At 31.6% G+C, this 72,089-nt stretch overlaps 2 protein-coding genes across 2 annotated transcripts; one reads left to right on the top strand and one right to left on the bottom strand.

The window, feature by feature from the left end:
- Nucleotides 1-23,098: 23,098 nt before the first annotated feature.
- Nucleotides 23,099-66,881, bottom strand: LOC134727678 (uncharacterized). Its single transcript, XM_063592059.1, has 11 exons — nucleotides 66,778-66,881; nucleotides 55,468-55,540; nucleotides 53,148-53,319; nucleotides 51,322-51,627; nucleotides 45,044-45,098; nucleotides 44,202-44,257; nucleotides 41,564-41,620; nucleotides 40,963-41,019; nucleotides 36,803-37,048; nucleotides 27,660-28,367; nucleotides 23,099-23,229 (listed from the first exon to the last, which is right to left on the bottom strand). Exons 2-11 carry the CDS (start codon nucleotides 55,498-55,500, stop codon nucleotides 23,099-23,101), a joined length of 1,821 nt encoding a protein of 606 aa, XP_063448129.1. The 5' UTR covers nucleotides 55,501-55,540; nucleotides 66,778-66,881.
- Nucleotides 66,882-68,518: 1,637 nt separating this feature from the next.
- On the top strand, nucleotides 68,519-71,154 carry LOC134727677 (putative nuclease HARBI1). Its single transcript, XM_063592058.1, has 4 exons — nucleotides 68,519-68,798; nucleotides 69,027-69,319; nucleotides 70,315-70,527; nucleotides 70,954-71,154. The coding sequence occupies exons 1-4, from the start codon at nucleotides 68,519-68,521 to the stop codon at nucleotides 71,152-71,154; spliced, it is 987 nt and encodes a 328-aa protein (XP_063448128.1).
- Nucleotides 71,155-72,089: the final 935 nt, after the last annotated feature.

Raw genomic sequence — 72,089 nt, 5'->3', positions numbered from 1 at the left:
GCGTTGTATGACACTTTTCATGTATAATGAACAAAATAATATCTCAACATTCTGAATCTAATTGCCGATTTCCATTTTCAAGATTTTCTCTCTCTTATGCAGTTTTCATAAAAAGACAAGACATCTTCTTTTTTATATTACCCGTGTGTTCTATTTATTTGTTGGCCATGTTTGGTAAACGGAATCTTGAGGACACATTTTTTAAACGAGATATCCCTATTATGATTGTGTTGAAGTTTTGTTCAAATAGCCAAGTAAATTCAGTATAGCAGATGTTTGTATAAGTTAACGGGCAATGGTCAATGGAAAACGGATTACGGCCGACGGACGTCCAGCGATGAGAATGACTCACTGGACCCTTCGGATAAAAAAGATTTAATAAGAAAGTATTACAAAGCTGAAAATAAACAGGTCCAAAAGGAATTAAACGAACAGTACGATAACTATACATTTTGCAATCTAGTTCATACTAAACGAAATACAATAGATTACCTATTCCAGACTTCATTTTTTTCCATTGAAAACTACTTAAATGTTTTCTTAGATTCCGATAAAGGAATGCATTATCACTACCAAGTGCAATCCACTGGTTTGGATATCTTGCAGAAAATTCGAGGTCAAACACAGATCTAACGACCATTTTCGCTACATTCAGCAAAGCTACAATTCTCAAATAGCAAATTTCGTCTTTGGAAACCTATAAAAACAAACTCATTCTCATTATGATTTATTTATTTTTTAACTCAAATAACCATTTTTATGTAATCAGAAAATGCTACATTTTTCGAGTTCTGGAGATGGTGCATATTTGATTATTAAGCGATTGATATTGCCGCCTGAAAATGTAGTGCATAGACACAGAATTCATGCAGGTGTCAGCATTCATTCGATTAAATACATCTGCTCGTGAAAAAAACCTTTAAAAAAACCGAAAAAAACGAAGGTGACAATGTTTGAAATGATGGAAACCATGATAATGATCACATATTTTTCTTGCAATTTGACTATAACAAACTCTAGCTATTTATCTATTTACATGATATAACTGATAGTAGTCTGTTGTTATTTATGTATTATTGTCATTTTGTTTATTTTCTTTGTTTACATCTTCTGACATCAGACTCAGACTTCTCTTCAACTGAATTTTAATGTGCGTATTGTTATGCGTTTACCTTTCTACATTGGCTAGAGGTATAGGGGTAGGGCTAGGATCTCATAAACATGTTTAACACTTTTGTGCCTGTCCCAAGTCAGGAGCCTCTGGCCTTTGTTAGTCATGTATTATTTTTAATTGTAGTTGTTTGTGTACAATTCATTATCACTGAACTTCTACATATATTTGTTTTGGGGTCAGCTGAAGGACACCTGCGGGTGCGGGAATTTCTCATACATTTTAGACATGTTGGTGACCTTCTGCTGTTGTCGATTCTATGGTCGGGTTGTTGTCTCATTGACACACTCCCCATTTCCATCCTCAATTTTATATATATTTATTTTACATAGGCCTATTCGATGTTATAGGGCTTTTTTCGCTAATACCGAACTATTAAGTTAAGCAGACCTTTCATGTGTATAGCGTGATTACATGTAGGAACCTAATTCACAGGTCTGTAGACACATGCCCCAGTGTGGGTACGGAACTGTGCAGTTTATATTGTTTTGGTCATTTGAGAGACTGTCAAGCGGGTCTCCGACATTCAAAACTATTACAAGTTGCTTGATTGAAAGTTTAATGAGCTCAAATGTTACTATTTAATGTGTCTGCTTCAAGTTTTGGTATAAACTAAAACATTCTATATGCAAAAATACCAATGAAATAAAAAACGACATATGCATCTAAACGTTTTCTTGAGAATGGTGGAGCTCCGAGTAAATCGATCAAAACTGTCAGAGAGCAGCGAACAAAAATGTCAAATAAACTACGAAAAACCCAGGGTTACTACCAAAATGTTCACATGTTCCCTTTCATATATAGTTTTACCTGTCTGAAAGAGAAGAAGTCATTGTTCAAGTAGAAATCCAAAAATGTTAATTTTCTAAATGTCGGATGTTTTTTATTGACTTTACAATTGCTTGCAAGTTTACTGTACAATCACTTCGATCTTTCCTGTACAATAAATTGGGCAACTTCATTAACTACATACATGTAACACATGCTTTTCAATTGTTATTTCTTGTCAGCCTTATCTGGTATTTGAAATAAAAATGAGCACAAATTCAGACATGTTGCCGATTAAGATTTTATCAAGGAAATTTTTAAAGTGTCTATATCTGAGAGAAAATCTACAGTCGAACAATAAGTATACAATACAAAATAAATGACAGTACAAATGTAAATAAATCAGTTAAAAGAAAATAGTGTTCGTACAAAATAAAAAAAACCGATATTGTATCTAGATGCTCCGGAAGTGTAATCATATTTTGAAGTTTACTTTATTTATTAACCCCAACAGGTTAAACAAATGATATATACGAAATAAATTAATCAAAGGTACCAGGATTATAATTCAAAACGTCAGGCGCGCGTTTTATCTACGTAAGACTCATCAGTGACGCTCAGATCAAAATGATTATAAAGCCAAACAAGTACAAAGTTGAAAAGTATTTAGAACCCCAAATTCCAAAACAATGTGACAATTAAGGCTAAGGTAAGCTATTCCTGGGATAGGAAAATCCTTATTTTTTTGAAATATTTTAAATGACCATATAAATAATTGATATTCAGGTCAACACCACTTGGCTGGTGATACCCTCATGGACGAAACATCCACAAGCAGTGGCATCGACGAAGCAATAAGATATCTATTTATCACCAAAGAAGTAAAAAATCACGAACATACTGAACTCAGGGGAAAATTCAAAACGAAAAGTCCATAATCAAATGTCAAAATCAAAAGTTAAAAAAACTAATGGACATCAGCTGTAATAAAACTGACTTGGTACAGACATTGTCCTATTGTGGATAAAATAATGTAAAATCTAGCTTTGAAACTGGTGTTAAAACGCACTCTTGATAATAAAATGTATCATGGATGAGGTATGGGAGTTGTTATGTAAATGACAAAGAAAGCTAAAGACCTTATATTTTATGGAAATTCGTCATAATAATAAGCAATACCCTCTCCATTAACCAATTTTCCTAACTATAACATCCGACGAACGAACGATTCACTTTATTTTAGTTCGAACAACGTGTTATCAACAACTATTTCTATCTCAATATGACAATATAATGGAGACATGGTATAATTACCAATAAAACAACTGTCCACAAAGTTCAAATAAAGTGGATGCTAGCAATTATATCCGTCTGTAAAAGATCCAACCATGAAACATATGAACGATTAAATTTTGAAAACTGACGGCCTGATTTATAACAAAACAATTTCCGAAAAAAGATATATGACACACATAAACCAACGACAACCACTTTACTACAGGCTTATGACTTGTAGCAGTCACATACATATTGTTTCAGTGTTCACTATATTTGTGTTTGCTCAGTAATTTTTAAAACTGATATTTGGTGTTACAGCACAATACAAGACCAAACTGTGAAGTTATGTGATCTGTTCATCATGTAAAACTATCATTGACGATATTATATCAAAAGTGGATCCAGCCTTTTTGATTAAAGGGTTGTCCATGAAACGTTCACAAAATAGATTAAAACCGAAAAAAGTGGAGTTGAACCACTAGATCACCCTCTAACCGCAACACCGGATCCACCAATGCAGACTGCATCCATTATTTAAAAAATAAAACCTACAAACACTTTCGAATTTGTTATTGAGGCTTAAATAAAAAGAAATGGATATCTTTACCAAATAACTGTTATTACATCGTTACGGAACGAGGGAAACAAACCTATGCCAAACATATGTTTCATTTGATTGCAGTTGTTTTAATGAACATGTTTATGACATAGATATTGTTAAAAGTGAAAACTGTTCATGAATGTTGCAGAATATATAGCTGTAAGCTTTTCCTACTTCAGTGTTATAATTATTCATATACCGAAAATGTAAACACAAGAAACTATTATGTTCCACAAAAATATCAATTCACTTTTTGGCGTATAAAGAATTCCTCATTATCGTTGATTTGGATAAGCATTTAATCAGATCCTAATAATATTTTTAAATCAGTCAATACTTTTTGAACAGTAATATTGATACAAGAACAGCATTGTTTTGAAGCTCTTTATTTATAACTGCAATCATACTCATTATGTTTCATATATATATTTCAAAGAAAATATGTTTAAACTAAAAGCTCTATACAACGAAAACATGGGAATACAAAATAGTTTTAAAGACACTTGTGTCATCTATTTAACCTGCACTCGAAAATATCAGTGCTAAACAAGTTTTTATATAGAAAGAGTACAACAAACCAAGCAAATTAAGATATATCTACTTCTTTGAAATTTTTGTTTACTAAATTTTTGCATTTAAGTTGCCCAGGCGAGTGTACAGGAAAGCATCAAGGGAGTGTACAGTAAATCTACAAACGATTGTAAAATCAATAATAATATTAAGAAATATTTGGATTTCTACTTAAACAATACTTTAAAACTTTCAGACAGGTACGACCATATAACATGTATAAGAAAAGGTACATTTGAGATTTCTGGAAGTAACGATGGACTTTTCGATGTTTATGTAATATTTTTATTCGCTGCTTTTGAAAGTTTTGATCGATTACCTCGAAGCTTCATCATCACAAAGAAAACTTCACCATCACAAAGAAAGCATTTGGATGCATATGCCGTTTAAATTGTTTTATTGGTTCATATTTACAAAACTTGGAGCATAACGCTATATATGAATGAGGAGGCGGGGCCATATTATCTCCTTGGAAATGAGATATGCTGATGTTTATACAACTGTATACCAATTATCATTACTTTACCTTTACTGGTTCCCCATAAACTGACCTAAACTAATACATAAAAACAAAGCAAAAGTTTCAGTCAATAGACCATAACTGACAAAATGACTGAGGGAGCGCGGTTAAATAATCTCAATGGAAATGAGATGTGTCAATAATTATACAACTGCATACCAAATAACTTCGACATACCACTAGTGTTTCACCATAAATTAGAAATAATACATTGTTGACGCCGGAAACAGCATACCTATGTCTCGCTTTTTGACTCCGTCATGCGAGACAAAAACATTATAAAACCGAATAGTTCCATTCCCACACTGTTGGTCATTGAGTAAAGCACTTGTTTGTAAAATTTGGTAAAAGATTAGTTGGGAATTAAAACTATCAGTTTGTGACACGCATATCCTAAGGCATATTATAAGAACACTCCGGTAAGACATTGTTACTTATTTATATATTTCAGGGAGGTTTTTTATGCTGTCATGCAAATGTATAGATAAAGTTAGTAATTTTGCGGTTCAATATTTATTTTGGATTTTTTTAAGCCCTGTTTTGGTGTGCGTACAATACGTTATAAATGTCGTCGACTGGACTGTGATATATGGTGGGTGAGATACAAATGGTGTTATTATTAATATAGTTACAACTCGATGTTTGCTGATATCAATTACAACGCCTGAAGGCGGTGAAAATATCCGTTAGATATATACTAAAAGGATCCGTTAAACTATATGTTTAATGAATCCAGCAGTATTATACAGTTAGGTTGCTCCAGCGCCTAGACTTATAAAAAACTCATTAAACTAAGACTTTAGTATCAGTCAGTACATATTCAACATTCAATAGATTTTGTGTAAATACGCCATTGTTTATAACAGTCAGAGAAAACATGACATCTTACAATGCAAGGCAAATTAAAAAAAAATACTACATCGGTCATGGTGACAAATAATACGACTAAAAGGCCAAAAACAGTTCACAAAACATCACATAAAAAAGTTTTTATTCCTTTTTGCCATAATGCTGTCAGTTTTGTTTGTTAACAACTTGCAATTGTTGGTTAGAGTGTCCTTTTCTGTACCTTTTCGCTCTATTTTAATCAATTGGATATATGATATACATACAATGTTCAAAATGTGTAGCGTCAAAAGATGCCACATTTTACTGTACTGTTTAAATGTGGGGTTTTGAGTGACTGAATGATACCACCAATATACTTTAGAGTGAGATTTAAAAACAATTAACATGAGATGTAATTTTTCTATTGATCTTCAAGTGAGCTAACGTCTGTTTTTTTTGTGAAGAATGCATTTTTCGAAAAAAAAGTTAAGTAACTGCATTCTCGCAATCCCGCATAAGACCGCATCTTGTTGCAGAACAGAATGGGAAGAGCTGAAACCCAATGCTCTTACTTTCATCTCAGATTTTATTTTTACCAAAACACTACAGTACCTTTTGCCATTTCAGTTAGATATCTTTTTTTATCGTTTCAGAATTAATATTATAAAAAATAATCAGTCACCAGATGTTCGATACTTTCTTTCCGTTTTATAACGTTCTGCCTCCGTGAATTGAGTCTATTCTTACCAGCTGTCGGGTTGTTGGAAATAGAAAAATTGTGTTACCTTCAAAGTTGGTATTCAAAAATAAAACTATTTCTTCTTAACACAAACTTTACACTCTTTTAACGCTACAGGTTTATTGGGGTTTAAAAAAAATATTTTTATTTACCAAAAAATGTACCTGTGTATGAAATTATGGCAAATGACGGACATTTTTTCAAGGTTAATGTTTTCCTGTAATTGTTTTATATTTCACAGCGGTATACTACTTTAACTTTTAACATTCATCACTTTTTTTTTTGGGGGGGGGGGGGGGGGGAGGGTTTAATACATTGTCTCATAGATCAAGTGTGTTCGTTCTGTGTATATTCATTTGTGTTTATTCTTCGTCTTTTGATTGAGTTAAGCAACGTCAAATTATATTCTATAATGTGTCTTTATATGTTGTGATGGAACACTATTGTTTCACATAAGTGTGAAGGTTTGCTACCATTAAAACGTAAAACCCGCTGTCAGGAATCTGATGTTCAGTAGTTGGCGTTTGTTGATGTGGTTTATAAGTGTTTCTCGTTTCTGTAAAATAGATTATACCGTTGGTTTTCGCGTTTGAATGGTTAAGCACTAGTATTTTTTTTAGGCTTGCTATTGAATGTGAGCAAATGTTCCGTGTTGAAGACCGTATGTTGACACATAATGGTTTACTTTTATAAATTGTGACTTAGATGTAGAGTTTTCTCATCGGGACTCAGACATGTACCTCATCTTTTTACATCTATTGAATCGTAAACATTAGGTAAAATGTGGCATCCTCCTCACTTTTCAAGAATATCAATTGAAAACAAATATTTAATAATACATACATGGTTTTATTTTGGGTCTGAATCTCACGGCAACAATTAATTTAAAAATACATGTATCTGCAATACTGACATCATCTGCACAGGCAAATATTCTTAAAATAACATATATATATATATATATATATATTATGCCACTTTTAAATTTCTAATTGACATATTGGAAGGTGCAGTAAAGTTTAATTTGTGAGCATTTAACTTTTGTCATGTATCATATTCCATAACTCTTACCAATCATATATAGCCGTGTCTAACTCATGAAAATATGTTATACTCTTTTTTTTAGCTTTTGCGAGGACGTCATGGCTAAACGTGACATCATACAAATGTAAACTTACAAACTGGAAGTTACTACGTTACCTGTACGCTTCAAATTCGGATAAAATTACATTAAAACGGCGAATTCGAGGTAGGTGTTTTTTTAATTTTCGATTGTATTGAAGTAATCGAACATTTGTTGATTCATCAATTCAAAATGGCGGGTCCCTCCTTAGTTACATCTGGTCAACTTTGGATTTGACGGCAACTTTTAGCCAACGAAATAAAACTGTTACATCCAAATTGCATTAGAATGCAGGATTTATGGAAACAGAAACTAGGGCTGGACGAACAAATACCTTATGGAATTAGACCACAGTGGCATTCTATCGATCATGACTTGAAAAAGTTAGAGCTGTGCAACACCAAAGATACAGTAATGTTTATGAAGCTTATGCTCAAATTCAACGCATAGTTTGATACGTCAATTATAGTTATATCTGGACAAAGACGAATAAATACGATGTGGTGGACGCATTAATAACGCAACACTTTCAGAGAATGCAAAATTCCCGTTTTTGATACCAAAAAGCATAGACTAACAATAAATGATATTCACATTGAAAATTTGCATTTCGGCATAGGAGCTACCGTAACTTATTTGAGGCAGAAATATTGGATCCGCGGCAAGACGTTGGGTGCATAATTAGAAAATGCAAAAGTTGTCGAAAAGTAACAGGAGTTGCTTACAAAGCACCAGATCCTCCAACTCTACCAATAGATAGATTATCGTGCGAAGAACCATTATAATGCAATTCTTTATTAGTAAAACATATCAGAAATCAGCATATTCCAGAGTACTATGTGAAATATCCGAGGGAAGAAAAAATGAAAGGACTACTGTCATTGACTAATATTAACGTACTTAAAAATGTGTCTTTATTTATTTCAAAGTTAACTAAAATAATATAACATTAAAATATTATAATATAAAGTAAAGTAATTTTCTATATACATGTATTTCATTTCTAAGTTGTTTAACTTATTTATTTCTTTAATTGTTTGTGATTGTATTTTGTAATTCACCTCTTGATTCATCAATATGTCATATTGCATTGTATTGTACTATTTCCGGCGCCGATTTCAGTGGTGCGCTTAACACCCAAGAAGACAACGTACTACTCCGTAAAGTGTATATATGTTTGTTTACATGTGCCAGTATTCGAACTATTCATCTTGACAGATATGACTGAAAAATAATGCTAGCTTTCCGAAAATTCATAGGCAGGGAAAAGATACCCAGACTAATGATTTCAGACCATGCTACAACATTTGCAGTTACTATTACAGTTACAGCATTTTAAAACTTGGGAGTTGGAGTAATAAAATATTTGTATTATGTTTCCTTATCAGACCAACTGTTATATTATATCCTTTGGAAATTTGTGAATCCGATTCCATTTCTACCCAGACGCAAAGATATCATTGAAGAGCCAAGACAGATGCAGTAAAGAAAATTACAAAGTGCTTAAAGTGACATTTTATCAATTATATTCAAGTGAAGTGACAGTAAATTTGAATTATTTTTTTAATTCATAAGAGACATTTATTTTAAGGATGTACTTAGGTGAGGTTGACTGCTGTACCCTTATTTTTGACATTTTTACTCTTTGAGTATGTTTGTTTTGTTCATGCATTGTTGACAATGTAATGGAATTTGATACGACTGTCATACAAGTGAGAGGTTTAGCTAACTATAAAAGCAGGTTCAATCCACCATTTTCTACATTAGAAAATGCCTGTACCAAGTCAGGAATATGACAGTTGTTATCCATTCGTTTGATGTGTTTGGACTTTTGATTTTGCCTTTTGATGTTGGATTTTCCTTTTTGAATTTTCCTCGGAGTTCAGTATTTTTGTGTTTTTACTTTTAGTGAAAATTAATAAATTAGAGGTTAAAATTGATACTATATAGATATAGGAAGATGTGGTGTGAGTGCCAATGAGACAACTCTCCATCCAAGTAACAATTTAAAAAGTAAACCATTATGGGTTAAAGTACGGCCTTCAACACGGAGCCTTGACTCACACCGAACAACAAGCTATAAAGGGCCCCAAAATTACTAGTGTAAAACCATTCAAACGGGAAAACCAACGGTTTAATATATATAAACAAAACGAGAAACACGTATATATTACATAAACAAACGACAACTACTGTACATCAGATTCCTGACTTAGGACTATAACCTGGTGGAGAATCAATTAAGGATAAAAATAAGCTAAAAATAATGATGGGTCATGGCCTTCCTTTTCGAGATATTTGAGATTTAAAATTTGGCGGGAAAAGGCTGACTCGGACTTTTACCTTATATTTGCATTGGTATTAATAGGTCTCAAAACAAAAGAAAGAAATTAAGAATCTTCTAAAATTTTAATAAATGACCTTTCATGAGCTATACAGTTTTGAAAAAAACAAATAGGTGTTATAGGGCAAATTATTTTACATTGTATTGTATGGAAAAACACCAAGGAGTCCGAACATTTGACACAAATTCCAAAACCTCACCTAAGGACATCCTTAAAGAAATATTTTATTTCATTTCATTTGTAAAGTTTCATTCAGTTCTAGGACAATTTATTCAATTTATTCATTTTAATTGTACTGTTGAGTCGGTCGTACGACAGTCGTTCGTCAATCGTGAGTTGTTTTCGGGCTTTTTTCAGGTTTTTAATGTCATGGGATGCGCGTGTTACTATCATGACACGGTTGTACGACTGTCGCACAACATTCGTTGGTCACTTGCGCGTTTGACTCCGAACTACTAGTAAATAAAAAAAAGTCCGATATATTGCGTGCCATCTCCCATTTGCCTTCAATATTGTTCAGTGTCATTTAACCTTCGGCCCAATTAAATGATGTTTTTCGTATTAGTTCATATTACAATTGTTCAGAGAATTTAAACAAGAATGTCGCTTGTTTTTAAACTGTTCATCGGCTGGAATCTACGCTAACAGGACTATAGTTTGCAAGGCGCCTATTCAGTTGGGCCAAGCGTATTCATTCCTTTGGAATAGCCGTCCTCCTTAAATATAAGACGGTATGTTTTTCCAAACTTTCATTCCCGCCGAATTGTTTACTTCTAAATAAAACAAAAATATGTTGCACAACATACCACTGTCGCATGACAGACAATCAATGGTGTGCAAACATCTTTTTTTGTTTGGTATTCGTGAGACAATCGTGCGACTGTAACACGAGTGCCTTGCGACAGTCGTGAGATTGTCGCACGGTTGTTGTGCGACAGCGGTACAATTTTTTTTTCTATTAAAATGGTTTATATTGGGACCCATGAAATTGTTTATCGCACGACAATCGACTGTGGTAAGACAGTCTCACGACAGCCACAAGACATTGACACGATAAAAAATCGTAGAGCCAAAAAGTAGCATGTTCAATTTTCGTTCCACGACACACGACGGCGCCCGATGCTCAAAATATCGTGCAACTGTCGTACGACAATCACAGTTGACCTGTATTTTGACCAAATTTCATGTCGTGGCGCTGCATAGATGTGTCGTGGGTTTGTTGTCATCAGGGATTAAGGAACTTTTATTGTCACGTCATGCTTTTGTTGTTGTTATTCTATAAGTGAATGTGGCTACTGCAATATAAATATACAGCTAACAACTTTTTTCCTTCCCATTAGAGACAACTACCCGACCACAGAGCAGACAACATTCGACGGCCATCAATGGTCTTCAATGCAGCGAGAAACTCCCGCACCCCTCAGTTGGTCCCTAAAATATGTATCATAAAAAAGAAGATGTGGTATAATTGCCAATGAGACAACTATCCGAAAGACCAAAATGACACAAACATTAACAACTTAAGGTGACCGTAAGGCCTTCAACAATGAGCAGAGCACATACTGCAAAGTCAGCTATAAAAGCCCTGATAAGACAATGTAAAACAATTCAAATGAGAAAACTAACAGTCTTATTTTGTCTGACTTGGGACAGGCGCAAAAATTCGGCGGAGTTAGACATGTTTTTTTTTTAAATCTCCACCTTCGCTCCCATATCTCCAACCAATGTAGAAAAACAAATACACAACAATACGTACAGTAAAACTCAGCTTACGAGAAGTCCGATGTCAGAAAAGGTAACAAAAGAAACTGAACAAAATAACAATAATACATCAATTAACTTCCAGACCTTATTAAAACTGATTGAAAGATTATATATTCATCATATGAATATCAAGCACAATCTCTCCCGTTAGCTTTTTAGTCTGATATCATCATAAAATATATGAGCAGAACATAACCCGTGTCATACCAACAACTGGTTTTAGAATAAATTTGTTCAATTTCGAAGCAAAACCACTATAGGTAAATCAATATTAAAGCCAAAATATGCAATTTTTAATGACTTGACAACAGTATCGTTACTACATATATATCCCTTCTGAATACGACTGTTTAAATGTTTTGTAAGCTTTTGAGGCTAATACTGACATTAATGTGCTTTTGTAAAGAATATTACCATAAAAGATTGGTTGTGAAATACCTGAACGTATAGTTTGTGATATCGAAAACACAGGTGTAATAATTTTTCTGTAATACATATAGCGAATCGTACAATGAGATATATAAACACCAGACGATGGTGACAACGGAACGTCATCATCTAAAAATAGATAATTAACGATGGTAAATGAAAAATCATCTCTTTTGTCATTAATTTCTGTATTTAGCTTCCCGTTAATGATATACATATCCAGATCGAGGACAGACAGTGGTCATTGTTAATATATACTTTATTTAGAATTACTTCAACAGGGTAAATTTCATTAGTATACATACTGAGGACTTCATTAATGAGAGCCACTACGTCATCCAAATACCTAAAAGTATTGTTAACTTTTTGTATCAAATGTTGTTTCGATGGATCTTAGTCATAAATTGTAACACATTCAATGCAAAAACAGGTAGGCAATAAGTGGTGCACAGTTAGTCCCCATAGGAATACCGATATACGGAATCTCCCAAACGAACAAATTGTTATCTAGTAACAATACAAGGGCAGATATAGTATCAAAGCATGTCCAATTGACATAGTTCTTTTGTTTGTTGCTTCTAAAAAATTACATAAAACAGTTTGATTATATGTATTATGACTTGTAAAATGCCCATTTGAATGTAATTTTTTTCTCAATACGAATATAAGGTAAAGTTGCATACAGGGTAAACATTTTGAACATTAAACAGCGATTAATTTGTGTAGTTTAATTTTTAATAGTTTGTGACCCCTGTTATTCAATTTGATTACACAAGTTTTCCTCAACAATTAGGCGTCGAATGCCAAATTCAGAACAAAATTGAGACAATTAAAATCCAACCACCGAAGCTTAATCTAAGTTCACAAAAGAAATTAAACCCTTCCTTATCCACGTAATCGTCAATAACGATTCAGCGTTAAATAAAAAACAATACATCGGAGGAAAAAAATTAAAACTTGATAGCACATTTGATGTAAAAAAACTGATACAAATGTATTATTAGATACTAACCTCAGTAACTTCCATTGTCCAATGTAAATATATTATCTTAGATTCGTGGGCTATCTTGTGGTACGTACAATGTATTTGGTCTTTACTCTGTAACTCTTCAAGAGTCTGTGTGTGAGTATCATAATGATCGCCGCTACATTTGTACTTTTCCTCATAATTTATGTACAGCTTATATCTCTTTATAATAACTTTGATTTTTCTGACCAATTCTTTGCGAACACTAGAACAGAGTTTACCTAGTTTGTTTTCTCCACTATCAAATGAAAAAACTCGAAGAGCTATTACATTAGTCGACATTGTCATCAATAGTTTATCACATCCAGAATTATCAAAATTAAAAACACATACTCCTCTGTACAACGCCAACGATTCATTGTCATCTGTACCCTTGCAGGGAGTATACTTTTGAATCAACCAAACAGATAAATGATTAAAGAAGGCTGGTGGAAGAAATTCAAATTCTAGACAAAACCATGAACTCGTTTTGCAGTTTCCTTCAACAATGCCTATGCTTTTGCAAACTTCTGGAACCGAGGAAGTCGGAATCATACTTGGCATAATAAAGGTATGTGTGCTCTCAATTTGTACTAGTATGTCAAACCTCATCATCACATTGAGCAAATCATCCTTTTGCTCAAAAAACTGATTTCCACCTTTTGATTTAAATAGTGTTGTTATCAAAAGGTCGCTGATTATGCCCTTTTCTTTTAAATCAGTCAACGCTGAGCAGACTTGTGGATCAGCAGTGTCAGTGTCGAGTTTGTGGGACACTAAACACCGAAAAGCATTTGCTAACCATTGAGGATTCAGAATGATCAAATTTGTTATATCTTCAAAAAAGATAATGTTGCCAACTTCACATTGAAAACGAAGGAACGATAACAATTCATTGAAATTTGTTATTTCAATATCAGGGTGTTTAGCTAAATTGTACACATCGTCGAGCGTTATGTAATTCCGGCCCTTTTCTTTGTTAATTTCAATCAAATGTTCCAGAAGAATCCATTTTGTTGGCATGGGTTTACCCCAATTTTCCATTTTCATTGCGATCGCGGAAATTGTATTTCTTAAATCTTCAAACTCTTTTTTAGAATCGCCTGTATTGGACAAATAAAACGTTTTTCGATGGTGGCGATATTTTGCCTGTTTTCCTTTTTGGTTACATAGCTGCGTGTTTAATTCTTGTTTTCTTTTCTCAAGATCTACCTAAAAAATATCATGGCTATCTATTATGGTGATCTGTCGTAACAAAAAAGTGCAAAATGGTCTAAATACAAGTTTTTAGTCATGAATGAAAATTATTAAGGTATTAGCAAAAAAGAGTAAAAGTTTCAATAGATCTGAGAAGAATTAATAAAATAAAGTCATTGATATCTAATTTAACTAAATATCAAACAATTTTGCAGCATCAGAGTTGAGAAAATTTTGATAAAAAAAAGCATTTTGTGAGTAATGCATGGTAATACATAGTCCCCGAACAGATACAAATTCATTGTAATGCAACAAAAGTTTAACTTGATCTATAGTTTGTCATGGTAAAAACAATATAAAAATATCGAGACAAAATTTTCAAGGATAATGAAAAAACTTGTTGCATTCTGACTATCTAAGTGAATTTCCTATGTCCAAAGACCACAACTCTGCACACAAATATCAGACTGGAACAAAATTGAACCACTAAATACCAAAAACATCCATAATTTCATTTTGTCTTTAACCTAGAGGCTCTAAAGAGCCTGTGTCGCTCACCTTGGTCTATGTCAGGGATGGGGTCGATTACTTTAAAATGTAATTGATTAATTTATAATTACTTTGCTAATAAAATGTAATCAATTACATTACAATAACACCCTATTTCATATGTTATCCATAACATTAGATTACTTATCTTTTAAGTAATCATGATTACTTTAGATTACTTATGATTACATTGTATATTGCAATATTAAAGTTTTTTTTATAACTTTTTATCCTAAAAAAAAATCTAATTTTGGTGAATTAATTCATCTTATTTGAAAGATTTTTTAAAGAAGTAGTGTAACATGTGTATTTGATAAAATAGCTATAGAAAAAGTGTGCTTTTTCCATGAAAAAGATATAAAGATGTAAAAAAACATATAGATACATGATTGTATAGAAAACTTTATTTTTTTTCTACAAATTTTAACCAACTGGCTTATTAACAAAAAACCTGAATAAATGTTTAAGGAAAAGTTAATCAAGTATAGTTTAATTGTCTGTTGGGACATAATTGACACATTCATTAATGTTTTTACAGGTGTTAATCACTACTTCCATTTTTTTTAACAAACAATAGGTGAGCTTGGATATTTAAATTTTATTGTCTTAAAAACAATAACAATAATGTTAAAAGTGGTTGATTGTCATTATTTGTTTGAAAAATTTTAATACTTGATCTAATTTTAAAATAATTAATAGAATTATTGTCAGGTGAAAAAACAAAACAGCTTTGTAACCTAGGAAAGTATATACATTTCTCTTTAAATTAAGAAACAGTTTATTGTATTAAAAGATATTTTGTATTAATGAAACTTCTGACGTCACCTAATATTTACTATGAATATTGTTTGTAATTTTATACCATATGTTTACACTGTACATGTTCTTGATTACACTGATGAGTCATAAGGCAAAAAGTTATTTAAGAATAAAAATTAGAAAGCACATATTATACACAAATTTATGGAAAACAAATTTATTCAATTTGTCAATGAATGAAATCTGGTTTTAACTTCCATTTGAATTAAGTGGGCTCACATATTCATGTTAACTACAAGGTCAAATTGGAACTATATAGTACATGTTTCTGCATTTTAATTTCAATGTAGTTATGTCAATTTTGGGTCAATTTATACGAAATTGTAGTTAATATCAGAAATTTTTAATACTAGTATAAGGAAACAAAAATGCTTTCAAGGCATATTCTTGTATGATAAGAGCTCAATCTCACAACGAAATATTGGAGAGGCAATTTCCTTTAGCAAACTTTTAACAACATAAAAGACTTAGTTGTACAATTTTTTTTATATACATTGTAGATGATACAATTTATTACATTGAACTAAACAAGGTTATATCATTGTGGATACTAGTGTCATTATTTTCTATTCAGGCTTTCCATTTTCTTATTTTCATCTTGTCTATCAACAACTATTTTCTTATATATACCAGATTATTTGTAATCAGAAAGTAATCAAATGAATGTAATCTTTAAGTAATCTAAACGTAATCATGATTACACCAGTCCTGTTTTTTTGCAATGTAATCGATTACATTACGATCACTTGTAATCAGAAATGGCATGATTACTGATTACATAGGATTACACTTCAAAATATAATTACGATTACTGATTACGATTACCCCATGTCTGGTCTATGTAAAATTGAGAATGGAAATGGGGAATGTGTCAAAGAGACAACAACCCGACCAAAATAAAAAAACACAACAGCAGAAGGTCACCAACAGGTCTTCAATGTAGCGAGAAATTCCCGCACCCGGAGGCGTCCTTCAGCTGGCCCCTAAACAAATATATACTAGTTCAGTGATAATGAACGCCATACTAATTTCCAAATTGTACACAAGAAACTAAAATTTAAATAATACAAGACTAACAAAGGCCAGAGGCTCCTGACTTGGGACAGGCGCAACAATGCGGCGGGGTTAAACATGTTTGTGAGATCTCAACCCTCCCCCTATACCTCTAACCAGTGTAGAAAAGTAAAAGCATAACAATACGCACATTAAAATTCAGTTCAAGAGAAGTCCGAGTCTGATGTCAGAAGATGTAACCAAAGAAAATAAACAAAATGACAATAATACATAAATAACAACAGACTACTAGCAGTTAACTGACATGCCAGCTCCAGACTTCAATTAAACTGACTGAAAGATTATGATTTCATCATATGAACATCAGGCACAATCCTTCCCGTAAGGGGTTTAGTATCATACCATCATAACATATATGAGAAGAACATAACCCGTGTCATGCCAACAACTGTTTTTAGAATAAATGTGTTTAGTTCCGACGCAAAGACCTTATCAGTGACTCAATATTAACGCCAAAATATGCAATCTTTAATGACTTGACAACAGTATCGTAATTATATCCCTCCTTAATAAGTCTATTCAAAGGTTTTGTAAGTTTATGAGGTGAATACTGACACCTTTGTGCTTTATAAAGAATATTTCCATAAAAAATTGGATGTGAAATACCTGAACGTATAAAAAGTCTGCATGTTGAGCTATATTTACGAATGATGTCTTTATACCGATGATAAAATTTAGTAAATGTTTTGACTAGTTTGTGATATCGAAAACCCTGGTGTAATAATTTTTCAGTAATACATAAATTTCTCTCGTTAAAATCTAAAACATTGTTACATACACGAGCGAATCGTACAAGTTGAGATATATAAACACCGTAAGATGGTGACAAGGGAACGTCACCATCTAAAAACGGATAATTAACGATAGGAAATGAAAAATCATCCCTTTTATCATAAATTTTAGTATTCAGCTTTCCGTTAGTGATAAAGATATCAAGATCGAGGAAAGGGCAGTGGCCATTGTTAGTATTAGCTTTATTTAAAGTAAGTTCACCAGGATAAATTTCATTAATATACATACTGAAGTCGTCATTATTGAGAGCCAAAATATCATCCAAATATCTAAAAGTATTATTAAATTTGTTTATCAGATGTTGTTTTGATGGGTCTTTGCTTATTTTTGTCATAAATTGTAACTCGTAACAATACAAAAAGAGGTCCGCAATAAGTGGTGCACAGTTAGTCCCCATTGGAATTCCGATAATCTGACGATATACGGAATCCCCAAAGCGAACAAAAATGTTATATAGTAAAAATTCCAGGGCATATATAGTATCAAAGCATGTCCAATTAACATAGTTTTTTTGTTTATTGCTACTAAAAAATGACCTAAAAGAGTTTGAACATATATATTCACATTCTGATTTTTTGAATGCCCATTTAATTAGGTGTGTGAATTTTTTCTTAATGAGAATGTGAGGCAATGTGGTATACAGGGTAGAAAAATCAAAACTTTGAACAGATTCAAAATCACCAATATAAGCATAATATTAAACAAGGGACACAGATGGATTCATGACAAAATTGTGTTCTGGTGATGGTGATGAGTTTATAGATCTTACTAAATAATCTTGCTACTTACAGTTATCTCTATCTCTAAGGAACTTGGCCCAGTAGTTACAGTGGAAATGCTAGTGAAAATTTACAAATTTTTTGAAACTTGTTCAAAATTGACTATAAAGGGCAATGACTCCTAAGGAGGTCAATTGAATGTTTTGGTCATGTTGACTTATTGTTAGGTCTTACTTTGCTGTACATTATTGCTGTTTACAGTATATCTCTATCTATAATAATATTCAAGATAATAACAAACAAAAAAACAGCAAAATTTCCTAAAAATAACCAATTGAGGGGCAGCAACTTAACAACCGGTTATCCGATTCATCAGAAAATTCCCGGGCAGAAAGATCTTGACCTGATCAACAATTTGACTTCCTGTCAGATATCCCTAAATTCTTTGGTTTTTTGGAGTAATAAGCCAAAAACTACATTTTATCTCTATGTTTTATTTTAAGCCATGGCGGCCTTCTTGATTGGTTTGCCGGGTTAACGGACACATTTTTCAAACTAGATACCCCAATGGTGATTGTGGCCAAGTTTGGTTTAAATAGGCTCAGTTGTTTCAGAGGAGAAAATTTGTCTAAAAGATTACTAAGATTTACGAAAAATGGTTAAAAATTGACTACAACATGTACAACAGTCAGGGGCATTTCTTAAACAAGGATTTTTTTTAAGTTACTTATATAGGTAATTTTTGTTTTAAAAATTATAAAATAACTCAATAGAGTTATTTTAAATTTCAATAGAAGCATGGAATAAATGTAGTTTTCATGATTTTTACAGTATTTTATATCATAAAATGAAGAATTTATTTGATTTATGAGGAGTATAGAGATTAAAGGTTACTTTAAAAATATTGACAAAAATATTACTTAATAAGTTATTTTTGACATCTTTAAAAAAATTAGTAATAACACTTATTTAAGGAACATATGTAATTGTTTTGGGTTACACATTATACATAACTTCAAGTCTTAATTAATTCACAAGTTTCAATCTATTTATATCTGTCTGCCTTCAAGATTTTTGAGGAAAATTATATTTTAATAGTCCCAAGAGACCAATCTTTGACCCAAAACCGTCGATATGATAGATAAGTGCGTCAGAAAGTCAATTAGTGTTTCATGGGAAAAATAACCAGATGACTGTGCAAATTTGTTAAAGCTAGCAAAATCTGTATAGTTGGATACCTATAAAAATGATATTTAGAAAAGTTACTTATATAAGTAATATTTAAAATGACCTCGTTTTCAACATTACTTGTATAAGTAATTTTAAATGTTACTTGTTAAAGTAATGTCCCTGACTGTACAAAGGGCAATACCTCCTTAAGGGGTCAACTGACCATTTTGGTCATGTTGACGTATTTGTAAATCCTACTTTGCTGTACATTATTACCATTTACAGTTTATCTCTATCTATAATAATATTCAAGATAACCAAAACAGCAAAATTTCCTTAAATTTCCAAATCTGGGGCAGCAACCTAACAACGGGGTGTCCGATTCATCTGATTGTTTAAGGGCAGATATATCTAGACCTGATAAACACATTTACCTCGTGTCAGATTTGCTCTAAATGCTTTGTTTTTTGAGTAATAAGCAAAAAACTGCATTTTATCCTTATGTTCTATTTTTAGCCATGGCGACCATCTTGGTTGGTTATCCGAATCATTGGACAGATTTTGCAAACTAGATACCCCACTGATTATGGCGTCCAAGTTTAGTTAAATTTGGCTATGTAGTTTCAGAGGAGGAGATTTTTGTAAAAGTTAACGACGACGGATGACGGACGATTACGCCACGTGATGAGAAAAGCTCACTCAGACCGTGGGGCCAGGTGAGTTAAAAAATAATTTATTTCCGTTTGATCAGAAATCTTCTAATGAATAGTTACTTCATTAAAATTGAATTCAAGAGAAATGGCTTTAACTGAACAAAGAGAAAAGCTTAAAGCGTGAAAAACGAGTTTGACCTGTAACTTGTCATGATAAATTAATAAACCAAATATCAAATCAAAATCTACAGGAACAAACAAAGTCTGATTTGCAGAACTGACAGAACAACAGACGCAGTGCAAACCTAAGTCCACTTCGACGTTAGCCGTTAGGGATCTTAAAATCAAAATTTCAAAGTATCAACAAACAGGAAAGAGATGCTCTTTGGAGTTGGAGAGGGGACAATCATGATAATCTTGGAAAAGCTTTCGATTTTTGAAGAAGTAGGGTCACCTCAACTGTCTCTCTTTTATCTGGATTTAATCTGAGATATAAACCAGAAACTGTTATATGGCACATCATACATGCACATATAAACTTTTTTCGTAGATAAAAAAATTGACCACATGTTTTTACATACACTCTAATATATACAACCTTCTAATCTAGACATTCAATGAGTGATTGGCCCTATAATTGGTTTAATTCCAATCAAAAGTTTCAAAAAGGAAGATATTTTGAAGAACAAGTATGTTCACAACTCTGTTTCATATAACAAGCTTTTTATAAGACTGACATCAATTGAAAGTATGTGAAAACCATGTGCTATGCAGGGCGCAGTTTTATACAACCGCAGTGGTTGGACTCTGAAGGTTGGAGCAAATTAAATTTGGTCAAAATGTTCAACATGTGCAAGCTTGATGCTGTCTGATTTTGGATTGTGAAGGAATATTTGACAAAATAAAGGTTTTTGTTACAAAAATAAATGAGATCAAAGATCAGATAAACCTATTGCACAGTACTGTGCAATTAAAAAAATTGAAATTTGAAAAATTTTGAAAAACAAGAAATCCCTTAAAAAAATTGTTTACAACAAATACCCCCCACTTATTGAAACCCCCTTTAAGCAATAACCCTTACACTCGTTTCCATCCTTTCCTTTGTAGTATAGAACCTTGTAGTAGACTTACAGAGATATATATACACTTAAACCAAAAGTTATTGTTTGGAAACTAGAAACATGCTTCTTTTTGGCCCTTTTTTTGCCCCTAATTCCTACATATTTTGGGCAATTAATCCAAAACTCAATCCCAGCCTCCCTTTTGTTGTATGGAACATTGTGGTACAGTTTGAAAGAGATCCATGCAATTACACACAATTAATTGTCTTGAAACTAGAAAATGCTTGTCTTTGGTCCCTTATTTATTGGAACTTAATTCCTAACTTTGAACCCATAACATATTAATTGAATTCTAACCATCTACTACTGGTTTTAACCATTATGGTACAAGATCAGAGCAATTGAAATACTTATACACAAGTTATTATCCTTAAAATATAAATTGCTTGTTTTTGGCCCCTTTTGGCTCTTAATTCCAAACCAGTTCGAACCATCATCCCAAAAAATGTTGCCTACGTTCCTTTTGTGGTATTGAACCTTTTGAAAAAAAAATTCATAAAGATCTATACACTTTAACTCAAGTTATTGGCAGGAATATAATTTTACTTAAATCAGTTTTTAATTAGTTAAAATATTAAGGTGCAAAAACTATTACAAATGGTGCATTTTATAGATATTTTGGGAACTTCCCATTATTTGCCAGGCTTATTTTTTCACTTGTCTTAGAACTGATATGCACCTTTGAAAAAATTCTAAAATAAAAAAAAAAAAAAATATGATCTTGAGAGAAAACACCTATTGAGTACATGTACTACATGCAAGTTATCTAATACATATTTTGCACGAACCTCTCTCTCTCTCTAGCAACCTGCCAAAAGGTAAAAAAATCTTAAAATGCATTGTTTTGAATGATGTTTGCAAAATGTAAAAAGATTATGTTATATTTGAGAGATAAATCAATTATCCAGATTTCAAAATTTGTTAAGTTTGATATGAAAATTAAAACATACACTAAACGAAATTTTTATATTGTATAACCTCATTAGTTGATATTTTTGGCGGAAGTACATGTGATACATCCTCATTCTTTCAATATCCAAGTGGTGGTTGGTTTTAGGACTATGTTTATTTTATGCATATTGCCTGTTTGGGATGATGATGTTCTTTATCATTTCCCACTACTCCCACCCATAGGTACAGTATGTGGATATGTTTATATATTTATTTTTTAATATTGGTATTTCATGTATTCATTTTGGATTGATGAGCAGTGGACAACATTAGAAAACCATGAGCATTACTATGGGATCATGTTGACAAAACAAACCTTCACTTTATCGATTTTCAAGGGAACGGTCAATTAGGGCAAGTGTTTTCGTATGTGTGTGCTTGCTTTTCCATTACAATGGTAAAAATAAGAATATATATCTCAGATGACAATATGTTGATTTTAATGCTTCATTTTATGAGCTCCAGAGTAGTTATATAAGAAACAACTGCGTACTTTATCCAGTGAGCTCCTGTGCATTGCATTGTGCAAAGTAGTTCACATTTTGGTTTCTGAAACGTATAAATACTATCTTGTATTCGTTTCTTTCCTCTAAACTTTTCTATGCCCATAACTTAACATTACTGGGTGCAATATTATATCAACCACTGAGGATATGTGTATAACCAGCTGATATAGATATTGATTAACATAATTATATTGGATGGTGGAAGTTTATTTGTATAAAGCCACGAAACAAAACAAAAAAAAACAACAGAAAAAAACCAGGAAAATGTGATTGATACTGACCATCTGAAGAGATACGCTAAATCTACTGAATTAAGCTATTTTCTTCATGTTTTTTTTATTCCCTTTTACCGAAATTGAAAAAGTATACGAAGCAATGAAATTATAATTATCACTTAAAAACATATTAACTTCCTACTTTAGTATACTGGTCTGTTTCTGTGAATACCAATATGACTGGAGGGTCGAGTGACTCCGGTACGGATTTCTCTTCTGATTGATGACAATGAATATTGTCAAACCAAAAATCAACATATTCTGAAATAAATTAAAATGCAAATGTATATACATATATATATAATTTTCTTTGATGGAAAATTTTATCTACAGATCTCTGGTACAGCTATGGGAACAAAAGTTGCTCCCACATACGCAACTCTCGTGATAGGATTTCTGGAGGATAAAATGTATCAACAAGTTGGAAGTGAATTTGATACAGCTTTTAAAGTGTACTTGGATGGAGAGTTGTCTCATTGGCACTCACACCACATCTTCTTATATCTATAAAATCGGAATGGAAGCGATTCTTAGACGACTGTTTTATCATTTTAAACAAAAGTCACAATTTAGAGAAGTTTCGTAATCTGATAAACACATTACATCCTTCGATAAAATTTACCATCAAATCTAGCGAACATAGACTGCCATTTCTAGATATTTTGATATTAAAGAATGGAACAACCTTAACCACAGATATATATTATAAGAAGACGGATACCTGATTTTTCATTCATGTCATCCTTCACATACGAAAAGAAACATCCCGTTTTGTCTTGCACGACGTGTATGTACAATTGTAAGTGATGAGTTCACGAAGGAATTACGTTTGAATGAACTAAAGGTGTTTTGAAAGAACAAAAATATCCAAACCCACTAATAGAAAAGGGAATAGAAAAGGCAAAAGCAGTACCAATGACGGAACTCAAAACTCGTAAAGAGATTAATACAGAACTTATCCCGTTTGTAAGCACTGATAACCCGTACAATCCTGACATATTCAACGTCATAAAAGCAAATTTGCCGGTTTTACAAAAAACGAAAAAATTAAAAAAGCTTTTCCCTACAGAAAAATTTCTGAAAAGTAAAAGACAGCCTTTAAATCTTAAAAAGATTTTAACAAGGGCTAAGTTTTATTACCCAAATGGAATACAGTACAACGTTTCAAAATGCAATGACCCTAGATATGGTCTTTGTAAATATATGGCAACTGGCCCGCAAATAACATTGAAAAACGGCCAAACCATTGTTCCAAATGCAGACATGAATTGCAAAACGGTAAACCTAATTTACTGTATTGTATGCAGCACTTGCAAGGAATGGTACATCGGACAGACTGGTAATTCAATTTGTCAAAGAGTTCGTGTTCACAGACAACAGATACGAGACCAATCCACACGAATGCAAGATGTGAGCGAACATTTCGAAACGTTCAGTAGTGGAAAATTTGCCGTATATCCATTCTATAAAATGAACGAACCAAACAAATATAAAAGTCTGGCAAAGGAAGCACACTTTGTAAAGGACTTTCAGCCAAAATTAAACGGATCTACGTAAATACGTTGGATTTATCTCCCCTTATCGTTATTGTAACGTAATAAACGTTACCAACGGCAGTGTCGTCAAGGACGTTGTTAAAACGTAGCCTGAAGATTGACAGAAGGCATGAAAGCGCTAGTAACAATATTTTATTGTGGTTCTAGATTTCAGCATCATCAGACTAAAACGACACTAACCTGGTATAAAGAGAATTTTAAGTCATATAAATTGATAAATATTTTTTTTTGTCGGTTCTTGAAAATGTCAGACCTCTTCGTGTTAAAGTTTCGAGAATATCAGCTTTTATCAGTAGTGACTAGATATGTTAGTTTCAGTGTATAATTGAAAGACATGGGATATAAGCCATGACTAGAAAAAAATATTTTTGAAAAGACTTGCAGCGACAACTTATATTTTGTTAACTATAAACATTTTTTTTTTGATACAATGACTTTTTTATTATGTAACCACATTTTCATCTGTAAATCAACTTTGAATTGTTTTACATTGTCATTTCGGGGCCTTTTATATCTGACTATACGGTATGGAGTTTTCGCATGATGAAGGCGGCGTTACGGTTACCTATAGTTGTTAATGTTTGGGTAATTTTGATGTCTTGTTGAGACTTGTCTTATTGGAAATCATACCATATCTTCCCTTTTAATTTTTTAAATTCACGAGAATTTTTGTCAGAATCAGAATGATTGTTTGCTTTCTATTCAACCAAAACATTACTGTATCATGATAGTGTTTACAGCATGACATGAACAAGTGTTTTGGGGGATTTATATCTCATCTGAAATTGACCTATTGAAAACCATCGACATGATTCCTGATCATGATTTTGTTAGATTTTGGAATAATTTAGATTTACTTAATATTTATCTTTATATTCAACATCAGCAATCAAGTACGTTTATTTGGCTTTTATAACTTTCTTAGATTCGAGCCTAACTGGTGAGTCTTTTTGTAGACGAAACGCGTGTCTGGTGCAAATACATCATTTTAATACTGGTATCTATGATAAGTTTATCAACAACTACTGGGTGTATGCCACTTCTGGTTGAGTTTTTTTCCCCGGGTGTTTCATCAGGCCAGTAGTCAGCACTTATGTGTTAACCTTTATTATCATTGATATGGTCATGTGAACAAAAGAACTATGTCAATTGGACATGTTTTGATACTATAACTTCCCTTAAATTTTTACTAGATTAAATTGTTGTTTGCTTTGGAGATTCCGAAAATCGACAAGTTATAGGAAGTCTAATGGGGAATAACTGTACAACACTTGTTGCTGATCTATTTTCGTATTTATATGCGTTACAGTTTTTGACTAAAATCAGCAAAGACCCACCGAGACAGCATATGTTGCAAGTTATAATAATACTTAAGACATAATACATGGCATATTTGTTGGTCATTTATATTTGATGATTTTACTCTGAGCGTTATAAATACCATATCCATACTGATGTGATCGGATGACAAATTATTGGCGTAATTTCCCTTTGAAAATTTTAATTTGGTGATTAGTTCTACAAATTCATGCATTGTAAGTCGCAGAGGCCTAAAATCTTTAAATATGAAGTCCCTGGTCTATTCGGAGGAAGTTGAGGTCAAGGTCAAAGGTTAAGTGTTCTTAATTTGCAATTTTGCTTGTTATCTTTCTTCAAAAGAAATCTTAACAGTTAAAGATGTGATTGTGTTTGCCAGACAATTGTTTAAGATAGGGTGCAACTTCAACCTATTAGGTCGAATTGTTTCGGTCAACCCTTAACACGACGGGTGCAACATGTGAAGCAGGATCTGCTTACCCTCCCAGAGCACCTGATATCACTCCTAGTTTTTGTTGGGGTTCGTGTTGTTTATTCTTTCATTTTCTATGTTGTGTCATGTGTACTATTGTTTGTCTTTTTGTCTTTTTCATTTTTAGCCATGGCGTTGTCAGTTTGTTTTAGATTTATGAGTTTGACTGTCCCTTTGGTATCTTTCGTCCCTCTTTTATAGTGGTTTCTCCAAAACCATACAAGTGATTGACTTGGGTACTTCCGATTTCAGATTACTGGCTATGACCTTCAAATTGAGGTCAAGGTTTAAGGTAAATTTTGACCTCTGCTAAAAAATTATTAAGGTTCATAAAAATAAAAGTCTTCTGCATTTGGTTGAAGACATTTCATTATTTATCAGGTCAACCTGAAATAACCGGAAGTCTGTAATAGAGTAACCCTTTTTTTCATATATTAGTTTAAAGTAACAAATTACATGAAACAGGAGTGACATTTTCCAACACCGTTTTTTGAATTTCATTCTATTATCGAGAAGGAAAGACCTTTAATTGATCTCTGAAGAATTAATTTTTAATTAGGTCTTTCCATTTTTTTTGTGGAAAGACCTATTGTTTTTCTTCTGATTTTTTTTTCTTCCGCCTAATTTTGATCTTGCGATATATATTTGTTTCGAAATTTGTCGCTTAGATATTTGGTATATGATATCGAACTGTTAATGCACTTTTGATATTTACCCTGAGTAACCAATTATTTTATGAAATTGCTCGTCATATTCTTCGCATGAATTGTCCAATTTTGACCGAAGAAATATGAACGCTCCATATAAGAGTTATTCATCTTATGCATTTGATATAAGTGAACCTTTCTATCTTGTGAACCATGAGTGATAGAGACCAAGGATATTTTGATTTGAGGTCTTTGGTAAAAAAAAAATGAGGTCAATGTCAAAGGTCAAGGTCATATTCTATTTTTTGAATTTGGCTTATTTTCATTTATTCCAAAAAACCGTTTCAAATATCAACAAATTATTTTTACTAAATTGTTAGTAGCGACGTGTTGTAACAACGTTAATTTTGATTGCAAGTGTACGTTGAACGTAACAGGGTGTTTTCTACCGTCTTGTTTTTAAAGATATACATATGGTGACTTAACTCATTAACCAAATATATGGTCTTTTGATTTGAGGTCCTTGGTTTATGACCTTGAAAATGATCTCTAGGTCATAGCTTAATTTGACGTTCTAGCCTATATAATCATATATTTGACATTATGAATAGGAAACACCTATCAAGTAGTCACGAACAATTGACATTTAAATTATCATATATATTTTACTTTGATTACGATCGACGATATTTAAAATACCTCCTAGATTTCCAAATTCTGTAAAGCTCACATTCTTTTTTTCAACTTCCTCTTTCATACTTGCAACCAATATATATATACAGCTGTTTGTCAAAAATGCCTGATGTGTAGCATAAAATTCACGCTGTCCAGCAAAGTCCCATAGTCCGCATGGTGCATACTGGCTCTCACTCTTCGAATCTTCTTTAGAAGAATTAGAATATATGTTAGACATCAGATCAGATGGCATTTCTAAGGGTTGAGTCTTACGTTCAACTTGGATTTCTTCTGATTCTTCAATTGTTTCTGTTCTTGTTTTATCTTGTTTTCCGATAAAGTAATCTTTTTTCGATGATTTGGCCTCATTCGGGTTGTCATTTGAGGTATCCAGCAATTGTTTATAATCGTTTCTTTTAATATCTCGTTGGATGTTGTCATTCGTTTTAACAATGTTTTGAATGTCGGTTTCAGATTCCTTGTGATTGATGATGCTTTTGGTGTTAATGGTGTCATTCGTTTCTTGTTTCGAAAATTCGATAGCTTCCATTGTTTTATCAGTTTTTTCACCTGCATATTTGTCATCTATTGGCTTGTCATCTGGTGTATTGTCACCAGCATCTTGTAAGTTTTTTGAGATGTGCAGTTCCGTTTCTGGAATATTAAAGGCTTTTTTCGTTTTGCTTTTGGCGAATGCTCTGTCCAGTCGGTCTTTCTTGTCATTAGATTTATCTGGAGAAAAAAACACATAATATTATTCAATTTTACTGCTTACCTTGATTCAACAGCCCATTTAAAACTGTAAAACAAGAGCGTTTTTTTTTCTTAATTACACCAATTGTTAATACACATAGGAGAGTCCTTTTGTGTACTGGTTTTCATCATCAGGAAAAGATTATGTATCATAAGCCACGTTTCTTACATAATTGTGTAGTTTGTGAGTTAATATAACACCCGAACAGATATCTCGAACGCGCTACTTATTGTTTGATTCAAAAAGTGAATGCATCCCTTATATCAATAATTCTTTCTCGTGTATGTAGTCAGAATTAAAAAGAAAATAAACAAAAGAAAATGTATTAAAAATGACGTTTCCTCTGTCGAATGAATGAGTCAAACAAATACATATATGCATGGATATTTATCACGTTCAGACAACACCAGCGCTTCTAAAAGTTACTGCTTTCAAAAGAAAACTTAAAATATGGATATCAATATAATCAGACAAAAACAAACACTCTTATAAAAAAAAACAATTGAGATACAACTAGTCGAGTGACATTAACCATACATTTTGATTTTCACTGCACCCACCTAACATACGGTTTAACCATATATCATTCGAAAGCACAACATCCATACTATCTTTTTGGCCCAGTCGTCAAAACTTTGTATGGTATTTCCGTCATATCACAACAAAAGGTCAATGTGCGAATATCTCATAACAATACTAAGTGATTTTTGATTTTTTTACCAAAAGTCATACACATGTTATGTAAAAGTATAAAAAAAACATGGATAAAAACAATCTGACTTTTTTTTATCTATCACGACTCGCCTGTTCATTTATCGTATGAGAATAACGAAGTCAGAGATCTACCTTTTAAAACAAATCCCTCACGTATAAACACCATATGTGCACTTTCTTAATTTTACCAAGCAACGTCAGAGGAATATTGCTTACTACAAGGTTTTTAAATAACAGATGGATGTGAATGCTTGTAAGATCTTTAGAAAAAAAGGACGTATGAACAAGATGAATACTACATTTTTGCTATATCCTTAAAAGATAGAGAGACAGGGTGACAGAACAACTAGGTTAATGACCAGTTTTCCAGTCGTTTGATGTTTTTCGGCTTTTGTTTTTGTCATTTGAAAAGATACTTTGTTTTGAATTTTCACTTGTTCACTTGGAGGTCTTTTTTTTGTTGTTTTACTGTTTTATATTTTGCATCAATATCTAAGTTTTAAGCATTGTTGTCTTTTTTCGCTCTGCTTTGGACATAATGTTGTTTCTTCTTTGGTAGAAATAAGGAATAAAATAACAAGAAGGGTCTCAATCCATAGTCGAAGAAAAACAGATGAAAGCATGAGCAAGACGGGAAAATACGACCGACACACAAAACCTCTTTTAAAAGAAACACTTTACCCAAATGTGAGTACACTATATAAAACAGCAGTGTGAAAACAATTATCCAGAAAGGATATTCAATCTTATTTAATCTGGATAATTCATTTTCAGTCATATTTTCAATAAAACAACTACTTAAGTATATAGTAATGATCTAACATTTAAATGAATACGCAAGATTTGAGTTTGAAGAGCGCATAGTACAAACAGTTTTCATTAGAACATTGAACGAACACAAACTTTGTAACACCTTCCACAACGGAAATCTCATTTTTTGACAAATGTATCATTTTTGTTGCTTAAAAGTCTTCATTACACTTTTGTCAAATATGGTTGATCATTATCTGCTGATGTCAGCAATTTCATCTAACCAATAAAAGCAAATGATCCTCATTTGCAGATTGTGTTTTTTAAGAGACCTGCAAAAGCTTGAAATGATTTTTATTTGCAAATGTAGCACAATAAACATTGAAGGATGATCGCTTGTCATGTTTTGAGTTTTTGTCAGATTTTCGGAATCCGCTGATATCATCTATTTTAATGCTTTAAAAAATCCCGTTGACTCTATTTTTTTTCTTTTTATTAATCTCTAACATGTTCAGTCATAAGCCATCTGTAAAAGTATTATACAATCCTTGTTATATTTTTGATAGTTGTTGAGCACTTAAACTTGTCAATGTTAAAGCTATGAAAAAATCAACATAGAATATTTTCCCACCAAAATTTCAATGGCAAAAATCTAGAAAACAAGCAAATTGACCTATATTTTGTCTTTCCTACTTCGGTTCCTTCAATAATCCCCTATCAATAATTACTAGTGTTATGCAAATCTTGTTATTTTGAAACTGAGTAGCGAACCACCTTAAGTTTGAATTTGATTTTGATTCATAGTATTTTGTTTTATGAGGTTTATATAGTTGTTTTTTTAAAATCCACAATAAATTGGAACGTTCAATTTTAACCTTTGACCTTGATTTAACGAAAAAGGTACCGTTCAATTTATTGCCGACCGGGAAAAACAGAAAGTAGAGGTAATAAGCTTTCGAATGACATTTAATATAGCCGTATATTAGGGTGGGTGCGTTAAAGTCATTAATAAGGCGTCTTTTCGAAAAATGTCACTCGCCTAAACTACATTATTTCTGAATTGAAACAGTCATCTTCGGAAGACAATAGTCTGGTTGTATACATTTGTACCCGCGTTCCTTTTTTCGAATGTGACCTCCCGAATCGGATTATTTACCGGGATTTTGTTAACATGAGCAACAATACGGGTGCCACATGTGGAGCAGGATTTGAATACCCTTCACATGATATCAACCCTAGTTTATTGTATGGATCGTCTTACTAAGTCTTTAGATTTTTACGTTGTGTGTCTTGTATACTATATTTTATCCGTGATTTTGTTTTGTTTTTAACCGTGGCGTTGTCAGTTAATTTTCCATCAATGAGGTCGAAGCAATAAAGTTAAAAAGGCCTATAGTATGACAGCATTGAGGACCAACAATAACGGAAAAGTGTTATATTTGAAATCGTTAAGAAATAATTTATTTAAAAGGATCGGTAAATTAACTCTGATCTACATTTCTGGGCTTCTGTTCAATTTTTTGTCCTAAGGCTACATCAAAACTTCCAAACAACATATGCGTACCTTTGGAAGATTTTAGTTAAAGTTTAAAAAAAGAGAGGGACGAAAGATACCAAAGGGACAGTCAAACTCGTAAATCCAAAACAAACTGACAACGCCATGGCTAAAAATGAAAAAGACAATTTAGGGTAATGAAAGCCCTGAATAATTTACCAGTAAATAAAAATTACGTTCATTGAAATCTTCATTAAAATATTTGCCTAGGGAACGAACATTGTAAGATGTTGGCAAGTAAAATCACTATTCAAAATAGAAATATAATGAAAGCAAAATTGTCCCTTTTATCCTAATTTTGTGTGTGAAGTTTAGGTATAATAGTAATTAATTACATTTTTATTTTTAAAGTAATCGACTGTCATCTGTAATGATCTCAAGTTTTTGACTGAATATGCTCACGGTAGGTGTAGTGTCCGGCTAGGTTCGTGATTTTTTAGGGATTTGATCGGTTTTTTTTTCGAGTATGACCACTTTTTCGAGTGCATATGATAAAAAATGTAAATAAACAGACTTCCTTTCTGACCAGATATGAAATATAAGCTTGTGTTTAATATACAATAATTAAGGTTTTATTGTCGATTGGAATAAAAACTGTTCTGATAAAGTGTGTGAATCGTTTTATTCTGTTATAAACGAATGGTTTTTTTAGGAGTGGCAGGAGACGACCTCTTGTAGCGGATTTTTTGTATTACCTATAAAAAAGATGTGGTATGATTGTCAATGAGACAACTCTCTAAAAGAGACAAAACGACACAAAAATTATAAACTTTAGGTCACTGTACGGTCTCCAACAATGAGCAAGGCTAATGTCGCATAGTGAGCTATCAAAGGACCCGAAATGACAAATGTAAAACAATTCAAACGAGAAAACTAACGGCCTAAATTATGTGCAAAAAATAAACGAACAAACGTTAACATTATGTAACAAATTAACAAACGACAACCACTGAATTACAGACGCATACATACAATATGTGGCAGGGTTAATACATGTTAGCTGAATCACAATTTTCCCCCTAAATGGATAGTGGTGTAGTAGTACAACTTAAGAACGAACAATATATATCAGATGGATAAAGATAGAAATACATCTAAAAAACAATGCATTTTTTGTATTCTTCTCAGCTATATATATCCAGTGGGTTTCGTACTCCTTTAAAAAAAAACAGATGAGACGTTGATGCATGATACACCCGTCAAGTTTTCAGAGAATGAAGATCATTATCTTAGGATTGTGCATTTTTTATATATTACTTGGCAATGCATGAATAGACTTCTTCTTCTTCGGATGTCCACCCTATTTGCAGGATCACCGCATTCAAATATCCTAGTTTTAGACAATTTTTAAAAAGGCGTATTTGTTTTATAAAATATTCAAAATTTGTTATGTTTAAATATGTAACTTTGTTTAAGTAGACCAAAAATAATAAAGATAGAGGTAAAACTTAAAAAAAAGGTTACCTTGATGTATTGAATTATATAAAAGTTTTAAAAAATATCAAATTTTGTGTTTTAGAAACATTTGTTTTCTTCCAATATGCCATTTAAGGGTAGATATTTAAAAAAAACATAATACTGGCCTAATAGGGAAATTTGTATGTTTACTTGTAACAAAAAACAAAAAAACAGGTTCGGTGACACCATTTGTTCTCTTTTTATTTTCTTAAAACATATAATAACACCTATATTCTCACAATAAAATTTTCAAAATTTGTTAGGTTTAAATATGTTACTTTGTTTAAGTAGACCAAAAATAATAAAGATAAAAGGTAAAACTTAAAAATAAGTTTACCTTGATGTATTGCATTATACAAAAGTTTTAAAAAATATCAAATTTTGTGTTTTAGAAACATTTGTTTTCTTCCAATATGCCATTTAAGGGTAGATATTTAAAAAAAACATAATACTGGCCTAATAGGGAAATTTGTATGTTTACTTGTAACAAAAAACAAAAAAACAGGTTTGGTGACACCATTTGTTCTCTTTTTATTTTCTTAAAACATATTATAACACCTATATTCTCACAATTTATTTCTAAACTCATAAAATTGTTTTAATGCAAACAAATGTGTTTTTAATGAACAATCTTACCAAATTTAGGCAATTTTCAAAAATAGCACGGTGACCCATACCTTTTACTATATTTAAAAAACAAAATAGTAAAATCTTTGTTTTGGCAAAGTAGAAAGAAAATTCTATCAAAGAAAATATAAACTTATGATCTAACTTAAATCATGAACAAACAAATCGTTTGTATTTTAAGATTATAGAGATAAACTTATCATAGATACCAGGATTGAAATTTCGTATAAGCGCCATTCAAGCAGTCTGTCTACAATAGACTCATAAGACGCTCGATTCAAAAGAAAATCAAGGCGGCCAACTGAAGTATGAATATAAAGATAGATATAGGAAGATGTGATATGAGTGCCAATGAGACAACTCTCCATTCAAGTCAAAATTTCAAAATGTAAACCACTATAGGTCAAGGTACGGTCTTCAACACGGAGCCTTGGCTCACACCAAATAGCAAACTATAAAGGGCCCAAAACATTACTAGTGTTAAACTGTTCAAACGGCAAAACCAACAGTCCAATCCATATACAAAACGAGAAACGAGAAACACTTATGAACCACATAAACAACCGACAACTTCTCATCATCAGATTCCTGACTAAGGAGAGATGTACACATAGATTATCAAAAATTTCTAAAAGTGTTGTCAAATACTGAAATTATGCTTTTAAATTAAAGAATTTGAATACAATAACCTTTTTTTCCAGGGTAGTTCAGACTTCACAGTTTGACACATTTAAAAAAAAAAGCTTTATGTTATAGATAATGCATATTTTAGGGGTTTTCTTGTCGTAGAACACACCGCGGGGTGTCAGGATTTATCAAATGAAAGACCGACCGTAGGGAGGTCTTTCTTTGAACAATCCTGAAAACCCGAGGTGTGTTCTACGACAAGAAAAACCTTAACAAATGGATTATCTGACTTCTATACCGTCAAATAAATATTATTTTATTATAAAGATTTGCAAATTTTAATATCCTATTTTACCGACAACACGAAAGTGGGTTATTCCTTTCTAATGCGGTCAAATGTATTGTTACCCTCCGATAACGGTGTATGACAAATACAAGACACATTAATATTGTAAGTAATTTATTGTACCACTCAATTTATGGAAAAGGGGGAGGGGTATGTTCTTTTTCCATTTGTAACGTCATTTCTATCGCGGAAAATGGTTATTTTTGTAAACAATTTTAATTGAATCGAATGAAAAATTCAGAAAGATTGTCTTTTGAATAGCAATACATTTTATTAACAGATAATCAGGATATATGTATATACCCTCTGCACCCGACCCTTTTCTGAGTTACGTTAATGTTATTCAATAGAATATAATATTATCATACTAGTTGATCGTTTGATAGAGTAAAAGTATACATAAATTTAAAACAGTTAAGAACTGACACAAAGACGAATATAAATTCATGTAGGTCACAGTAAGATTTTCTATTCAGTGTTTATCTTCCTGAACATGCATGAAATATTTGCCACTCGAAGTTAAGCAAGCAACCAACAATAAACCAACCTATTCAGTGTGACTCAATAAGATGTTCAAAATCTAACACACGAATATGTTAAATCTGTCTTTTTATTTATGAACGTCTATATTAAAATTCATCTCACATATATGATAATGTTTCTTTATTATAGCGATAAGTTAACAAAACTTCACGTTATTTGTTTCTAAAATTAAAATGCGGGCAATGTGAAGGTTTCTTTTACATCTTTCATCGATTGAACTTTAAAATATAAATATCCAAATCGGCAACAAAAAACTATCAGACGAATAAAATTTTGAAGATAATTAAAGATCATTGCATTTTTATCAAGGAAAGTAATGACCTCACACAGGTCATTATTTTATGCCTTTGAGCATTTTCATGGAAAAATGGTATCGTCCGGGTTGATTCTGAAAAAGAATGACCTGTAGTTCTGAAAGAAAATAACTCCATATAGGTATATAGAGTCTTTTTAATGTCATGCATTGAATACATGTGTTTCTATTGTTGGCATTACTGTGTACTTTGTCAGAAAATTGGGCTGAGTATCGTGCAGCTTGAGACAACAAAACGAATTTTAATAACACTCTTTCTAGAGTTTATATATTCTGTTATATCAGTACTATTATGTATAATCTATAGAAAACTCGAAGTATTGTTTTCTCAGTTCAACTCATAGGTTGTATTTTATCTAAAACTATCGAAATGTAATAGAAAAATAAACGATGAAGGTATCACACTGATGGATGTAATCGATTGAATTACTTTCACTTTTAAATTTAATCTATTACTTAAAAAAATAAATAAGTTACAATCGATCTGGATAACAGATTATGAATACATTTATATCTAAACTCCACACACAAAATAACATAAAAGATGCGATATAATCTCTCCTGGCTAATTTTCATTTTTTGATAGTTATGTTTCTTTGCCAACAATTACTGTGATTGTTGTCTGTGCTTGTATCTTATGTTTTAGATTTCAATTCACATAATGTTTAATTTACTATTAAATTACGTAATCTTTGTTACTATAGATTACTTTAAATGTGTTTACTTTATTCTTTCAAAGATACAAAGCTTGGAAGTAAGGATGAACGTGTCAAAAACTTATTTCAAAAGAAATAGAACAACCTTATTTAAATGGAGACTTTGTTTACCGAGGCATGAAATTTAGAAACGATCACGGTAATATAACCGATCTTTTGAATAAACTCATACTATTTTTATAGTTTTTACAATATGTTGATACCTGTATTTTGGCATTGCACAAGAACATGTATTTCTATGACTGTTAATGAAGTCTAAATTCATTGGCGTTTGAAAGTGTTCTAATTTATAATTTAGCTAAAACATTATTTGAGATTTTTTTTTTTAAATGTTGGTCCTCAGTCAATGCCCTTTAAATTTGAACTGTATTTAACCCCTTATTGTTATGAACGTCACTGATGAAAATTTTCATGGCGAGTGTTTAGCATTTTTACATTTTTGTATGTTTATCTTTATGATGTTTTGTGCGTTTATATACATGACTTTTGTATTAGTTGTTATATTGGAAGTGAACAAGCTCAAAGTTACTGAGAGCACTATTAGATTTGTACTAAATGTTTTTTGTCATAGGGATGTATAAAAAACCGGTTTGCATTATTCATGTTATTGTAATTTAATTCTAATGCGTTGAACCTAATTGTTTACAGTTGTTAAAGTTTCTTTTATTAGGTATCATGTGGGTCGTCTGCTTCAATCCGTTATATTGAAAAAATCAACAAATAAAAAAACTAGTAATTTGCATGTTTGTTACAAATGTTCCTACCTTTGCCGATTATCCATTTTCCATCTTTTATGTCTATTTTGCACTGACGAACGACAACTTGAACACCATCTGTACTAGATACTTTATCAATACTTTCGTTTAATAATCTCTTTAATAGGCAGGTTTTTCCAACCCTTTCCTTGCCAACAATCATTATTCTCAGGAAATGCCGATTTTCCATTTCTGAACTTATTACTTTTTCACGTTTCTTTCTTTCTTCTTCTTCTTCTTCTTCTTCTGACAATCCTTATAAAAGAAACAAAACGTAAAGTAGAGAAGTGTGTGACTTTTGAAATTGATTATGACAGAATAATATACTTCAATTGTTCAGTTATTTGACATCTTTCTCAAAAGTGTTGTGATTTTAGGTCATGCAAAACCATTCAAACATAGACATCGTATTGATTAATTACGAACGGTTGTTGGTAGGACGTTTATTTTATTATATAAATGTTATATTTGTACCATGGAGAAGCAATTTCAGTTCAAACTATATTAGAGAAACATATTAGCCGTATTTTTTCCCCTCAAATTATAATTGATCTAAAATTTAAACAGAAGTGATACTTAAACATGTTAAACTCCTACGTCATTGACGTACTAACAACGTAATGACAAAAAACAAAAAACAGGACAATAAAAATAAGCGTAAATCTACAAAACACATCATAAAAAACTTTCAGATGAGCAACAGAAACAAATTGAATCAGGATGTAAATAAGATGTCTAATAGGGTGAGTTGATCGATTGCACACATGCCCGTGCAGTTGCTCTTGCAATTACAAAATAGAGCGTTCGTGTTTATATGTGAAACCATTCTTTCTCAATTCCTCTCTGTTTACTATATAATTTCAACTTTATCTTCCTTAGTTTAATACTTTACAGCAACACTCGATCAAGGTAATCACGATAGGATTAACAAGCTCTAGAAAATTGTTTTACTTATAAAATGTATGCGCTACATTCAATTGAACCAACATTTTGGAATGAAAATAAAATAAGGATCCGTTAAGTGTATTATTACATTGATCTAAATAAGGAACTATAAAGAGATGAGGAACCGCGTATGTAACTAGAAAACTTGATGACTGGCTTAATCAGAGAAAATGAAAAATAAACAAAGAAAGAGGATGCATTCCTCGTATTGTTTTTTTTTTTTTTTTTTTTAAATATTTGTGGACTTTGGACTGTTATCAGTTAATCATAAAACGCCTTATTACGTTAAATATTACATTGCACTACATGGCATTACTTTTTTCACATACTATTATCTTCTACACATTATTGGTTATTCAGCCAAAGCAGATTTTCAGATTTCTGGATTGATTAAGAACACAATCATTGTGATATGGTGTATTTTTTTTATTCTGAAAAAAGCATTACTATAAAAGTGTTTTATTGTTGTTAAAACATCAATGAATACCTTGTCATGATAAAATAACATAAACACTAATGAGTTTGTTTGCCAATCAATCTTTATACCATTTTCACTCTTGGTCATAATTGAAACTCTTTGTTTATTATATAATTAGGAAAGAAATTCTCAGTTAATAGTTTTAATTGGAATTAATAAAACAAATATATGTTTATAAAAATAAAATCTACATTAGTTCGAACAGATATTATACTTCGTATTTGTAATAATTGTTTAAAAAAAAAACCATGGAAAACACAGAGATGTATACCTTAAAGCCCTAACAATGTTAAAATGTATTTGTTGAATTGAATAGACTTGTTACTTAAATTCAATAGATATACAGAACATGTATTGCAAATGTAAGAACATTTTGAGACTCCATGTTGTTTTTCAAAATGTTTGAATTTTTTAACATAATAATGACATTTCCATATGTAATAGTGGAGTGACCAAGCAAACCATTTTTCAACTTTAATGAACCACCCTTCATGCAGGCTTAATTAAGATTATTTGGAAAGAGGATTTTTTATTCTTTAACTTTTGCCTGGACGTAGAATTAAAATATAATGTTTTTTTTTAAATAAGGTCAAAGGTTAGCGATTGCGTTTTTCACTATTGTCAATTTATTTCACAAGATGTTATAAAAAGTCTGCAAAAATATTTGAATTGTTACTAAACAAGAAATTCATATTAAAATAAACTGTGACACTTCATTTTCAACTTAATTTGTAAATAATGAAACCACCAAATGTATATCTTAAAGGGAATTCAGACTAGCATCAACCGAATCTCAATTCATTATTTTTTACATTGCATATTCTTCTAAAGATATGTTTCTGAATTTTATGGCATTTATAAAAAGAATCGAAGTCAATTTGGTTTTTGATTTGATGTATTTTTTGGGCAGTCACAAATATTTGACAAGGCAATTAAATCAAACGAGTTTGATAATGGACTCAAGTTTTAGAGTATACACAATCTCTATTAACTTTTCAGGATTTATGTGCCTTTGAGAGCTGAGAGCGAACCATTTTTACCCTCTTACCATCTAGAGTCTTTGGAGAGTATGATCAGTGGTTTAGCATTATGCAAGTTTATCCAAACTTGCGTTTGAATCATTTCACAAGACTGTGGCGGCAAACTCCACGTGTAGATTGTTTAGATCATCGTCACGATATATGAACTTTCCCTTCGGATCATATTTCCCTTTGATAGAGATGATTCATATCACATTTACAACATTTCCACATGGCACCATCATCGTGGAACAGAGCTGAACGTATGTGCTTTAACAAAGTCACCTGATTTACACTTGAGTTTTGAGGTCTTGGTTGCATCGTCGAATGTACTAGTACTAGTATTGAAAGGAGACCTCGACATAGGACTGTAGAAGACATTGGTTTCAGAGATTTAAGAAGAGAATCATGATCATTTATTGAGGTTTTCATTTCTGTTAGAATACTGGTATTTATCAACGGCTAAATGGGTCGGTCATATTTGAATGCATGATAATAATGCTAATACTGATTTTGATCTCATTTCAGGACTAAAATCCAAAAGAATGTGTATAGTAGGCATCCTTAAGCTTCGAGGTACAGCAATTGTTTCCTTGTCCTATGATGCCTATACAACCTTTAGAATCTGTAATAGTAGTTTTCTCTGTAGCAATATCAGTGCAGATACCATGTAGGGCGACATGTTTATATCCTCAACACCAATTGAAGAATGCTTTTGACGTATCTTAACATTGTTTTATAGTTGTAAATAGTATTGCCATGTCGAGGCTTTGCATCTATAACCGGAGCATAGACTACAGACGAAATTTCAGATTTAGTCATGTTGTAAGAACCTGTCTAAAATGGAACAGTTTGTTTAGCGCTCTCTGCAGAAAATGGAATAGACTCTAAGTTTTGTCTTGAAAGAAATCGCAGAAATACCAAAAAACAGGACAGATATATCTCGGTTTTTTACGAAACAATATAAAATCTTCCCATAAACATTAGAATAACGACGTGGTTCATATCGTTCTGTTGGCTTGTCGGAAGGTTATAAACATGCCAATAGACTGGTATATATTCGAATCATTCAACGCAAAAGATCTTTCTAGTTCCCGTTTAACCCTTATGGAACTCATGTGGACGTTTAATGAGTCGTTTTTATACTGAAATACAACTCTAGTCATATGGAGTGACATGTATTTTTACCATCGACTGTTTCAGCATTAAAAAAGTTTATATTTTTTACTCCCTCCTGCAGTATAATACGACCACCTTTTCTAAATAAAGCGACACTATAAGGTACATGGGACATGTCTTGGATTCTGTCTATTTTCAAATTTGCTAATACAGCCCGATATCTACGTACTTCAGAATAGGATGCACAAAAACAATGAGAGTTTGGATTTTAAATGAATTGTTTAGAGCCAAAATACAGTAAATAAAGAAGTATAAGTGGAAAACAAGTTTATTGGTTTTTTTACTACTTTATTACGCCCTTTTAAGGATATGACAATAAATAAAAGTCATCAACAGAATTGAGATCTAAAAAATTAAAAACACAATTTGGCCATGGCCTTGTCAGTTTGTTTTAGATTGATGAGTTTGACTGTCCCTTTGGTATCTTTCGTCCCTCTTATACATTAAGGGGGTTGTGTTTGCCATGGAGTTCACAGTTAGTATTCGATTTTTGAGTGCAAATACCCCTATGTATAACTATAAAATGTAGCTAAATCTTATGTACTTACTATCTGTCACGACTTGTTCAATATTTGTTTGTAGAATGTAAATCCACAAAGCGACAACTGAAATAAGAGATGCTTTGCTTCAATAATAACATTATCACCATAGATATCACATCCGGCTAACAATTTTGTAGGCCAGACCCGTGTTTTGTCTGCAATATACATGTACTCCTCATTGAAGCTTGAATCAAAAACGCATGATAATGTAAAAAAATAAACAAAATAACAAAAACAGAAGACCGAGGAAAATTCAAATTTGTGAGTCCCGAATCAAATGGCAAAAATACATGCTTAAACACAGCAACATTTTTTTTAACAAATGTTTCGTTGCCTTGGTCATGTTGGTACAGTCATATTCTGGTTCAACATTCATAGAACAAGTTGCTGCGTATATGTAGCAATCCCGTATTATTATCTGGGATAGATTCTGAGTCTCAAATAGCTTTTTAATATTTTTAGTATTAGAATGAGCGTTCCTATGAAGCTCACCTGGATCAGTGCCTTGAAGATTTGGTTTTCATATTTACTTTAAATTTTAAGACACTGAACAGAAAAGGTTATTTTAATGCTGTTGTAGCTACATGATATATTATATTATACTTACGATAGCATAAAACCAGAATTATCAGGACAATTGCAGGAATTTTTGTACGCATTGCATCTACAATTATTCAAAATACACCAACAATGTCTTGTGTTATTGATTTTAAAGTAAAGGGGCAGTAGCTGCCAAAATCTCTTTCACAAATTTGACTTAAATTCTCATATATGATTCCTAACATAATAAAACATATATTCAAATTATAAAAGGTTCTAAACAAAAGTTAACAATACATGCATATAACATTCTGTTTAAGAATTTCGTGTATATTTTAGTGACAATTTCCTCTCTCAACACAGACGAGTTATGTATTTATCTAGTTGTAAAACAGAAGTGCTTTGGGTGTATGTGTGAGCCAAAATTTGTTCCTGTGAAAAAAGTTCCAGTGGAACTAATCTCACAGGAAATATGTTCTGGGAGAACTTTTTTTATAGATAATTTCAATGTAATTTTTTCCATCTCTATAAAATAAGTTCCCCACTTCACCTGGTGAAATAAGTACCGGGTTGGTGAAATTTGTTCCTTACCTAGTGAAATAGGTTCTAGGTTTATGAAACTTGTTCCTTACCTGGTGAAATAAGTTCTGGGTTTGTGAAATTTGTTCCTCACCTTGTAAAATTAGTTCCTAGTCTGTGTGAAATAAGTTCCACTAGTTGAACAGGTATCTTATATACTCAGTCTGAGCATTTGTCATCAGAGAATTTAAAAGTTATCATTCAAGTGCATTATAAAAATAAGTATATTATATTGATAATATAATAAATAAAAAATGTAAATTATTCAATTAGGATCTTGTGGACTATAGCAAATGTTTAACTATATACGTAAAAAATATCAAAATGACAGTCCCACTTTTGAGCCAGAAAAGAGCAGAACAAGAAAATTCTTTCAGAAAAAATTAAAGTATAGTTAAAGATGAACATATGAATTAATTTGAAAAGGTCAAAATGACTGATCAATTACTCCAAAAGACATGAAGAAACAAAAGACACACTCTTTTGAAACTGTTACATGACAAGTACATGTATGACTAGAACACAGGGCCATGACAGTTAACAGGAACCAAGGAGAAATACCACATGAAACATAGATACATAGATACAAATTATCTTGTTACCCTGTAGAACTTTACAGTCATGCATACAATTGCACATGTATCCCATGCCCATGCAACAAATATAGTCCCTAGTGTTAACAGTGGGTTACTTGCCAATAATTTTTATACCCCTTCCAAATTTATTTCTCCATGTTTAATGCCTCAAATTGTAAGAAGGGGTGAAATTACACTGTGAAAAAATTTGGGTCCAGAATTTTACAGGAAAGTAGTGATTTGGTCCAGATGAAAAAGGTTAAAAATTAGCACTTCGGAAGCTGTCAAAAGATTTCAAGACACCCTAAACACAAAATTGTCCATATTTTGAGTTAGAGACGATGAAATTTTCTATAATTTTGATATAATTTGTCCCAAAAGTAGTACAACACACTGTAAAAATTTCATTGAGAAAGCGCAGGTGGGATTTTTTTAATTTTCATTTATGTTCTAAAAGAAATGCACTACGAAATAATTGTGTTCTCGGACCATTTAGCTTGCATTAAAATTTAATTGTAACCAGAAAATATTCCGCTGTGCAAAATGTTGCAAAGGTACTTATTTCAGTGAAAATAGTTTTGAGGAGATTTTATTCATTGATTTCTTTGAAATATGTACATATTGGTCTAAAATTATTATCACAGTACTTATTTAAAACTTTTAATGATTAACTGGAAAAAAATCATGGAGCTATGATATTTGTTCCGGAACTTCTTTCATATTTGGTCAATCAAATAGTCCCGGAACAAATTTTACAGTGCTGGAACATATTTTCTGTGATATTAGTTCCGGCGGAACATATTTCACGCTGGAACAAATTTTTTGATACATAGGTACATAATAAATTGAGCTTTAAGCATTTAAGAATGATTTGAAAAACAGGTTATGAATAAACAAAAAATATTTTATAACCAGAATTATCATTGCTGGACGGAAAACCTAGCTAAAGAACATTCTAGGCATATGTTATCATAGAATTGTGTCCAATTGATTGTGAAGTCCATCCTTGCCTAGAGGACAAAAAGCTGTTTTTACAAAACTTTTAAAGTTGTAATCAACATTCTTTGGGTGAAACGTCTACAAGCATTTCAAATTATATGTAAAATATGCATGTCAACAAGGAATGTTATTAGCTATTTCAAACAATGACTAGTTAAAAGAGCTGTTCATTTTTTTTGTTTCCTTCTAACAAAAAACACCCAATATTTATAAACAGAGGGGTGAAAATATCAAGGGACATTACAAGTCATTTAAAGTTATAAACTAACAACTTCACGACAAAAAAACCCGACGTAAAGCCAAAAAAAAATTCACAAAACCGAATAGATTTTTTTTAGCGTAACGCGACCAATTACTGAAACTGATGGTGTTTACAGGCGCTCTAAGAGAATAAACAGCTTCTACACTACCTGTGTCAATTATTAGAATGCTCAATTCATTCGTGTAACACAATACGTTATTCATTTCAAAGTACATAATTATATTGATGCTTTGTACTCAAAGGATTTGTTATTTGTTGTTTTGTTTTTGTTTTATCAGGTTCACACTTACGAGTAGGAGAATCTAGATTATATCTATTGTTGTCTAGTAACTGTGATATATTAAACCTATTGAAAAAAAAAATCTTTTGTATTACATTGTACATATCAAATGAGTAATTACACAAACACGTTGATGTAGATCAATGCAAGCTTTACATAAAATTACGTTCAACATTGATTTTACTGTTTTGAGCAGGAAATTCATTTTAATCTGGCTTTAAACACGAACTAATGAACACGTCACATCGATTATCTATCAGAGTTAAGTATTTCTGTATTATATTATGTTTTCTGTTTTTTTTGGGAATCCGATGTACAATAAAAACAAAAATATGTCGCACCAAGTTTACCTGTTTTGCTCATGTACAGGTCAAATGAAAACACTCAGTTTATATGTAGAATGAAGCAAATAACAAAAATACCTAGCGCTAAAGAAAATTCAAAACGAAAAGTCCTTTCAAATTGAGCGAATAGAAAACACTTGTCATATTCCTGACTTTGTACAGGCATTTGGTTATGTAGAAAATGGTGGGTTAAACCTGATTTTATATCTAGCTAAACCTTTCATTTCTAAAAACAGCAATATGTTAGCTTAACAAACAGATATAAAAGGAAAAAGGTGTAAAAATTGGGGTATTGCAGTCAACATTGTGTTATAATCTTAATCAATATTATTAGTAAAAAGCGTTTACTTGACATGTATATGTAAATTTGTTATTACACGTTATGACACAATAATTTGTTAAATCATAAGCGTAAAATGTTAATTTAAATATACAAATCGGTTACTTAAATGAAAACAAAAGCGAGCGAAATTGATGTCTTTTTGAACCTTGAATTAACAGAACTTACATATATTCCAATGAACGGTTTGTCATACTATCTATTTCAACTGAGCATTTAACATCTGGAAAAAATATCATAGGTCAATAGTTACTGATGTATAGACCTTATTTTTTTATGTTGCTTATCTTTCATTTTTTTTGCTGGTTTTCATATTATCTTGTTATCAAAATTTACCGAGTACAACTATTTCTAATTTCTTTTATTCTGTCTCATCCTTGCAAGCAAACAAGCGCTCGTCATGATTATAGTAAACTACAATTCCCTTTACATGTTTTAATGATTATTCCATTGTTGTCATCATCGTTACGTGTTATTTGTTAATAATTTAATAGCCATACGGAATACATCTGTCATTTTTATGATAATGTTGACTTTTTCAAAAGCAGTTATAAGGAAGATGTTCTGTACTACAATGTAAGTGTGTCTCCTTGGTGTATATTCTTTATAAAAGGTCTATTTTTGAAGACTCATTTTCAATTAACTAGGAATGCAATGAACGGATGAAGGCATCGCACTCGATTTTTGATTGAAAAACTCACGCTCTATTGTAATTAATAGAAAATGCCAGCGAAATCGCGGTACACATTGGCAAGTGTCGAAATTAAGAATGTGGACACGGTAAATGCATTTGAATTCGTTAGTTAAATAATTGTATCTTTTAATCAAAAGATTAACAAGGTTAATAAGTAAAAAGGAGGAGGGGTCCGAACGTCTAGTGTCTTTGTTTAAACATAAAAAGGGGGGAGGATCACTTCGACACGTTCAACGCCCAGTTCATGTTTGGACAGTTCTGCACCTAAATAAAAAGGGTGGATGTCATTTAATTTAGCAAAATGCTTCACTTACAAAATTTGTACATAACAATAATGGATCATTATAGACCTAAGTGTTCTATTTTTTATCCTTGCTTCTTACTTTTATTTGTATTTTGCGGGCAGTACATCGACTAAGCATGCGTAAAAACGTATACATGTGATAGCACGGATCGATAACGATGCATATTTTCTGAGAAAAAAAATCCAAACACTAAATCTATACGTCATATCACAAATATATTCGATTTTTTATGGTTTTAGAGGAGTTGCGTTTAAATGAAATCGGTCTCTTCCTTATGTAGAACTAGAACACACCCGTGACATCGCGGGTCCGTGACTGAACTAAAGTATATAACTATGCGCAAGCCTTACTTTAGTGTTAGTATTGTCATCTGATAAAATCATGCCTATTATAAGATACACAGTTTTCTCTGCTTTCAAATCTTTTTTAAACTAATTATTTGGAGAAAAAAAGGTCCTGGAATGGAGTATTTTTTTAATCAACAGCATTGTCCTATATTAGTTATAAATTAAGTTGAATTCTTTGATTCGCTGATTTACGTCACTCATGCCCGCTAACAAATTGAAAACTGTACCTATACGCCTTATTTTTTGTCCAGATTTTTAGTATTCGTATTGTTATCTTAGAAAGTCTTTCTGATTAAAATACTTCAATAGGTAACAATTTGACAATTTAGAAGTGTCAACCCTGTGATTATGACCCGTGTATATAGCATATTAATCCTGCATACACTGTTTGGTGGTGCCCCTGTCGGATGCGGAACGTACAGGTAAGGTAATAAGTAACAGGTGATTATACTATTGGTATCGGTATCGGACTCGACCCGGAACTTCTTAATTATTGGCAATATTAATTACGTAGAAAACAAAAGGGCCTGGAGTGGTGTAATTTTTAATCTACACCTTTGTACTATATAAGCTGTATATAAAGTTGAATTCTTTGATTCGTCGTTTTCACGTGATGACGGCTGACAAATTGGACCTCGTAATTTTAGTTTTATAGATGTGTATGACAATGATTGCAACACTGCTAACTTACGCCTTATAATGCAACAGGGAGATGTTATGAAATTAGCACATTCGGTATTCGAGCAATTTTTTCGAAACATGAATTTGTATTTAAAATGCGTCAAAAAGGTAATACGTCAAAGGGACATTTACAACTTATTAGTCGAAGAGAAGCCACAACCTCTTCGCCAAAACACGATTAGCAACGAAACGACAAACAGCAGTTTACAAAGGAAATGTCGAAAATGACAATGAGCAACACTCGTGCCACCAAAAACCTGTAAACTTACGGACTTTTTCTTTTTGGTGTGTCACTTAATAGATATAGGAAGATGTGGTGTGAGTGCCAATGAGACAACTCTCCATCCAAATAACAATTTAAAAAGTAAACCATTATCATGATTATAGGTTAAAGTACGGCCTTCAACACGGAGCCTTGGCTCACACCGAACAACAAGCTATAAAGGGCCCCAAAGTTACTAGTGTAAACCATTCAAACGGGAAAACCAACGGTATAATCTATATAAACAAAACGAGAAACGAGAAACACGTAAATATTACATAAACAAACTACAACTACTGTACATCAGATTCATCAGATCAGACTTAAGTTTATCTTATACTGTAAAGGCTATTTTGTTGATTTGTCTTTAGGGTTATATAATGTTTCAAGTATTTTTAGATACCGTTATTATAGATACCCGGATTTAAATTGTGTACACTGGACTAGAGTTACGTCTATAAAAGACGCAGAAGTAAAAAAAAAAGCTAAAAGGACCACATTAAGTTCAACGTTAGAAGAGCATTGAGAACATCATTTCTAACAGGGTTTGCCAAAACAGCCAAGGTAATCCATACCTGCAGGTAGACAATTCTTAGTATTTAAAAAAAAAATAAAACATTCAAAATGTTGTTAACAGTTGATTTATAAATATGATCATATCAATGATAATTAATGTAACTGATCATTTTTGAAAGCAGTCGGTAACCTTTAGTTGCATTTTCTACATCATTTAGTCTCATTAAGGCTTTAAATATTAACAAAGTGGAGTTTTTGTGTTTTCAATAAAGTAGTTGTTCATGTTGATGTCGGCATTTGGTATTTTTTAATGATCGTGATGATAAATAACAATCATAATAACTTGTCATTTATTTAAAAAAAAACATTTTGTAAATATAGGCCATTATAGTATACCGTTGTTCAATAGTTATAAATAGCTTAAGCGAAATTAATGCTGGCTTATAAACAAAAAACGAGGGAAACACATCAAATATAAGAGGAAAACAACGAATTAACAGAAACCTAGAACTGAAAAAAACTACTGACGACAACAAACATAAAAGCTATTTTTTGTTAGAAATTTTATATGCATTTTAAACATTTTATGGTACACATTATTTTTAAATAAGTTTCATTTCGTTTGGAATTGTGTTTTTTTCCTGTTTGCTATTTGTATTAATCATATATTATAGATTGGAGCTAGTGTAACTAGTTTTGAAAATAATTCTGTTACAGTGTGTTCTATTTATAAAGTTTGATGTTACGTGCACATGGAAAAGATTGGCAGTTTCCACGGTTAGGGTTTTGTGGTACTATATTATGTTTGACATTTAAATATAGTAGTATCGAAGGTGCTCGCAGTTACGTCAAAACGTCATGAAGCTAGTCGCATAAGTATATATACAGTGACTGCTATGTTTATTACATGTTTTTTTATATGTTTTTTTTTTATCAAAGACACCGGTATTCATAAAATAATGTTTCGCAAAGGAAGATTAAATGTTATTGCGAGCTACTAATTATATGTCTGTGTTTGTTTTGTGTAAAGGCTTTTGAATTAAGAGTAGAAATACTTTAGATTAGGACGAGCGGGGCGAGAGAGAATTTAAGACATACGAAAACGCATAAAATGAAAATCTGACTAATTCATTTAGATATGCATTTGAACCCTAAATCTAGACTTGATTTAAATTAGAAAATATTTCTTAAATGATAAATACAGAGAAGCAGCTCTTCGGGTTTAACCCTCATACAATTATTTTATCGTATCATTATATATTGTGTGGGCTGTTCCTAAGTTTTGGATGCGGATACTTCGGAAGGTTTGCTCCTAGCATTGTATTGCTGTCATTAAATCTTACCACAGTAAATATTATTGTATTGAAATAAAATTACAGCTTCCCTATACATTGTGCAATTTAGAAGTAGACTAAAACATAATAAAGTGCAAACTTTTTTTAATCACATTACCTTTACTAAATAAGTTGAAATTGGATATCTATATCTTGAATGATCAAAAAGTCTAGCAGTGGAATCGACCATTGGTTGTAAATAAACTAGAGCTTCGGAAATACGACATTTAAAGCATTGGGTCAAAACCACTACTGATTGACTTTGCTTTAAAGGGTATCATTGGCTCAGTAGCCAGTGCCACGGTACTAACAGGAAATATATCTACAAACTTTTTTTTAATGTTTCACGCTGTGAAAGGATTTAGAAGGTAAGGTTCATATATAACCATAAGAAAACTCAATATAAAAAAAACAATGTAAGTTCATTGAAGACACAAAGATTCACAAATGTTATTTGAAATACGTTTCTAGCTTATGTAGGCATTGTTGACCTTACATGTATATGACACTTGCTAGCCACGTATAGGACTTTTATTCACATTTAGTTATTCATACATCCTTCAGGCTTGAATTACAAATGTTTGGGTTTGATTGTCCCTGATCATTATCAAAAACCAAGTCGGAGGTAGGAAATTTATACAGTATTAATTCCATTTTATATCAGCATGAATTTTAAGGGCTAATTAATAAGATCAGATGAAAAATGGCCATTATTTGTACACGAGTTATTTTGATCAGAGAGGCTCTTTGTCTATGTACACGGTAACGATCAGAATATTATATTGTGACTTTAGATGGTTTGACTGTTATTGTTGGCAATTTTTTTTTGCATTAAATTTTAAAGCTGTGCATATGCTTCTGTTATACACTCTTCACAGTGTGTAAATTTACGTTTTGAGTTAAGCCTTCCAATTGATATTTTATCGTTGGTTTCCTATGTTGTGATGTTTTACGACGATGACGACTGATGTACCCATATTTTGACTATTTTATTTATGGTGTCTGTTTATTTAACACATCAATGTAAATATAACGGAATTTGATGAGACTGTCATTAAAGTGAGAGGGTTAGCACTTAGAACCAGGTTTAATCCACAATTTTCTACATTTGAAAATGCATGTACCAAGTCAGGAATATGACAGTTTTTGTCCATTCGTTTTTGATGCGTTTTGTTATTTGATTTTTCCATGTGATTATTGACTTCCCGAATAGTTCAGTATTTTTGTGATTTTACTTTTTATGCTATTGTTTCAGAAAAAGGGAATGGTACCATTAAAACGTTTAATTCCGCTGCAAATGTCTGCTTATGTCCAAAGTCAGGAATCTGATGTTCAGTGGTTGTCGTTTGTTTATGTAATTTATACGTGTTTCTCGTTTCTCGTTTTTGATATAGATTAGACAGTTGGTTTTCCCGTTTGAATGATTTTACACTAGTAAGTTTGGGGCCCTTTGCAGCTTTTTTTCGGTGTGAACCAAGGCTCCGTGTTGAAGGTCGTACATAGACCTATAATGGTTTACTTTTATAAGTTATTATTTGGATGGAGAGTGGTCTTATTAGCACTCACACCACATCTTCATTTATCTACTGTCATTCAAATATTTAACTCGGAGCATACCTGATTAAGGTCAGTCAGAAAAAGCACATCAGACAAATGCAGTTTATAATTTCATTTGTTGTTTTCATTTAATCGCTACCGCAGCTGATCATCGATGGGAATAATAAGCTTAGTGGTCAGTAATTCGATATCGCCATGAATTCTAACCAACCTTTCTAAATTTTTCCGTTTATAAATCAAAGAGTAAGATAAGAAATTCTAAAAAAAATATATTTCCATTTCGTCAGATAAAGTTGGCCTGGACTGATTTGGTTATCATTATGAGGTCTGTCGTAGTCACATAGCTCTTCAAATTGTTCGATTTATCAGCATCCCTGGCCTTGGCATATTTTTTTAGCGTTCCTCTTGAATGTAAAAGACAGAAAATGCTTTTTGGACGCACGAAATTTATAAATAGTGTGGCTTTTTTTACAGGGGTAAGATATTTGTTTGTAACCAGTTTTAACGTTGATGACTTAGAAACGAAAGTTTTTATTTAAAGTCAAATTAACTATCTTTATCAAAGATGGCTTCTACAACTTTTTCTGTCATTTAAACCATATGGTATATTGTGTTACATTTGTGAAAATATTTTCAAGTAACATTGAAATCATGAAAAGTGTCCATAAATAAACATACTCAATATATTTTTCATTCTTCATCGTAAATAGATAAATATATATTTTAGCAATAAATTAAATTATACATTACCTAAGGAGCAGTTCGATTTATTGTTCGGATGAATACTGACAAAGCAAGAACAATCTTCACTGAAGGGCTTGCAGAAGCTTTGGTTCATTGGTTTCTTCACAAAAGTATACCCGTTATAATTATTACATATACATGTTCTGTCTGAAATTGTGTTGCCGTTTTCATACGTCATCTGGCCCTCACTGTTGCAAACGGATTTGAGAAAATTGCAATCGCTGTTCCCAACCGTGTCAAAAATAAATGGCTGATATCGTGTTATGCTACACTTTGCTCGATTAAGGTTGGGCTGAAAGATGAATCTATATCCTACAAATATAACATAATAAAGTTTGTATGTATTTGACGAGAAACATGCCGATGCATGTACATTATCTGAGAACATCCGAACGAAACTAACATTTGGTTAACTTTAACATGTTTAAGTGGAAAATATATTCTTCGATGAAATATCCTTCTAAGTAATATGAAAATAAACTCATTATAAAAATATATAGCAGGATTAGAATTTGTATAAACCATACGGCAGATAGAAGACTCATCAGTGACACAAACAATAAAGTTTAAAAGGCAGAATAAAATACTTTGAACGTACTTTGTATTCGAGTATAGTTTTGTAGCTTCTTAAATTCTTCTGTTCTTATGTTGTTTTATTATAATTATGTGTAGACACTGCTTAACAAGGTGTTTATTTTCACTTACTTTTTCAGTTTTTATTTGTAAAAATATCTATTTATTTTTTTAACAAGATGATTGCTTTCGGCAATGCACTGATTCAACCATGCTAACAAAAATACATATATCTCTGGAAAGTAAAAATTTCGAGTGTCGCACACGTGTTTTCAGAAGGGATAATACAGATTTACCCGATAGTGTATGATAAACAGATTACTTCATCAAAGGTGTTAATTTAGGCTCATGATATTTTAGTGGTTTGCAGTGATCATAGAAATATTTATTGACAATATTAATGTATCAAGATATAAATTGCCCAGCCAGTTTATAACGAATGGGGAACTACCGCTGGTGCAAGTGGGAAATTTGTACCTGAAGTAGTTAGTATTAAGATTATACAACACGTCTTTGCCATTGAACATTTTGGTTGCAATTGGTTTAGTATAGGTATAATAAGAACTATAGGTACAAACTGACTTGGAAAATACGGAGGAGAAATGTTGAAGTGAGATCCTTTGAGTGAAGGATATTGCCCAAGATGATTGCATTGATACCTTTAAGCGCAAAGGAAGTTTAATTAGGTATTTTTCTGTTTTTGAATTGTAGAACTAATTCTGGGAGTCTGACATTCATTGATTGAAACTATTTTTTTCATGAGAATTAAAACGTTTTGAATCGAACATGTTTATAAAGAGTAAATAGATAGAATCATGTTTGGAAATCATAGTATGTTTGCTGATATTCAATGTATTCGAAATATCATATGCCCGAATCTATGCAGTTAAACCTACATGGGGATTTTTTACATTAAATGTCTTGCATTTGTTAACAGTTGTTATATTTCATTGGACACTTAACTTGTGGACGAAGCCATCCACAAAAACGACAAAAGTTGGTTCCACACGAATAACAGTAATTTCGCAGTATTAAGTTGAAAGGATTGATGACCTAAAATTTCGCTTAGTTTTTTATGTAACATATTTTTTGGTTAGAACATAATTTTTCCGCCAAAAAATCAAAGTTTTGAAGACTGTTTTTCTATAAGAAGGATTGTTTTAAAAACATTCATTAAGTATACAACTAACACTGTTTTAAGGATTACACGTAATAATTTTAAGTCTCAAAGTATAGAAATTTAGTTTTAAATGACAAACCTGGAGCTTCAATTCTAGGTTTACTACATCTATCTTGGTATTCGTTTACTTTCAGAGTCTGGTAATACAGGCAGGTATAATTTTTTGAAGGTTTACACAAAGATTGGGCTCGAAGCTTCCATTGCGATTGTGATGGACAAGAGAAGTCGAATGCCTCATTCAAGGACAGCACCTAAAATTAAAAAAAGCTATGTATAGATATTTGAAGAAAAGAACTCTTTAAACCTGCATCAGAGAAATACAACATGTTTCAGTTGTTTTACACCTTAACATCCAATTTAAAAATCTTAATGGGAAAGTTAGATAGTAAATACAGATAACTGCAGGTATATTCTTTTTCTCTCTTTTTTTTTAAAAAGATTGAGGTCATAGAGTTGTTGAACTTTACTACATTTAACACACTTATTTATATATTCCCAATCAATTTTCTGCTCGCCTACGGCAGAAGAGATCTCGAAACATGGTGTTTGGATGTCTATGTGCCTTTTCAATTCGTTTCTTCTTCTTCTTGCATTGTCTTTCTAAAGGTTTTTGTGAAGGTTACTATATAATAACGCAGTTAAAGTTACACCAACTTAAAACTAAATTTGCCGTTCATAATATATTTATTGTCATGTTTACTTCTTAACTCATATGCAAAAAAAAAGGTTTAACTAGGACTTCACCGTTCAACAATGATCAATGAACATTGATGTGACATTTTTTGTGAATCCTGTTGTTAATCTGGTCAATTGTTTTTGTCAAGAAGGTGACCAATGGTGCTGTTTTCACATTAACTTCTGTTCCGTATGAATTGTTGGTATTAAATAGTTAAATGTTTCGTTACATATTTTGTTTCATACAGTTGTGGAATACCTCGTCATTTCTTTATTATTTAACAACGAAAATTAATATATGAAATATATCATATATTGATTTATCTAATTTAGTGAATGAAAATTGTAACATGGTGTTTTATATTTTCTATTTGAAGACGTAGCGATAAATGAATTTAACTGGAAAAAATAATCATCTGTTCTAGAAATAAAGCACTGCTGTAAAGTTATATAATATGTATAGCAAGTATGAATTAAAATATAAGATCACTAATTTTGAAATAAGTAATTGTGTTAGCTTTATTGTTTCCAGGTATAACAAAAAGTATATTGTGGTCGATGATTCCATTAATTAAAAAAAGATTTCAGGTTAACCGATTGAACCAGACAATGGTACTTGCTGTTTCATCTGCATAATCATCATTTCAAAAACAGCACCACATTAATGTCGTTTGCCCCATTACTTAATGCTATTGTTTTGGAGAGTTAAACATTTTCATAAGGCATAATTCAATTAAGGTTTTACAAATGGCCACTTTTCGCAATGTTTCATGCCCGTATCATTTTTCTAAAAAGGCTCGCATTAGGAAGTGCTTAACTTCCCGACTTTAAGGCATTGGCATATGTGCAAATGTATTGTTAGTCAAGGTGAAGGTAGTAACAATCAACTATGAACAATTTAGGGGGAAAATAACAACATTCTGACTACAATATATGACAGAAATTGGATTATTAGTTCAGTTTGAGAAAAATTATCGACGGCGATTATTTCTTTTCACTTTCTACAGTCAGTGGAAACCTTATAAAAAGCATTTTTAACGGAACTTCACTGACAGTTCTCGAATTGGATCAAATGTTTTAGATTGAATTGCGAAGAGTATGAAAAATAGAATTTATAATAGAAATGGAGTTATGTCAAATAGACAACAACCCGACCAAAGAGCATAAAAATAACTAGACTACCAATTAATCTCAAACACAACTAGATAAAGGCAGCCTTAAGCTGTTCCCGTAACAAACACGTTTATTACTTTAGAGAAAATGGACTTCTTATTAAACATCAAAACACGTAGAAGAATCATAATTAAAAACATTCCATGCCTTACAAAGGCGAATTTCAAATACAGACAAACACAGAAATACAGTAAAATTCAGTTTAAAAAAGAATGAGTCCGATGTTAGAATACGTAACATATGAAACTAAGCAAAATACGATGATAATCATTTACTAACAACGGACTACGAGAAGTTACTTACTGAAATGCCAGATTCGAAATCAAATTTAAATGATTTATAAATGGCTTCATCATTTGAGTTTTTTTAAGATGCATACTCCCTCATACATTAAGTTAAAAGATTTAAACGATATCTCGCCATTTCAAAGACTCTTTGGAGGCATAATGATATTTTCTGCTCTATGATTGTTGGCTCTCTGACACATTTCCCTGTATATAGGGGTTAAACTTATTTGGTGAAAGACTTAATATAACTTTAATTGTTCATACCTGAACGACTGCCAGAAAGATGAATATGCCCATAATCAGTTATGCTTTATAAATCTCAGATATACATTGGCGTCTGAAAAAGATCAAACTATGCTAAAAAAAATATAGAAGGACATAAATGGTGCATTAAATTGGCAATTCTTGACTTACCTTTTTTTGAATTTGACTACGAGTTCGGTATATACAATTTAAACATTTGTATGTCCTCTGCCTTATTTGAACAAATGCCTCGTATTCTTCTACAGCTGTCCTTTCAATACCACAATACCATTGTCTATGACAAACGAGATTATTCCAATTTTGATATATAAATTATCCGCACCTTAGCAGCGTGTTAATAACTTCATTTCATTTTTTTACTCATTTTCAGGAGATTGCAGATGCTTCTTAGCATTTGTGAAACGTTATCAGTGCCTGACCAAAAATATGAGTCATGGTGTTGTTAAAGAAAACCTCGTCTGTTTTTCTCAAAAAACTCATTGGAAGTACCTTATAGATAAATTTTCGGTATTACTTGATTTATTTCACTTCACTTGTATTGGCTGGGTTTAAACGCTTATCATTGACCAGTCCATCAATAGATAGGTGTTTGGGGGGGGGGAGTCATTAATGGAATGTTCAGTTATGGTTATTGATCTGACGAAAATGTATAAATGTTCCGGACCATATCAGTATTTGAACCATACGCATATGGTCATAACCATATGAGTATATTTATATGGTCGGGGTAGTTATCACGATTAAATGTAATATATTTAAACTCTTCATAAGGTATGACCCTTCAAGTTGTTACTTCGTCAAAATGGTAATTTTATTATATTTAAGTAAAACAAAATTGTTAACTTAATACAAGTAAACAGTTTAACACACTTATTTAAACACTATTTGTAAGTACAATAAGGAGGTGTCAAAATCAAATGCACATATTGTAATAGGATGGGTTTTTTTAACTTTACGTATACTATTGGTTTACAGGGCGTAATTTACCACGTTTAATGTGTAAAGTAGATGATATCACCGACAAGGACCATAGTTTATTTAAGTTTTCCATTGAATATGGTGTAATGCAGTCATGTTACGATATTGGAGATCGAGAACCTCTTAAAAACACGTCGGAATGGCCAGAGACCTCGATATCACTGCACGCAGCTTCAAAGAAGGCTAGCTTTTCACTTGCAAGCAAAAAGTGTAACTGAAAAGGGTCGTCCACAACCAAGACGTACAAATGTAGAAAAGCTATGGAACTGTGTGGAAGCAAATCTCACCCTCAGCATACATGCAAGAATACAATTAGCGATTTAAACTAAGATCAACTGACTGTGGCATCTATATTTAATATTTATGTAGCCGTTGAATTATAAAAATTAATATATTTCTATGGTTTTTTTAAGATAAAGTTTATTGTATTATTGAAACATTTCAAATGCATATTTGAAAAAATACATTTATGGTCCAAATACTCATGGGGTCTGGCCCGTTAATATGGTCATGACCATACGCGTATAATCCAAATACTCATACGGTTCGGAGCATAAACACCATATGTGTATTCTTAAGGTTAAATGTGAGACATATTTGTTGATGGTGGAGTTTAGTTTTGAAATTACGTATATGAAAATTAAGCTATGCAAAATATTCATGTTAGTTTACTATTATAAATTGTGACTTGGATGGAGAGTTGTCTCTTTGGCAATCATACCACATCGTCTTTCATCTATAAATGTCGTAATTCTTTAACGTTTTGATATACAGTTTTCCTCATTTGATACCAAATTACTTTTCTTTTGTTGAAGCAGAGAGCAAGATGAAAGGGAAATACAATGCAACTGATACTTGACCTTTTTGGTTTTCTTTTTTAAACAGCTAGAAGGATTTTCCGTTAAGTCATTTACTGGAGTGGCCCGTGATTGATGTGTCTTTGAATTGAAAACTTTGACACGTTACAGACTGTTTGTATTGATTGAGAGGTAAGTATTTTCTTACCTCTACCATGATTCATTAAACGGAATGATTAACCCGAGCAAGCAAATTAACTTAAATGGTAAATCTAAAAAGCGGTAAGAAAAATAACGCCTAAATCGATTTTTTTAAAGCTGTATATACAATGTATATTGTGATCATAGTTTAAGAAGGAATTAAAGGCAACGGTGGTTTACCGTTGTTCGAAAGTCATAAATCGATTGAGAGAAACAAATCCTGGTTACAAACTAAAACTGAGGTAAACATATCAATTATAAGAGGAAAACACAGAATCTACAGAAACACTACTGTGCAACACACAAAAAAATTAAGACAATGCAACACACACAGAAACGAACTATTAAACACAACGGCCATTTTCGTGACTTGGTACAGGACATTTAAAGAAAAAATAGGGTTTACATATTTTACTTTTTATATCTATATTTGGAAAGCACTATTAATACTTATTTCACAATTATAATTGTTTTACACAGAACACTAGACGACACTTTAAAATACTGATAAATTTAAAACTATTCTGTTCTTTCCATTGTTAATCCGTTTGTTGACAATCATAATGGATTAGAAATGAGTAATAATTATAACGGCAGTAATTTTTGTCACACTCATCTTCAAATAGACTGACAGTGTCCTAATGCAAATTAAAACGTTAGCCCCACCTGATCAGTTGACATAACGTTGGTATTGTCTCCTAAACAATTATAATACAGAAAGGTCTTGAATTAAAGATTGTGGGTGCTAATGTAATCGATTACATTACAATTACACCTTATTTCATATGTAATCGATTACATTAGATTACTTTTCTTTAAAGTAATCATGATTACTTTAGATTACTTATGATTACATTTTATACTGCAATATCAATTTTTTTTTTAAACTTTTTAATCTCACAAATAAGCTAATGTTGGTGATTTTTTTAAAAGCCTTAACTTATTCATATTATTCAAAAGAATTTATAGACAAGTACAGTGTAACATGTGTAATTTGATAAAATAGCTGTAGACAAGTGTCCTTTTTCTATGTAAAAGATATAACTTTATTTTTTTCTTCAAATTTTAACCAAATGCCTAATTATATATAATTAACAAAAAATAAGGAAAAAATAAGGAAAAATTAATTAAATATAGTTTTATTGTCTGTTGGGACATATAACTGACACATCCATAAATGTTTTTACAGGTGTTAATCACTACTTCCATTTTTTTTAACAAACAATAGGTGAGCTTGGGTATCAAAATTTTATTGTATTAATAACAATATCAATAAAGTTAAGCGGTTGATTGTCATATGTTTGAAATTTTTAATACTTTATCTAATGAAAAAATAATAAAATTATTGTCAGATAAAAACAGAAAACAGCTTTGTAACTTAGGAAAGTATATACATTTCTCATCAAATTAAGAAACAGTTTATTGTGATAAAAGATATTTTATATTGATGAAACTTCTGACGTCACCTTTTGTTTAATATGCATATTGTTTGTAATATTATGCCATATGTTTATACTGATGAGTCGTAAAGCTCAAAGTTAATAAAGAATAAAAATTAGAAAGCACATATTATACACAAATTTATGGAAAACAAAATTTATTCAATTTGTCAATAAATGAAATTTGGTTAATATCAGAAGTTTTTAATCAAGGAAAAAAATCTTTTAAGGCATATTCTTGTATCTTAAGAGCTCAATCTCATATGAGATATTGGAGAATTAATTTCCTTTCGTAAACTGTTAACAAAATAAAACACTTGGTTATACAAATTTGTTATATAGATGATACAATTTATCACATTAAAAAAAGGCCCCATCATTGTGAATACTAGTTTTCTGATTTTTCATTCAAGCTTTACATTTTTCTTATTTTCATCTTGTCTATCAAAAACTATTTTCATATATATACAAGATTTGTAATCAGCAAGTAATCATATGAATGTTATCTTAAAGTAATCAAAGTAATCATGATAACACCTGTTTTTTGCAATGTCATCGATTACATTACGATTACTTGTAATCAGAAACAGCATGATTACTGACTACATAGGATTACACAGCAAAATGTAATCGTTTACAGCTGATTACGAATACTGATTACGATCACCCATGCCTGGTCTGTGCTGTATAGATATGACTCTGATAGCAATGAAATGGCAATTCGATGATACAATCAAACGGAAATAAATTGTTATAACAAAACTTGTCGACGTGGTGATATCAAATAATCAGATCCTATGGGATTGAACTATTGTCGCCTTTTTCACAAACAGAAGTGAAGTCATGCAAATCTAATCTTTTGCTATACAAATAACGAATATGACTTAGCATATGCTCCAACAAAGGTTTGATCGTTTTCGTGAATTTGTTGTAATCTTTCTTTCATACATCATTCACGATCATTCATGATCTGAAATATCAAATGTTTATAAGTTTTACCATTTCTGCAAAGTGTCTGATTATACTTAATCAACATAAGTTTAAGAACTATCTTAAACAGTAGTATTCAACTAATATTTTGAATTTTGAAATAGTAGTTTTAGCATAAAAAATTGAAGTAAAACATGTGTGTTTACATATAAACTTTTCTGCAATTTCTTACCTTAAACTGATAAATTGATTTAAAACAATCATTTTACCAATTGTATTTCATTCTATCTTCAAAATTGCAGTGATTTAGTTGATTTTTTTTTTGTATGTTGGAAAATAGATAGTCTTTAAACGGTTAATCATAATAAAACAGTATAATTATTTTCATAAATGAGGGGAACACGAATATAAGCGAAACTTTCATCTACCCCTGAAAGCAAGAAAGAACCAGTAATAATACAATATATTTTATTACTGTGACTTGAATATGTTTGTAGTTTTTACCAAATTGTTTAACAATATGGAAAGTTGACCATACAGTATTGTTAAATTTTTTTTTTACTGAACTTAGAGGAAAATCAATTCGGAAAGTCAATAATGTTATTTTTGAGCCTACATTGATGCTACCTGTACAATTTTTTTTTTTAATTTTGTTTCTCACTTTATCTGCCAGCATCCATTTTTCTTAAAAATATTCTTAACTTTGGAATTTTATACATTGACCTTTTCTTCCAAATAAGACCTATTTTTTTTTAATGTCATGAAGCAGACTTCAAATGGCTGGTAATGAATGATTCACACTATTTTCAATTCACTGAACTCACTTCATACTAACAAGTTTTCAAAGAAGGAATTAGCGAAACTGTTTTACCAATTTGTTTAGCCTGAAATGTTTTAGAAAAAGTAAAATTAAGACAATGCAACACACACAGAAACGAACTATTAAACACAACGGCCATTTTCGTGACTTGGTACAGGACATTTAAAGAAAAAATAGGGTTTACATATTTTACTTTTTATATTTATATTTGGAAAGCACTATTAATACTTATTTCACAATTATAATTGTTTTACACAGAACACTAGATGACACTTTAAAATACTGATAAATTTAAAACTATTCTGTTCTTTCCATTGTTAATCCGTTTGTTGACAATCATAATGGATTAGAAATGAGTAATAATTATAACGGCAGTCATTTTTGTCACACTCATCTTCAAATAGACTGACAGTGTCCTAATGCAAATTAAAACGTTAGCCCCACCTGATCAGTTGACATAACGTTGGTATTGTCTCCTAAACAATTATAATACAGAAAGGTCTTGAATTAAAGATTGTGGGTGCTAATGTAATCGATTACATTACAATTACACCTTATTTCATATGTAATCGATTACATTAGATTACTTTTCTTTAAAGTAATCATGATTACTTTAGATTACTTATGATTACATTTTATACTGCAATATCAATTTTTTTTTTAAACCTTTTATTCTCACAAATAAGCTAATGTTGGTGATTTTTTTAAAAGCCTTAACTTATTCATATTATTCAAAAGAATTTATAGACAAGTACAGTGTAACATGTGTAATTTGATAAAATAGCTGTAGACAAGTGTCCTTTTTCTATGTAAAAGATATAACTTTATTTTTTTCTTCAAATTTTAACCAAATGCCTAATTTAAAAGGAAAACAAATATTTACATTTAGCTTTTTGCTTAATCATTTTTAAAAATGTAAAATTCAAATTTAATAAATGGCTCTCTTTTTTACTTGGCTAATTAAATGATCTCTCATGCTCTGCAGAGTGATGCATTTTAATGCAAAAACAGTTTATACACATTTATTATGTCCTTAACGTGCTTTTAGTAAGTCACATAAAAAAAAGAAATATCAGCAATTTATAACAAATACTCAGAACAACAACAACAAAAAATGCAATTGAATAAGTTTGCATCTTGTAGCCATACTCTAGTTTAAGTGATACCAAATTGACTAATTTTAAATGTATATTTTATCGTATGTTTTTATATGTTGTGATGTTATGCTATTGTTTCAGAAAAAGGGAGAAGGTTTGGATCCATTAAAACGTTTAATGTTTGCACCTGTCCTAAGTCAGGAATCTGATGTACAGTAGTTGTCGTTTGTTTATGTAATATATACGTGTTTCTCGTTTATCGTTTTGTTTATATAGATTAGACCGTTGGTTTTCCCGTTTGAATGGTTTTACACTAGTAATTTTGGGGCCCTTTATAGCTTGTTGTTCGGTGTGAGCCAAGGCTCCGTGTTGAAGGCCGTACTTCAACCTATAATGGTTTACTTTTTAAATTGTTATTTGGATGAAGACTTGTCTCATTGACACTCACACCACATCTTCCTATATCTATGGAATGTCAATTATCAAAGATATAAACTGAAGCATTGATTGCCACGTGGATACTTTTTGAAAAAATAAAGCTCAGTGACAGTACACCAATAACGGTTGAAGAAACGAAATGATAATCCGTTTATATAGATTAGACCGTTGGTTTTCCCGTTTGAATGGTTTTACACTAGTAATTTTGGGGCCCTTTATAGCTTGTTGTTCGGTGTGAGCCAAGGCTCCGTGTTGAAGGCCGTACTTCAACCTATAATGGTTTACTTTTTAAATTGTTATTTGGATGAAGACTTGTCTCATTGACACTCACACCACATCTTCCTATATCTATGGAATGTCAATTATCAAAGATATAAACTGAAGCATTGATTGCCACGTGGATACTTTTTGAAAAAATAAAGCTCAGTGACAGTACACCAATAACGGTTGAAGAAACGAAATGATAATCCTGGTACCTTTGATAACTATAGGACAGCATTAAGTTGGAATCAAACTGCAATGAGTGATTATCAAATCATCAAAACTAACAATATAAACTGGCTGATTTAAATGTCCAAATTTTAATATCAATTCTACAATCGAGACGTTTTAACCAAAGGAGCAAACGCTCAAAAGCAAACAACAAGCAACTTGAAGGTAAAAGTTGTTTGCAGAATCCATGAATGTAATTCAATCTATGCTGAACTTGAAACACTTATGCCGCGTAATATAAACAAACTATATTGAACTTTTCAATATTGAATTATCGCCTGAAATTCAAAGTGCTTTTGTTATATTTATTAACTTTATTTCATGATGTGGATTGGACTTATTTTTCTTGTCAAAATTAACAGATTACCACCTGAAAGACAATTAAACCTTTTCTGCTCTTAAAAACAACCAAACATATTTATTGACTGGACGCCGGATATGTCAAAAGAAAACCAAGTATGTATAAACATGATAAAGATGTATCTAAGTTTGAGTTACACATCAAGATTACACAGTATTAATCGTGTCCGATGCATATTACTATTCACACAAAAAAAGCATTGACGCAACACGGTCATTGAAAAAGTATGAGTTAGTATCGTATCAGAAATTCGTAGTATATTCTACAGACAAAATACGGGTCACCATTAGAATATAATTCTAAAATTTTCGAAATGCACACACTTTATATTTTTAAACAAATTTATTTACCTTAAAGCGTAATTTCTCCAAATGTAATTAGTATTAAACATTCAAAATGTGACAGGACAGTGCCCATATTTAATATGATCAAATTTATTAATTAAAAATGAATTATAGGCAGTTGCAAACTGAGGCTTAAACAAAGATAAAGCAAGTGTTATTGAATTGTTTCTGTCTTATCATAACCAAATTTTAACGAATTGATTTTGAAATCAATTGCACTTTTTTAATGATTCTTAAATACAAAATCGAATGCATGTGCAACAACTGAAAGTTTGTATTTCAAAGATGTTAAACATTACAATGTATGGCCACGAAACATATTTAACCTGTAAAGTGTGAACGCGGCCTTACTCTTCAAATCTTGCACTCCTTTTAAAAACAATTTTAATTGTGTGTACCCTGTAGCAATCATATAGCTCTCTGCAACGTTATTTTTATCGGAACATGTGTTAAACTATTATTAAATGTGTAGTTTAAAAAGACTGTTTATGAGTATTATTCCATTCTGCATAACAACCATGTGATTGAAAGCATACATGAGGTTTTATCAATCACATATGTTTTCCTTCATATATATTCAGAAGAGTCACCTAAATGACGCTGAAAAATAGTATTCTTCAACTTTACTTTTGATTTTCAAGTGATTCATAGAATAATGAAATGTGTAAAGTATGACTGTACACCTTTAAAATGAATTTGTCAAATGGAAAAAAGAACACTTTTTAGTAACAGTAGATAATGTCATCTGAAAAACACATTCCAGAACCTATACAAGTATTAACGGGATTTGTTTGGCATTAGAATATGTTTACCATAGATTTTTTCAACATTACAAAGGAGAATAAAATTTAGGTATATGTTGATTTTGAAATTTATTTGATTTTCATCTCTGCAATGGGTATGAAAAAGGCTAACAATTAGAACATAAAAAGGGTTATATGAAATCATAGTATGAACAAACTTTTTTAACATGTGTCTGGCCATTTACATGTCCTGTATTTGTCTATGATATATTCTTCAGGATGCAATCACGTTAATTTTTATTTTTCAAATCGAAATTTTCGAAATTATATATAGAAAATTGACAATGTGTAGGAGTCGAACGAATTTAGATCACATTTCACCCTTAGATATTATGAACGCAGCCCTTTTAATGAAGTTAGAGTCATAATGAGAATCAAAGGTATGACTAATCCTGGGGGTCGTTGTTTGCTGTCGCAATGGTTTTATCACTAGAGACTATGTGCACTCTGTTATATACCAAATAAGGACAAATATATTTTTCGTAGCCCAAACGTATCTGACAAGTCTTCTAATCACTGAGACGAGACTTGTCTTTTAAGTACAGATTGATAGACAAGGGAGAAAAGTATAAATCCGGTTAGGAAAATCTTAGAAACTTACATTTTTTTACCAGAATTACATCCAAATATTTTTTATTCTCTAACTATTCCGTACGGTTTAAGATTCACCAAAACCAAAATGAGTAACATGCCCGTGCTTACGGTAACAGACAGCTGGTGGATCTAGGGAACCTCTTTCCCAACTTAGTTCATTTTGACAACTTCTGCCAGAATGAAAACAAATTAATAGTGAAACCCAGAAAAGTACATAATCTTCTGAAACATAAAATGCTTTTCGAATTTATAGAATAGTTCCTTTCATGCCTTAAAATCTATTCCATATGAAGAAATTTGTCTGTAATCAGGGTAAAATTTGTTGAGAGAATTCGCCTATATGAGGGGCCTAATGGGGGGGGGGGGGGGGGGTTCTCATCACGATTCACGAGTTGATGTTTTTGTCAATCACGAGTCACAGAAAATAAATTTCCATGATCACGGATCACTAAAATATAAAAAGAGTATCACCAATCAATCTCGATAATAGAGATTCAGAAGCTGGTTGTTTGTGTTGTAGATTAGTGCAATTAAGCTACAATCAAGTACATTACTGGCTCATTACTTGTTTACATGTTGAATTCTCCCAGGTTCTAAATTAAATCGTTAAAAACAGTCACATTCTGACTTCTTTTATTGTATAATAATAATATTTCATAGAAATGTTTTACTGGCGTAAATACCACGGAACCCTCATCTGTGTTTTATCTTGAGGCTAAACTAAGAGATTATAAAGTATATATATTTATTTTGTCAATGAAATTTACTGCTGAGATTGATTGTTCTCCCACTCCTGCTGGTTGTCCCTTGAAGAAAACTAAGACATTCTGGGGTGTCAATAACATTGTCTGTTTCTTCAGTGTAGTCCACATCTGATTCTGAATCATATTCAGAAACTTGATCTTAGTCCGTGTTTCCTTCTTCAGCTATTGAAGGAAATGTGATTTTTTTTCACTTGTGGTACTGTAAGTTGCATTTTTGTACATATTAAATGGTAATGTGCCAGTATTGTACATTGTCGTTTGGCATTTGAAATTTCCAAGAGCATGTAAGTTTTCAACGCATACAGTAAGACAAGTAAATTGACGAGTTAATTGACGTTATTTGACTTTGCAAATAACTCAGTTCACTATGGAACATGTCTACGGACTTCAAAGTTTTCGATGATATGGTTCCATCTGGCCCACCAGCAGGTCATGAAAAAGGGACCCCGTTTTGCGGCACACTCATACCACTAAAATTATAGGAAGTAGCCCCCCCCCCCCGGATATATATATGGCATATAACATATATTTAAATATTTAATATAGATTTTCATAGATGTGGAAGGGTCAGATAAACAGTGGGGTCGGATCAACTTGGGCCGGTGGATCGACTGAGAGCTGAATCGACCTAATAATAAATGACCTAATTGCACTTTTAAAACTATCGCGCCACTTCAACTTTTTAAGCAAAGAAAGACAACTCAATGGAACTCTTTTATTTCCGTAATGAAAAAAAAAATCACAAGAACGAAATATATGTCCCAATCACGAAGAACGAACATAAAATTCCAATGAAAACTATTCACGAATAATGGTTTCATCACAAATCATGAAAAATAAATCTGTAAAAAAACGGATCACGATAGCGAAAATGCGCCGATCAAGAAGAACGGAAATAACCCATCAGCCCCCTCCTATATTAGACAAAAGAGTATAATAAAGCTTAAATCTTATTGACACTTGACAAATCCATCTCATATTTATACCTGTTTATGCGATTTACCGTTTTACCAAACTTCTACATATTTTTTATGTATAAGTATTAAAAAAATCTATTAATAAGCTTTTAGACCAGGTAAATCTTTAAATAAATTAATCTAAAATACACTTATCTCACACAAACAATTATCATGAAAGACATTTAAATGTCACACATATAGTTTCAACATGAAACCAGAAGAGCTATATGAATGCAACGTATTTATTGTATTTTATTAGTTACGGTTTCTTCTCATAACTTCATAATATTTACCTTGCAAGATATTATTCCACTTTTATCTTCTTTCATATTGTCTCTTGTGAAATTCAGAAAATTACCAATCACGTTTGTTAAACAGACGCCATCTTTGTTATAAAAATAGATCAGGTATAACGGATGTAGTAGATTGAAGATTAAACACACATTAACACACAGTGCAATGTATCGGATAAAAACAATCATAATTCTTTCACATAAAGGGCACAATTACTCGACAACGACAAACAGATTTTTTTCTTTTCAGTCATAGAAACATCTAGAGTTTAGCATCGGATTTTAAAGAATAATAAATTCTTCTTGAAATACAATTGCAAATAATGTTTTTCAATCTATATTTTATGAAAGGTAATCAATATCATTAGGATAGCCAAGTGTTGCAATACTTTTCCCAGGGGTATAGATATGACAGTAAACATTTATTTTTTGTCGTTTGCTATAAGTTTTTAAAGGTGAATATTATGGGATTGTTACAGGTGCATGTGCTTAGTTTGAATTCAAACTCTATCCTTGAATATTTGAACTAGAGAACTCAATAATTAAAATATTCGAACAAAACAAAACATTCCTTGTATAGATCAGATACTGACGTATTTGTCACTTATCACGAAAAACGTTTACAAATTCCGTGGAAGAGTCTGAAATAGTGTAAGATAAAAAAAAAAAAAAAAAAAAAAAACGTGGAGATATTTTGTTGAAATTTTTAAGCATCATAATATCACTAAGGATGTGAAATTCGAGGACATCTCGACATTTTAAGATGAAAAAAAAAAAATTCTCTGAAAACTATCAAAGTCATTGAGTTAATAAGGAATGTAATGCTATATTTTCTACTTTTTTTAGATCAGCATTTGCTTGCAGTGGAATATTACAGATGTGACCAGTCGTCTCTTCACAGTCAGGAAATTGTAAGTTTTGCCGCGCATATGGAGTACTTGCACTAGCTGAATAAGGCATATGTATTGACGCCCACCTTTTACGTGTACCACTTACTTGTGGAACCATCCAGGATTTTTAGGTCTTCTTCTTGCCTTTTTCTTTGCTATATACATGTAGTTTATAACCTTTAGTGAACATTTTGGATGGCTAAAGTGGATTTGTAGTATTGCAGCTTTGACTGATGGCATAAACTTTGGACATCCTTATATTTATAATCAAGCATTGTATAATATCTGCTTTGATGCAGTCTGTGGTGTTCATTCAAAAGACCGTCTTCAGAGTGAACTCAGAATAACCCTAGTTTTCTTTGCAGTATCCATCAAAGCCAATCCATCTGTTATAAGGGGTCCGGATTTTATCCAAAATCTATTGAATATGTAATGTTATCATTTATTGGGTAATTAGTTTGACAAAGACGCATAGTTAAAAAAGATAAATAGTTTTCTTGATATTTGTTTTTATCAAAATGCTGTATATTTTGTAATTATTATCTTTTTTGACAGATATCTGTTATAGAATATAAAATATAAAAATAAACTTCATTTGAGTGTTATATTTCAAGGAATACAGAATATCACACTAGCTTTGAATTTTTGATTGATTGTAATCTGACCAGGGCCCGGTTGTTCAAAAGTGTCGTTAAGCTAACGATGTCGTTAAAGTGTCGTTAGCCAGTCGTTAAATTTAACATAATCGTTAAGTGTTGTTCAAAAATTTTAACGCTTTACGCAGTCGTTAAATCTGTGTTAAACTTAATCACTTGACATACCTCGATTAAACCCCTAACGCAGCGTTAAAGATGACAGCCTTAGATTTAGCCTTGTTTCATGTACCAATTCAAATAAAAGAAAGAACTTTTAGAAGCAAAGAAGAACTTACCCTAGACTACACTGATACAGAACTTAGAGCAAGCTACAGATTTGGGAGGGAAGGCATTTTATTCTTATCTGATCTAGTAAAGGACAGGTTGACACGTCAGACAAACCGGAATCATGCCCTCAGTGTAGAACAACAGACAATGGTGACATTGAGATTTCTTGCCAGTGGAAGTTTCCTCCAGGTCATAGGTGACACATTAGGTAAGACTATATACTTTTAAATGGTTCAGATGTTTACACATGTTTTCTAATGATATAATATTTCAATTTGAGAACTTTATGCAGGATCTAAAGTGGCAATTCATAGTGTACATGTACATGCATTAATTGTTGTATATGTTTCTTCCATACTCTGCACTACAGTACCATATTTGTTTACAAGGTAATTGGGCAGTCATTACCCTAAAGTTGTGCATCTCTACTTTATAGGTTTGGACAAAAGCACAGTTTCAAGAGTGGTCGATTCTGTTTTAGATGCCCTTTGTGAAAAGAGGAACGAGTTCATTCAGTGGCCTACTAACCTTAGCCAAACCAAAGCTGAATTTTACGAGTTTGCTGTGTTTCCAAACATTTTGGGTGCTATTGATTGGACACATATAAGAATAAAGAGACCGCATCATGACGAACCTTCATTTATCAACAGAAAAGGCTACCCAAGCCTGAATGTTCAAGCAGTATGTGATGCAAAGGGTAATGTTCTTCTGTTTTCATCTTCACATAATGTAATTTTGAACGTCACATTGTAAACAAATCTGCTGTTCCCCCTGAATTATATTTCAGAAACCAGTCTCACTATAGTCTGTTCCATATAACGAAGTCTTTATATTAAAATTGATATTAATATAGTTACTTTCAGATCTAGACCTAAGTAAAAAAAATCCATACAGTAACTGTAATAAAAAAAAAAGTTTTCCAGCTTAAAAAAAAAGTTTTCCAAAAAGAATGTACAACTTATTTATAAGAACCCCCCCCCCCCCCTATTTTCCATTTTGTACTAAGAACAAATTACTTGAAAAAAAGACGCTGGTTTAATAAGACTTGGGGTTTTTTCATCTTTGACCCCTCCCTTTTTGGGAAATGTCTCTTAAGGTTTACTAGTTTTTGAAAAAAAAATAATAGACAAAAAGTAACTTAAACATGTTAAAGTAGTGCTTTATATAATGTTTAAACTGATTTTTCATGTAGATTTACAAACATAAATGCAAATTGGCCAGGTTGTTGTCATGATTCGCATGTTTTCAGAACTTCATAAGTGAGTGTAAATGGTTGATTAATAATTTTAAATCAGCTTCATTAGTCATTAGAATACAATGTAGTATAAACACAGATCATAATTATACATAACATTGAGAACACTACTTTATTTGATTCTATTATTCCCAGATGGTATATATATATTTCTGTCTTATGTAGACAACCTAAGTGAAGATGCAAAATATTTTCACTTTTTTAAACATGTTAAATGTTCAATGTTTCTGGTTTATATCATATTAGATACATATTGTATTATATATGTCCCTGATATCAGCCAGCAAAAAGTGAATGAAAAATGTCTGGATAAGAATGGTAAAATGTTGTATGATTGCCAATGCCATATCTTTTAAACAATGCAAACTAAATTGATATGCATTGATATTCTTTAAAAAATATTTTTGTATTGTATTCATATTTATGTATTGTATAATATTCTTTAAAATAGATATATTTGCTCATGCAGGTTTGTGCTCACATGGAGAGAAATGGCAATTGGGAAAATGGCATCTTACTTGGTGATAGTGGCTATCCCTGTAGGTCTTTTTTAATGACACCTTTTCTGAACCCCAATGAACAACACCATAGAAGGTACAACAGATGTCATGTAGTCACAAGATCCATTATTGAAAGAACATTTGGCAGATGGAAAAGAAGGATCCACATATTGCATTCTGAAGTGAGTTATTATTTAGATGATTTTATTACTATTTCTTATTGATTGGAGTATATTTTTCCTTTCAAATTATAATCATAATAATTTTTTTAAAGAAAATTACAAAACCACCCTCCACCCTCCCCCTTTTCCACTCCCTCTCACTCTCAATACTATATCGAATAAATGTGCACCCGAGTTGTGTCGTAGATATATATATTATTTTATGTTATCAACCGGAACTATTTGGGTAAATTTTTGTATATTTAAACTTAATATTACAAACTTATACATTTTTTTAGACTGTTACCAACAGATTGCACAAATGGATCAGTGGTCCCAGAGAAAGAAAAAAAACCTACGACCATTTTGCATATTATTACGTCCTTCAACCACACAATCTAGTGTCTTGTGTAACCCTGCATGGTAATTTTTTTTTTAATTTTACAGATTCGTATGGATCCCAAAAAGGTAACCAAAATAGTTATGGTTTGCGGAATCCTACACAACATCTGCATACAGCTAAATGGGCCAGATGTAGCTCAAGAGCTTGTTAATGAGGATGTTGAAAATGGAAACAACTATAATGGACAACAGGATGGAAGAGGGATTAGGGAGCACATTGTTGACACTTATTTTAACCGTCATTAAATTTAAAACCTCTCTTTCACTTTCTTTATTTTTATATAATGTAATCCGAGAAACTTAAGTACCAGGATCATTTACGATTTCATAAAATTGTTTAGCTTTGAATGTTACAAAAATCATATTTGGCAGTTGCAAAAATCTTGCACCCACAATTAAATAGAAGATTTGGTATGCTTGCCAATGAGATAAAATCTTCTATACTTCAAATGATGTAGATATGAGCAATTCTAATGCAGTTTGGATGTAACAATTTTTTTCATTGGCTAAAAGTTGCCGTCAAATCCACAGTTGACCAGGCGTAACTAAGGAGGGACCCGACATTTTGAATAAATGAATCAATAAATGTTCGATTACTACTATATAATCGAAAATAAAGCAACACCTACCTGGAATTGGCCGTTGTAATGTAATTTTATTCGAATTTGAAGCGTACAAGTAACGTCATAACCTCCAGTTTGTAAGTTTTCATTTGTATGAGGTCACGTTTAGCCATGACATCTTTGTGCCAAACTCATTCATGAAGTTTTGCGGATTCTTTTTCATTTGTCAAATTTATACCTTTTTTTTTTAAAAGTTTTATCGTATTATTTCTTTTTGTAATGCATCATAATCGGAATAACAGTACTGTAGTTGAAGAGTTGCCACCGTCAATTTTGATTTGACGGTCGCAAATCTCCGTTTAACTGTCTCCGCTACGCGTCGCCGGTAAAACTGCATTTGCGACCGTCAAATCTACAATTGACGGTGGCAACTCTGCAACTACAGTACTGTTATTCCTTAATTGAACAGCCATCAACATTGAAAAAGTCAATTTCCTTTATATACAGAAACATTGTTGATGAAATAAGACTCAGTATTGGAATTATCATCTTACCAGCTTGCAATTATCACATTTGACATCAACATGTTAATACATTGATATCTTATCTTCATTGATA

Source organism: Mytilus trossulus, chromosome 8, assembly GCF_036588685.1.
Source record: "Mytilus trossulus isolate FHL-02 chromosome 8, PNRI_Mtr1.1.1.hap1, whole genome shotgun sequence".
In the NCBI taxonomy this organism is placed as follows: Eukaryota; Metazoa; Mollusca; class Bivalvia; order Mytilida; family Mytilidae; genus Mytilus; species Mytilus trossulus.
Note: the sequence above shows the minus strand (reverse complement) of the source record. Positions and strands in the feature narration are given on the sequence as shown.

Excerpts from the sequence above, each read along its gene's own strand:
- LOC134727678 (XM_063592059.1), bottom strand. The coding sequence starts at position 55,500 with ATGGGCATATTCATCTTTCTGGCAGTCGTTCAG. Across the intron at positions 51,628-53,147 it reads ACCTAGAATTGAAGCTCCAG|GATATAGATTCATCTTTCAG; the intron begins GTTTGTCATTTA and ends TTATATTTGTAG. Across the intron at positions 44,258-45,043 it reads AACCGTTCATTGGAATATAT|GTTTAATATATCACAGTTAC; the intron begins GTAAGTTCTGTT and ends TTTTTTCAATAG.
- LOC134727677 (XM_063592058.1), top strand. The coding sequence starts at position 68,519 with ATGACAGCCTTAGATTTAGCCTTGTTTCATGTACCAATTCAAATAAAA. Across the intron at positions 68,799-69,026 it reads GGTCATAGGTGACACATTAG|GTTTGGACAAAAGCACAGTT; the intron begins GTAAGACTATAT and ends TCTACTTTATAG. Across the intron at positions 69,320-70,314 it reads TGTTTTCATCTTCACATAAT|GTTTGTGCTCACATGGAGAG; the intron begins GTAATTTTGAAC and ends TTGCTCATGCAG.